This window comes from Zingiber officinale, chromosome 1B (assembly GCF_018446385.1).
Source record: "Zingiber officinale cultivar Zhangliang chromosome 1B, Zo_v1.1, whole genome shotgun sequence".
NCBI lineage: Eukaryota > Viridiplantae > Streptophyta > Magnoliopsida > Zingiberales > Zingiberaceae > Zingiber > Zingiber officinale.
The window spans coordinates 123789030-123857800 of NC_055986.1; the positions used below are offsets into that span (position 1 = coordinate 123789030).

Consider the following 68771-nt stretch of genomic DNA (forward strand, 5'->3'; position numbering starts at 1 on the left):
GAAAACCCTAGTGAGTGAAGCTAGGTGCAAGTCCTGGTGAGTGAAGCCAGGCAAGGGAAAATCCAGATGGATCAAGGGTGATCGGACATCTGGTGTTGAAAAGTCCAAGAAGGAAACTTGGCATGCGAAGTCAGAGAGGGCTCGGTAGCTCGTTCTCTGGACCTGATGGACTCGGAGAGGGCACGGTAGCTCGTTCTCCGGATTAGGTCAGAGAGGGTCCTAAGTGGACATTCCATGGCACATTGGATCGGTCGGTAGACCGATCCAGTGACACATGAATCAGTGGATCGGTCGGTAGACCGATCCGGTGAAACTCAGTTCCATGGATCGGTCTGATGACCGATCAGATGACACTCAGTAGCACACTGAGTGAAATCTGATCGGTCTGCAGACCGATCAGAAAACACTCAGTAGCACACTGAGTGCAATCTGATCGGTCAGGGAGACCGATCAGGAGAAGAGCCTGCAGAAGAGAGAAAGGGGTGGATCGGTCTGTGGACCGATCCACACTCAATCTGATCGGTCCCTGCGACCGATCAGAATGGCCTCAGACCGATCGGTCCAAGCACTGTGATCGGTCTGGTGACCGATCCACACACTCTGATTTGTTCGCTGTATCAGCGATTCCTTCACTGCTTTTGATATACCTCATTCATTTATGTGATATAATCCTCTATGCTGTTAGCTTTTGAGTTTGCAGGTTAACAGGTATCATTCCAAGCCTAATTTCAAATGAAGTTCATAAGAGGAATGCGACAAATGGTCTTTCTGCTGGTTTCAGCGGCGCATGGTGCATTTCAGGCATCAACGGATACTGCTGTGATCTGGCTGCGATCTGCTTGGTTCGAGCTCAGAAGACGCCAGTGATGACTGTGATATCATTGGTGTGAGTTCAGAGAACCAGGTAAGGAGGAAGAGGGATTGGCTGCAGCGCTGATTTGCGCAGTTTTGGACCAGATCGGTGATAGCAGAGATCAGGTTTGAGAAGCAATAAAAACAGCGAGAGGAGAGAACAGGACAACAACAAGAAAGCTTGAAAGAAAAGTCTGTGCTGTTGTGCGAAGTTCTTGAGCTCTCGGGTGAACTGCGATCTCTGTTCTGCTACTGATCCTCGCGTGGTTGTAAGCATTTTTATTCTCCTTTGCCACCGAGTTTCTGTAAGTCTCGTGCTTTAACTTAGATATTTCTTGAGACGTTGTGGGGAGGTTACTCCACCGAGAAGGAGGATTTGTAGCCGGAAGTTATCCGGGGTGCGATCTACCGAAGATCAAGGAGTCGTCCACCTTACGGACACGCCGAGGAGTAGGGGCAAGTTATCCCCGAACCTCGTAAATCCTAGTGTTAGTGTGCTTGTGTTTTTCTTTCCTTTAGTTGTCTAATTCCGCTGTGCTAACAATTATCTGTGTAGAAGTTTTGTTTAAGTTTTTAAAGGGCTATTCACCCCCCCTCTAGCCATCTAAGATCCCAACAGACTTCGCAAGTGCTGACAGAATGACGCGCGCTTGGCAGAGTGGCGAGAAAAATGTGTCGACCGAGCGGCAAAAAATAGTGCCAAGCGGATGACATGCAAGCTATCGGGCGAACGCCAAGTGAGCGCCCCGGCGAATACCGAACGAGCGATGATGCAATGCCGAGCGGAAGTGGAGCTCGAAAACGGAGCGGAAGCATAGCCTGCAAAATCACATTCGCACGGGAACGGAAGTTGTGGGCCGAGCGGGTGCATCCCCTGTGAACTGAACGGGAGTATAGCACATGAATCGAAAGCGCACGCAAGCAAAAGTCGTTAGCCGAGCGGACGCATTGCCTGTGAGCTCAACGGAGGTGTAGCCCAGGAATCGAAGACGCATGGAAGCAAAAGTCGTGAGCTGAGCAGGCGCAGAGCCTATTAGATATTCTGGCCCGAAACCAGTGAAGATACTCTTATTCACGACCATTGGAGATAGCTCGACCCCGAACGGGGGAGATAAGCTGTTTTGATATGCTCCGTGACCAATGAAGACCTCTCGACCCCGAACGGGGGAGATATGAGATCCGATGAGCTGGTCCGAGACCAGTGAAGATCACTCGACTCCGAACGGGAGAGATAAGGAAATATTATATACTAGTCCGAGACCAGTGAAGACCTCTCGACCCCGAATGGGGGAGATATGAGATCCGATGAACTGGCCCATGACCAGTGAAGACCGCTCGACCCTGAATGTGGGAGATATGAAATCCGATGAGTTGGTCCGTGACCAGTGAAGGTGAAGACCACTCAATCCCAAACGGGAGAGATATGAGATCCGATGAGCTAGTCCGAGACCAGTGAAGATGAAGACCGCTCGACCCCGAACGGGGGAGATATGAGATCCGATGAGCTGGTTCGAGACCAGTAAAGATCACTCGACCCCGAATGGGGGAGATAAGGAAATATGATATGCTGGTCCGAGACTAGTGAAGACCGCTCGACTTCGAACGGGGGAGATAGAATATCTGATATGCTGGTTCCCGACCAGTGAAGACCGCTCGACCCTGAACGGAGGAGATAGAATATCCAATAAGACTGGTCTGTGACCAGTGAAGATCGCTCGACCCCAAACGGGAGAGATAGAATATCCAATAAGACTAGTCTGTGACCAGTGAAGACCGCTCGATCCCGAATGGGGAAATAGGAGATCCGATGGTAGAGACCTAGGTTTAAGGTCATCGCTCGACCGTTGATGGAGACCTGGGTTTAACGTCGTCGCTCGACGATTTGATGAAGACTTAGGTTTAAGGTCGTCACTCGACCGTTTATGGAGACATGGGTTTAACGTTGTCGCTCGACGATTTGTTGCAGACTCGGGTTTAAGGTCACCGCTCGACCGTTGGTAGAGACCTGGGTTTAACATCGCCGCTCGACGATTTGATGCAGACTCGGATTTAAGTTCGTCGCTCGACCGTTGGTGGAGACTTGGGTTTAACGTCGCCGCTCGACAGTTGGTGAAGACCTGGGTTTAACATAGTCGCTCGACGATTTGATGAAGACTTGGGTTTAAGGTCGCCGCTCGACCGTTGGTGGAGACTTGAGTTTAACGTCACCACTCGACGGTTGGTGGAGACCTGGGTTTAACGTCGTCGCTCGATGATTTGATGAAGACTCAGGTTTAAGGTCGCTGCTTGACCGTTGGTGGAGACCTAGGTTTAACGTCACCACTTGACGATTTGATGCAAACTCGGGTTTAAGGTCGCTGCTCGACCGTTGGTGGGGACCTGGGTTAACGTCGCCGCTCGACGATTTGATGTAGACTCGGATTTAAGGTCGTCATTCGATCGTTGGTGGAGACTTGGGTTTAACGTTACCGCTCGACGGTTGGTGGAGACTTGAGTTTAACGTCGTCGTTCAATGATTTGATGAAGACTCGGGTTTAAGGTCACCACTCGACCGTTGGTGGAGACCTGGGTTCAACGCCGTCGCTCGACGATTTGATGAAGACTCGAGTTTAAGGTCGTCGCTTGACCGTTAGTGGAGACCTGGGTTTAACGTCGCCGCTCGACGGTTGGTGGAGGTCTGGGTTTAACGTCGCCGCTCGATGATTTTCACATGGGTTTATAGTCGCTGCTCGACTTCTAATGCCTATGGCTCTAATATAACTCAAACCCGGTCGATCGGCGCAGAAGTCTCTGACTTTGAGCTCGTGGCTCTAATATAATATAATCCCGGCTGATCGGCACGAGAGTTTTCGACATTGAGCCCGCGTCTCTAACATAATATAATCTCGGCCGATCGGCACGGGAGTCTTCGACATTGAGCCCGCGACTCTAACATAATATAATTCCGGCCGACCGGCACGGGAGTCTTCCACATTGAGCCCGTGACTCTAACATAATATAATCCCGGCCGATCGGCACGGGAGTCTTCGACATCGAGCCTGTGACTCTAATATAATGTATACCCGGCCGATTGGCACGGGAGTTTTCGACATTGAGCCCGCGGCACTAACATAATATAATCCCGACTGATCGGCACGGGAGTCTTCGACATCAAGCCTGTGGCTCTAATATAATGTAAACCCGGCCGATCGACACGGGAGTCTTTGACATTGAGCTCATGGCTCTAATATAAGATAAGCTCGGCTGATCGACACGGGAGTGTTCGACCAAAGAACTATGGCAGATCCTATGATCGGAAGAGAAAATACAATGGAAAAACTAACCTGCCGTCCAACAGAGGATCTGACTCAATTCCTCAACTCCCAAATACTTGTGGAGTGAGGAGAATATGATACGCTCGTCGAAACCCACCAAAGTCATGAGTATGGCAAAATTTTCCGGCGTCGTCCATCTTTACGTTCCAGATTAGGCGAAGTTCCCACTGACGGCCCCAATTATGTTACTGTACAAGAATCTGAGAAGACAGAACTGCCGGTGTGACGTGTCTGAAATGTGGACCGCATCTCCATGACTCGGATGATGAACTGTCTTCTGTGTTGACCAAGTCGTCAGGAGTCCTCTGGTCAACAGTACCTATATTTAACGACTGGGTTGGCCCGATCTCTGGTACCCCCAATGCTCGAGGCAAGTCCCAATAATATATAAGAAACATGCCAAATAAATAGTGGATTAATAAAGAAAAATAAAGGATGAATACAGTGATGTACCCTGGCCCCGAGGGGGCGCCCTCGGATGGGTCGGTGAGCTGGTCGCGATGCTGATCGAGTCGTCGCAGCCCTGAAGAGTGGACGAAAGTGAGGCAACCGAGGAGCCGGATCTGGGGGCGACGACATGGAATCCGATGCAGCATGGATCCAAGAGGCGACATGTCTGCCGAAATATGACGACAACTCCTGACCCGGAAAACTACAACGGCACGCAGGTTGGGACACGACACACAGGCCGGATAATACCAGTAACTTACAATCATAATAGAGATACGAAACACAGCGGCTCAGTGGCCGGAACACAGCACATAGAGCAGAACACATATCACAACAGTAGTGTAATAACAGTAGCCCAAAGGCCGGATTAGCAGTGGCTCGAGAGCCGACTCATTACCGAAACCGTACGCCAACATAGATCGAATATCGAATCGGTGTCTGAAGTGTATGAAAGCGTGGATCGAGGGCTAAACAAGCGTCGTGAACATAGCAGCGGCGCTAGATGTTCGGATTTAGCGATGGGAGGGCCGACAGCGACGATGGCGCTGTGCCACCAACGATGACGCTATTCTACCGACAAAGGCCGTGGATCTACCGGTGGCTATCGCTGGAGGTGGTGTCGGAGGGCGGCAGCGGCTACTAGAAGTGGTCGCGATGACTGCTGGACTCGGCGACAGCTGCTAGAGACGGCGGCGAGGGTCGCGAGAGGAGGCGACAGCGGTGGCGCCCGCTGGAGGCAGCGGCGATCCACCTCAGTGATGTCAGCGTCGGCGAGGGGAGGAGCGGCGACGACTGTGCCGTGAAGAGGTCGAAGGAAAGGAGGTAGAGGAGAGGGAAGCAGCTGTCAGCATCGATGGCTTCCAGCAGCTACGACAACCGTGAACCGAAGCGAAGGGGCGACGGCCCACCGGAGAAGGAGCGACGATTGTGTTGGAGGTGGGAGGTGACGTTGGCTGTGTTGATGGCATCTCCGACGGAGGAGGCTGCGGGGAGAGAAGGAGACTGAAGGTGGGAGAGGAAAGCGACAGCTTTGTCCCCCTAACGGTGGCGTGGTCGTCGACGGCGAGGAGCTTGCTTGAAGGCGTGCTCTCTTTAGCGGCGGCCCCATCCCACGAACGCCCCCTCTCTTTTCTTGGCGTGATGAGCAGTGCCTTCTTAAAGCAAAATCCTACTCCTGTTAAATGATCCAAATACCCCTCTCGTTTCTCCTATTTCCTATTAAGTCAAGAGATATATCACATCAAAAAAAAAAAAATATATATATATATATATATATATATATATATATATATATATATATATATATATATATATATATATATATATATATATATATATAGGTGGAAAAAAAAATCAAAGTTTCTAAAGTGACATTATGAGTAAAGATGCGTATCCACGCACACTTGATAAAGCATGGATCATGTTATAAAGAACCACATTTTGCACTATAACAAACAAGTTGTCAGAAGTTTTGTTTGATCAAGTAGAATTTTTGGCACACGAGATCATTGCATGGTGACTTAGGATATCATCTCTGGGGGGAAAAAATCATTACAAATTAGCAGAAAAATTATCAGGAAAACCATCTAGAAATCAATTCAATAATGCATTTTTCATTTGGGTTTACCAAAGTTATGGGCCCTTCTTCTCATGGACAGTTCGAGCTATGGCATCATTCTTGAAGCCATCCCTCGGCCTACAAAAAGTCAAAAACCACTCCAATCCATCAGTTGAATCCCAAACGAATACTTCTAAAAATTGGAAATTTGTGTTATTATTGTAGAAAATATATTATTCTGTTAATATACTATAATATTATAATAATTTAGAAGCTAATTAGTTAGGAAAATGATGTATGATGCATACTCCTACTACATGCATGCCGGATGGATTGGATTTTCAGTAAATATATAAAATAAAATAAAATTCTCAAATGATGAGAATACTTTTTTTTTTAAATTATTATTAAAAAGGATATAAAGGACAAGATTGCGCTGGGCCCACTCCTCATGATTTATTTCGTGGATTTGTAGTTGCATAATTCCTCATCCGTCCACGTCAACTCCACCTGTCATGCACAATAATGGTACGTGGACCCTCCACTGTGTCGGCATGGAGGAAGCAATTATTTATTTATTTACATTTTTTTTCCCTAAATAAACATCGCTTATTTCGAACATATTTTATTTTATTTTTAAAAAGAAAAATCATGAACCTAACTATTTAGTTTGAAAAATCGTAAGACTATTTAGCCTAAAATCCTAAAGTAAGTTTCTATTAAAAATACCTATTTAGAATACCTAAAAAATCAAAATAATCTAGAAAATTATTAATATTTATATTATAGAAACGTTATTCTAATATATATATTTTTAAAAATTCATACTCTGAACTGATTGGGATAGGAATTTTCTGATCCAGGATCTTTGGATCATCCTTAGTCCTCTGTTCATTCATTAATTGAATGAATTGGACCCCACCTACTGGATCTCACTTATTAAACAGGTGGAATCCAGTTTATCTAATCAATGAATGAATAAGATTTTTTTTGATCCAGAATTTTCTGACCCTAAAGATCTGACCTCAGCTGACTGGGGGAGGTTTCATATAAAATTGAGAAGAGATGAACTTGTTTCAAAACATCAAACTGAATTTATTTTATTTTATTTTAAGTTAAAAGACTGGAGCTAGTATACTTGTTTGTTGGTACAATTAATAAGTGTGTAGAGGTCCCCCGTCGACTTGTCGACAAGTCGTTATCACGCCCCCTAATGTTGGATTCTGTGAAAGCAAGATATCATCATCATCTCCACCACACACACACAAACTCTCTTTCTCTATTGTATTTATTTCCATACCTTTGTGGTGTCGTACTGTGGTTCATCCACACCGGACATGAACTAGGATGGCCTCATCATTTGATGGAACACTGAGTTTTTGATATACTTGAAGGGCAGTTTTTCTTCTTCTTAGACTTCTTTCTACCCTACACACAAAGTGAAACGCATAAAAGAAGCAATGCACACACAGGGGAGAACCAGCTAGTGAAGAAGAAAGATGAATAGAGTCAGCCATTAGTTTGGTCTATTTAGTTTAATTTAGTCTGCAATATCTTTTAGTCGAGACAAATTTGTGAAGAAAAAAATTGTCTGTGAGAGAGAGAGAGAGAGAGACAAAAGCTGGAATGTTGGACTGTTTATTAATCGTGATGGACTGTGAAGTGTACAGCAACAGTGGCTGCCATTGCACATGACAACTAACCAATTCATTATGAACGTTGGGACCAGTGCCTGAGTTTTGTATATCGTTTCTAAATCCTATCTTCCAATCTTCTATCGGCAGTGAGAGACACTTGCATTACTTGTTTTTTTTTTGGAGAATAGAACACTCGCAGTGAATTCCCGAGAATTCGAAGATAAAAGTAAAAAATTAATTGGACCAAAGAAAGAGAGTCTGAGTTTATTAGGTCCCATGGTTTGTCATGTGATATCACATGGCAATGCATCCTTCTCTTCTCTGTCGCTCCTTCAATTAATAGAACAAAAAACCAAACAAAATAGTAGTCTTGGGAGAGGGAGAGGAAGATCTTGAAGTAAACCTCACTTAACTAAACAAAATAGCTAAAAATGAGGAGCAACTCAATCAGAGTTGTTCTTCGACCTGAATTTGAAGTTGCCAGCTAAATATGTCTTCATCAAAATAATGAAAAAAAGGCATTATTTCTAAACTTTATACTGTCTCTTGTCCTCTCAGTCATTCCTTCTGTAGAAAAGGAAACCAGCGTCGCCTCTTGTGCAGAACCTTCAAGCCAAAAAAAGGTTACTGTCCACCTTAAAATGCTTCCTTGGCCTCTGCCATTTCCCTCCTTCGGTTCCGTCTCAGTTCCTGTTCATGTTCGTCTGCGATTGCTGGGTCTGTAGCCTTATAGTGAAGTAGTGCAGTGCTAGCTACTACTCCAGCGGTTGAGGGATGGAGTTTGGCGGAAAGGTGGGTTTGTTGGCCGGTGCGTCCTCGGAATCTGGCGCTGTCTTCTCGTCTTCCATGGAGTCCTCCGACGCTGAGCTCAGCAGCCAGAGGGCGACTGAAGCTGAGGAGCATGGCATGCGATGTCTCAAGCTGGCTAGAACTGAGCTAAGGATGCCAGCGCCTGTAAAAATGTCGCCTTTCTTTACTCCCAACTGTCTCTTCCCTGAAGGAGGAGGAGGAGAGCAAATGCTGAGTTTCTCTTCACCGTCAAAGCAGGGAGCATTGATGCTCACCCTGGATGGGACATTGCCATGCTACCATCACCTATCAGCATCTACACCAGCTCCCTCTCATATGAGGAATGCAGGTGACTAGCATTAAATATGTGGCTGGCTATAGATAGATTGTTTCAGGCTTGTGTAAGGGAGCTACGGTTTTTGGTTGTCTGATAGAGTCCGGCGTAGGTTTCCTTCCAAGCACAAGACAACAGTTGTCTTGTAGGTTGGCTCTTTAATCCCAATACTGAATCTTCGAGTAGTCTTTTCATCGCACTTTGGTTCTTTTACCGTGATTTCTGTCTCGCAAGGGGAAAAAAAAAAGAGTTTTTGTCCTCTCCTTTTGCCGTTCTGGTTGAGTCTGCTATTCAAAGTTCTGGATTTTGGCAGGTAGATTCTCTGTTTCTTATAGTGAAATAAAGAGCAAGAAAGGGGGGAACAAATTTATACTAGCGCCCCTGCTAGTTTCTTTAGTGTATCTCTCGCTGTTTATCTGAGGAAGAATGGTCGAGGAGAGGGTAAGGTGTAAAAAAGGATCCATTTTGATGGGTAAGCTTCAAGCAATCCACGTCGCGCGTTTTGGCCGTCAAGAAGGATGTTCTGGTTCCTGTTTGTTTTGTGATTCTTGTTTCCTCAACTTATCTTTCTTCTCCTCTCTCAGGCATGCACACAGGGGGGTCTCGTGAACACAAGCATCGAGTCTTGGCCAGGGTGAATGGACTTTTCACTCCTCCTCAGTGGCTGGAGTTTGAACGCCAGGCCTTGATCTACAAACACATCGTTGCAAATATATCCATTCCACCAAATCTGCTGGTGTCCGTTAGGAGCGGTTTTGGGTTCCCTCCCTTCTCAGCTGGATATTTTGGCTCGAGTACGTGTAAGACTTCTTTCTTTACCTCGTTGCTTGAAAGAAGCTGCTTTTACTTTTGTAATCTGCTACTTAATTAGCAACAAGCGCAGTCATATCTGGTTTCTGAAAGCTCTCCTTCCACAGTATGATGAGCTCCCATGGTGAATTTGGCTATTTTGTTTAGCATAGTTTCATGATGTCTGCAGTGGGATGGCGGCAAGTAGGAAAGGAGGATCCGGAGCCGGGTAGATGTCGCCGAACTGACGGGAAAAAATGGCGATGCGCAAGGGACGTCGTAGCCGACCAGAAGTACTGTGAGAGGCACATGAATCGGGGCCGCCATCGTTCAAGAAAGCATGTGGAAGGCCACATCGACCATGCCGCGAATGTGATACCTACAAAGTCTGCCTCTGCTGCGCCTAGAGAAGGTGGAACTTCTGGTTGCCTCACCAATTCACTGCATCAGACTGAATGTTTGCAGACAAATGGTTGTTACCCTTCACAATTGGACAGGTAACTAATATTTTTGTTCTAATTTTCATGGTTTTGCTCCACTATGATCAAGCTGGAAGATGTCATCTGAATTGCTTAGTTAAAGGAAATTAATATCCTTAGATCGTTTCCTGTCAACTCAGTTATCAACTGTGTATTGTTCATGGTCCAATGTAACGAACTTCTTGGCCCTCCTCTAGTTCTGAAGATCGGAATTAACCAATTAGTTCAACTGCTCAAGTAGGAAACAACTTGATTCAAGCACAACATCAGATCTCAAATTGTTCTCTGTTTTTTCTTCTTCCCAAATTTCTAGTTTTTGCTTATGCATCCTAGATTTCTAACTACTATTTTGAGATCTTTCATGTCCATTTCCTCGTTTGTCCTTGTTGATTATTCTGTAGGATGGAGATGAGCACTGAGAAAGTTAATGAATGCACACAAGATTTTGGATCTCTCTCCTCGCCTTACTCTTTGAACTCAAGGAATAGCAGCAAATTATTTCCATTATCACAAGAACAGAATCCCTTTGAAGAGGAGTCATGTGGATTCCAACATAGGTTCATTTTGATGGATTCTCCTTTCAAACCTCCCAGCAGTTCCTCAGATAGCATTCAATGCTCCGACGATGAATTGTCCAGAAACCAGTTTGTATCCTGGTCGGCAGAAGAAATGCAATATGACAGAACCCAACTCTCTATTTCAATGCCCAAGTCTTCTTCGAATTTGGTACCTGCCTCTCCAATCAGCAAGGAGCAAATGAGTTTTTCATCACAGGAAAGTAATGCTATCAATGTGGTTCGAGAAGGTGTGCCAAAGGAAGCTAGCCAATATCAGAAAGGTCAGGTACTGATCTCGTCGTGGGAGTGTTCCATGGCCGGTCCACTTGGAGAGGTTCTAAACAATTCTAGGCACACCACCGACGAACAATGCAAAAACCTTTTCTCCTCATCTATAAACTTCTTGGCTGATGGATGTGATTTGAACAATTGGCTGGAGTCATCCCCAACTCATGTCCTGCAGAAGACTAACTTCCGGTCGGTGTCTAGCAGCGCTTGGAGCAGTCCAAGGGAAGATAACCGCAATTCACCTGAAAATAAAGGCAGCTTGTGTGATGATATTCTTGGTTCAGCTCTGTTGCGCGTCCCAACAATTCCCTCATAGTGTGCCTTCTTCCGCAAACTGCAACGGCAAACATCAGCATAGAGAAACAAAATGAGTGAAAATGAACAACTGAATTGTTTCAAAGGAATGCAGAAAGGTTCGATGTGCTTACTTTTCTACCGGCATGTTTTTGTTTTCCTTCAGTGCTTGTGTACTTGGTATTCACTCTATCCAAAACCATGTTTATTCAAAACCATTTCGCTAAGTATTGTATGGTATGAATGGTAAGAACTGAAGCTACACAACAAATTATACTCTGTTCAACAAACTCTTCAGAATCATTTGGCCTCTGATTTGATATTCCACAAAGCGAACTTGTTTCAGAATTCACAATCAATTGAAATGCATGCTTTTATCATTTGATAAAATAATATCTCATGTAGTCAATGCTGCACATGGTTTTGAAGGACAAATAGTATAAATCTACACTGAAGAAAAATTAGCCAACCATTAGGGAAAAAAATTGATGTATTGATTTACTGCTGCCTTTTCTGATTTCTGAATTCAATTCTGTGAGAAGTGCCATGTTCAACAGCAGCATCCTCTTCTGCTCCAAAATGCTCAACAGCAGCCAATCATTAGGAAAAAACAAACAAACTGATATATTTGCTGCTGTTTTCTGTGATTCCTGAATTCTAAAAGGTCAAAGCAAATGCAGCATCGACAATTCTGCAAAAGTGCCATGCTCATAGCAGCCTCTTCTACTCCCAAATTCTAGAGCAGTAATTAGTGTATCCATGATGACTCTGTCACAACTCAATGAGGAAGAGTATGAAAAGATTAAGTGCAGTCATTGATCTTTAATCACAAGTTACTTTATTTGCTCATCAACATAATCTGGCTGTTAACATGAGATGAGACATGATCTAATACTATAGGATCCAATTAACTTTAAAATGGCATTGTGCAATTTGACAGATTAAATCAATTATAAAAATATATGGTAATGTTTTATATTATCTTATTAATTGAATGATAGAATTCATTTATGATACAATCACAAGTTTCCTACAAAGCTACTCCAAAAAGTCTAGCATCTCTAGGATTACATCTTCTCTGATATCTTGGAAAATGACTTCTGTGAATAGACTCCAATCTCTCACACGAGGTTGGAGCTCATACCATTCCCTCCTGGTGTTGGATATCTCTGAAGAGGTCAAATGGAGAGTCTCATTGGCTAGCTCATGGGCTAAACTTCCATGACAAACTGTGATGCTTTTGTGATCCTTCTCAATGGCCAAGGCAGGTTTGTCTGCCTCATCGAATTGTTTCCCTGAGATAGCAAACTGGTTGGTGAAGGCTGGAGGGCAAACAAGCTTAGGCAAATGAACATGTTGAGTTAACATCGCAACTCATCCCTAAGCTACAAAAATAACTTAACGGGCAAGCAAAACCCAATCGCATTCTAATGACTGAGTGATGCATTAATCCCACAACTTTTGTCTCCATGCTCATCATCACATGAGAGAGGTCTCAATCGATGCGGGAACTAATGGAGGTCTCAGAATGTGTTGATGTGCATGAAGTGCGCAAAATTCTATCACTGCAAGAAACGATGTTGATGATCTTGTGTAAAACGGACTAGAAACAAATCAGGACAGATCAAACACATTTGTATAAATTACAGTTATGAAGGTTCACAGGAGAAACCAGCTAGATTTGAGAAGCAACTGTTCGTAACAAATTGTTTTTCCTGCATCGACCATACAACTGCTAGTATTATAGACTTTTCTATTTAGTTGACAACATCAAATCTGGTCGAACAGTTTAGAAGGTAAAACTTGTTGGTGGTTGCTGACGCTACCGTGCCATTGAAAAATTTCATGGAAACTCTAGCACCCTGCTAAATCTCTCCACTCCAAGTAAATTAATCCTGCCCGGTAATGAGTATAAGCTCCAGCAACGACCAACACATGGAAAAGCTGGTGACTATGCCCTGCGATATCAAATTTTCCGGGCATCCAACGTTCAGGAACTCGTGTAGCATATACCAATGCACCGAGGCCGTAAAGAAGCCCCATCAATAGCTCGTAGCCTGTTGTCTGTAGTGCCTCTGGCCGATGGCTGAAAATAACCAGCTTGTGCAACACTGGAACCACTCCAGATACTCCCATCCCAAAGAAAAGACCTGCCCTCATGGCTCGATATTCAGGGTTTTGAAAAACTGGTAAGAGTGAGACAGTGATTGTGGCGATTCCGATAATAGTGATGCACCCGAGGTAGAGATTGCAGAAGAATGGATTGCACATGAATGAGTAATATACTGGGGGGTAGAATGATGTTGCAATGAGGGCAGCGATACCAGCATAGTCCAGGCGAAGCATAATGTATGCAAGACGTCGAGAGTGGCATGCTAGAAGATGGCAAGTGCTGCTAGCAAGGAGGCAGAACATTGCCCCGCCTAAGAAGGCAAAAAATGGCCACCGTGGAATCGTAGGTGCTAGTAATGGAGCTATCATATTAACCACATCGTCCTTCATAGCTGACTGCATATTCATCATATCATTGCATTTAGTATTTAAATATATATAAACGTCTACATAAACATGAACTTCCACATCTAAACATACTTGGAAAAGCCAATGATATCCTCCAAGAGAACGTTTCATTCATTTAGTGTATATAGTGCCTTTGTAGTATTTTGCAAAACAAAGCTAATGGTTCTATGAGTAGAAGATAGTATATAGGGTTGTGGTACGGGGAGTAAATCTAGAACATGTTGTACCCTTAGGCTTGTAAGGGCAATCAAGATAGGTCTAGTATATAATTGAGGCAGAATTCGAGTTAATAAATAGAGAATTTACCAGAAGAGATAAATTAGTAGCATTAGCATGTGCAAATCTGTGGGGTAGGCAATATGAAAGAAGCTGCAAGAGGTGCTTGTGAGATAGAGATGTAAACATGTCCAGAGAAGCCAAGGACGTCTTCAATTCATCCTTTATTCTCTGCAGATCAGATAGGTGAGGCATTGAAGGTAGGCAAGCCACGAGTTCTGAGTGAATCTTATGCAGATCAGCCTTCTTCAGAACATCTGGTAAATGTTGAAGTGAGTGGAGATCTACAACTGATGGAACCTTCGTTGCAGTGTATATAGTCAGAGTGAGAAAAAGAAAGAAGCCAATCAAGTGCCTGGAACACAAATACACCTTGTGTCAAAAATTGGAAGAAAGCATACATTATGGAATGCACTAGATTGAGAATATAATGTAGAGAAACTCACCAATTGGGTAAATAACTGACTAATCGGGTAATTGACACAACTAAGATCCAAACTAATTAAGAATGATATCGGTGACATGCTCAACAATATGATGATACTTAACAAAGTACACAATGAGGCTATGATGTAGGTAGGAATTTTAGCCGAATCAAAATATCTTTTCCTAGGAGAACAAATTCAAGAAAAAGTGATCCAGACAAAAAATATGTTTGAAATATCTTTCCGAAAGATAATGGCATCTTGACCAAATACTATAGCACATGAGTAAAATTATGTTAATAAAATTGACAAATTTAATGTAGCCATATGAATATGAAAAATTGTTGCCTGCATGTGCATTATGCTTCTGAAAATAAACACTCAAATAACTAGTGCCTATGTTCAAATACAAGATTCACCTATACACAGAAAGGGTTGGAGTTCTGAATCTAAAAAATTTCAACTAGTTGAGGAAACCTTCCTTCTAAAATCAATATGCTACCCAAAAAAAAAAAAAAATTGAAAAGAAAAGAAAAATTTACTCCTGCTGCAAGGAAAAACTAGGCAAACGCAGTCTAATGTCATTTAGCAAGAAAAGTGAGACAATATTCACCAATGAGAGCTGTTGGAATTTCTGATTGTAGATATTTTAGACAGGATGGTCTGTAAGGAGGTAAAAATTGGAAAAGTAAGACACTAAGACAAGGCCACAGATCATAGATGCAGAAGACTACAGCACAAAGAACAAAAGAGAAATAACAATAGGAAACTGAAAAATAAAGAATCATAGCTGAAGAATTAAGAAAGAGGGAAGCAAAGTGTCTAAAACATATCAGCCAACACAAAAATGAAGGCAAAAGGCAAATCATTTCGTTGGCACGCCATCTTCTCCTTATGGACTCATCTTTTATAAGCTCATCTCTTGATTCATATATTATGAAAAAAAATTCAGTGTATAATTATCAAACTGTAACCCTTCCTTTAAGATAATTGCAGATTTATCGGTGCATTTAATGAATGAAAGGTTCAGGTTGCTTTACATTCTTAAAGAACTGTTGCATCAAACAAGCACTTCAATCAAAACCATGGTTCTTCTAGGACCATATCATGGAGATGTTGTTCGGGAAGATCTTATCATAGTGGATAGTTATCGATCTCCTTCAAGTAATTAGCATCCACTGTGAAAACGTGATGATTTGGCTAAAACGAACCACAATATTAGCATAAACATCACATAAATTTTACAATATGTCTTGTCTCAAATCAATGGCATCACATAGATATCATCGATGAAAAGAAAACTTTACCAGCCAGAAAGAGCAAAACAGATAGGGCTAATAGAAGTAAAGAACAGAGAGACGATGATTTTCCTTTTCGGTGACCAAACTTATGCCAAGACCAAATCTTTATTGAAATTCGAAAATAAAACAGCAGGATTCTTACGTCCAAACATTGAGGGTCTCGTTGTGAATGGTAAAAATGCTGAAGAGGGTCTGCTTGAGCGGCCATTCGGAGCGATAATAGCCCAAGATGTACTCGTTGTCCTTGAGATAGCTAGGGAGGGAATGATACTCCACCAACTGGTACTTCACCTTCTTCCACAGCCGCCGGCGCGTCCCCTGCTTCCCGGCCCCGATCGGGGGTGACTCCAAGCCCTCCGTCGCCGCCATTGCGGAAGCCCAGGCACAGAGGGGGGAAACCGAAGGCCCTCGCTTTTGAAGCCCCGCCACCGAGACGAAGGCGGAGATGCTCCAAAAGCGGAGCCTTGAGGCCCGTGATCGATCTAATTATAGGAACAAGGGATTCCCCTAGGTTTGATCGAGCAGATTGGTTTGGAAGAAATAGGGAGAGAAAAATTTGAGATCGAATTGGAAAGCTTCTATTTCTTTTATTTATTCGATCGCGATCGACGGGACAGCATCGGATTCACGTGCAATTTTAAAAATACAGGTTTGGTACTTTTTCTTCGCTCATTATTAATTTGAGATATCAAGTTGGGCAAGACACGCAAAATTGGATTGCCCTTAGTTGACAAAGTATATCGTCACCCACACGTTTATCCACTCACATGGTGCTGATAAAGTTTACTGGCACACGTTAAAATGAAAGTTTTTTATTATTAAATAAAAGCGTTCTTTTACATACTTATAAAAAAAAATCTATTAAACCGAATAAATCGAATCCACTGATTTTCAAAAAAAAAAAAAACCAGTTAAAAAATTCGGGTTGTACTGGCACACGTTAAAATAAAAGTTTTTTTTATTAAATAAAGGTGTTCTTTTACATACTTATAAAAAAAAAAATATTAAACCCAATAAATCTAGCAAATCCACTGATTTTTTTTTAAAAAAAACAATTAATTCAGTTAAGATTCAATTTAAAATTTTCTTATTTGATTAAATTAATAAATCAAATAAATTAATTTTTTTAAGCCAAATTAAATTTTTAGATATTATTATGTACAGAAGTACAAATACGTGGCTATTTCACTTATTTGGTAATTCTAGACAGAATTTGCAACCACATTAACTGAAAGGTGGCAAAGTGGAACATCTTTATGCAGGTATCAATGATAGTGCGATAACTGATAAAGAGTATTTGAGCAATCCTGACTACACATACCCAAGAACAATTAAAACTAAAAATATGTACAGAAGTACAAATAAAGCACAGAAAAAGGAAAGTGATGATGATTCCATGTGAACAGATCAAATAACAAATGCTAGTTTAGTTAATCAAAATGCTAGTGAATTCAGGCAGTTGAATTAACTGCCCCGTGGCTGCTGGCAGATGATTTCATCAAGATAGATCTGGACATCTCTTAGCTTCTGTTCCATCTCTGAAACATTTAATGAGTAATCTCTTATGCCAGAGAGTGTTGTTACATGTCGATCGGCATTCAACAACTGATTCAACCTCTCTGTGGCCAATTCTTGCTTAACCCTTATCTGCTCTAAATTTCTCAAATCATGTTCCATCGTTTCCTTGTGTAAAATGATCTCACCTTCTTTCAGATCCAAATTAAAGATGCAATTCTGGAACTCAAGTAAAAGATTGTCAATCTCAGATCTCCCATCCTCTTGCATATCATCGAGCATTTTCTTATCTTCCATCATTTGCTGTAATGCAGCTTCTGCTTGTTGCAAGGATAGCAGCCCATTTTTCACCGATGTTTCAGCATTCTTGATGTCAGCATCAGTTGCTTCAGTTTTCTTCACCAAGCTTCCAATTTCCTTCTTTAGAATAACTAGTTGTTCCTGTTGCTTTTTCAGCTCAGCAGATAGCTTGCTTTTCTCCTCTTCAGACTTCAATAGTTCGAATGCTTTCCCAAAATTCATAGGCTTTGGCACTGGCATGTCAGCATTTTCCACATTATCAATTGCAAAGAGCACTCTTTCAGTCTTCTGTCTTTGAGTTTCTATTTCATGGAGCTTAGACTTGAGATTATCGATGTTGCATCTCAACAGAGATTCAGACTGCTGGGCTTTCGCCAAAGCAGCGTTGATTTCACCCTTGCCAGCTAGAAGACATGCTAGTTCTTCTTTCTTTTGTTGTACATGTTCAGAACACACATTAAACCTGGTTCTTGTCCGACCTTCTCTTTGTTCCCAGTAGTTAGCTTTGGATGAAAAACTCTGAAGTGCTAATTTCAGAGCCACAAACTTATTCTCCAATACTGTCTTTCTTTCCTGCAGCTGGGACAGGCCAACCTCGAGTTCCATTTGCTCCTGTTGCTTAAACTTAACGGCATGGTCCAATTGTATAGCGTTTTCAGATAGTTCATTGACCTCAGTAATATTTTGCTCAAGTACCCCAAAGTATTTAACAACATCATTTCCTACTGCAGCAAACTTATCTCTTACCAACTCCAAGTTTTCTCTAACCAGCTGTGGCATTTTCTCTGACATTTGTGCCAGATCTTCCTTTGGATTTGCTGGTTCCTGCTTCTGACGACCCATTTCTTCATCCATTTCGACAAGCTTTTCTGGACAAGAAATCTCTTCTTTGGTTGACGATACTTTTGTTTCCATAGAAGCAAGAATTCTTTTGAACTCATCCCTCTCCTTCATGGCTTCCTCATATAAGCCCATCAGTTTCTCATTTTCTTCATGCAAATCGTGAAGCTGGTGCTGAAGACTTTCAATATCCTTAATCTCTGAGTCATGGAATTCATAGTTGGACTCTTCAAGCCTATTGTCATTGTGTTCAGAAGAAATTTCATCTTGTCCTTCTGTTTGCACAAATTTACAACCGCAGACAGCAACATTGTTAGCTCCTTCTGCAATTGCACTCTCATAGAGTTCAATCAACTTGTTGTTGTCATCGATAAGGACGTTAAGCTTCAACCTTAACTCTTCATTCTCCCTGGCTAATGCAATAGCTGATTCATGAGCTTTGACTTCTCTCTGACTAGCAACTGCAATTGCATCAACCATTGTTTTAAGTTCTATCTGTTCATCAGAAGACTTCTCCGTTTCCGGAATAATGCATTCAGATTGGGGAAGTTGGGATCCTTCAGAAAGAGCTAGAGTTGACTTTCTCTGTTCTTCTAGTTGGAAAACTAACTCATCAACACGCCTGCAGATTTAAAATGTTAGCAATGGTCATTTGATTGATGTTATCTATAGAAGGTGTGTCCTCTCCTACATGTCACCAGTGTACAATCGATAATAACAATTTTAGGACTCACTGAAATGTCCAATTAGAACATCAGCTTAAACGATCATTCATATATAATCATCCAGACTCCAGATAAATGACAGGACACACCTACATGTTTTGGGTTGACAAATTGAAATAGTACCTTTCGAGTTTTTCTTTGGTTTCAAGGGAAATTGAAAGATTTCTTCGGAGTGCTTCTATTTCTCTCTGATTTTGAATAGCCTGCAATATGAAGATATATTTATAGTAAAAAGTATAAATCTAAAAGTCAGAAAAAAAAAGTTGAAAAGAAACTGATAGCACACCTGCAGATGGAGAAACTCGTTTTCTTCACTTCCAAAAGCATCCCAAGATGATGAGAGGTTCCGCTGTGCTCAAAGAATTCAAGTATTAATCAGAAGCGTGTTTTCAAATTGCACCAAAGCGAAAAGTAGTATTAACTAGCAGCCAACTTAAGTATTGCTATGAGGTTGCTAACAATTAATTAGATGAGAAATATGAAGTTAGAAAGTAGAACTTGAGACCAAGCTGTTCGACACTAAATCCTGACTCATTTTACAATAGAAGTCACATTTGATAATTATTATTTTTTAAAAGTAATTTTTGTACCTGAAAAACACCAGAATCTTTTTCATGCATAAGTCTCCAATCCAGGGCCTCCAGTAACTAAGAAGAACCCACGTTTAATAGGCATCAAGAAAGGAATAATGTGACTTCATATTTCTTAAGAAAAACGCCTGTACCTTATCCTGTAAAACTGTCAGCTGTTCATTCATCATTTCTCTTTCACCTTCTTCAACAAATGACTGCAATCTGGTTGTCATAGATAAAAAAGAAAAAAGAAAGGAAGAAAAAAAATGGTTAACTAACGGATTTGGTAATACATTAAAAGAGTTGAGGAAAGTAACAACAAAGGTGAATATGGTTAAGTTAGGAATATGCAATTTCATGACAGGGACAAGTTGTGGTGACAAGGAAGAAAACAAGGAAAACCTTCTTAGTTCTTCTTTCAGTTGCAGGTTTTCCATCGCAAATCTGGTAACTTCTGGATTACGGTCGACTTGGTTTCGAAGAACATCTATTTCTTTCAGAAGTTCTCCCTTCTCCTGCAACAGATGTGTTTCTGCTGATAGCTTTCCAGCAGCAGTTGCTTCTAACCGCTTTATTTGCTCCTCGCGAAAACGAAGTCTCATCTTTAAACCTCTTACTTCCTCCGTTCGTTGAGTGATCTAGTGTTTTATAGAAAAAGATAGATGCCTTTAAATAGACTAGTTTCTTAACCTTGGAAATATCAAAGCACATAAGGTAAAGTTATTGCCACATATATATAGAATGTTCATGTTAATAAAATCAATCAAAATCATTGTGCTTATCCTTTTAAAACAAATTTCGTGGGCATTTCAATAAATCATACAGATCTAGCAAGCAGATTTACACTGACAATCACTTACCAGCTGTTCTGCAGCCTGCTTTTCAGCAGTCATTGCTTTTAATTCTGTTTCCTTGTCCTTCTCTCTTCTAAAAGCTGCAACTAGAGCAGCTTCACTATCCTTCCTCTAGAGATTAAACATATAGAGATATCAATTCAAGATTACACAAGGAAGAAAATAAATATCTGTTATCATTTGTTTATCAACGAGTGTGTAGCGAGTACTCAACAAACTGTAATGGTTTATTGTTGCCAAGTAGCCAGCAAGTACAGAAAAAATGTTGACTAGATACAATGTTCAAATTAGGACTATGACACAAACCTGAGATAACCGTTTATCAAATGTCAGTGGACTGAATGATCCCTGCTCTCCATCCCACTTGAAAGAACATGGAGATCCATTAAGACAAGAACTCAAAGTATCATTTCCAGCTCCAATGTTAACTAATCCTCTTAAGTGATTTACTTCTTTCTGCATGGGTTTAAGCAATCTCAATGAAGAGTAGGGAAAACTAAAAAGGCCATAAACATAATAAGAAATTCTTCTTAAATGTACTATTGGTGTATTAGAACCCACATCAAAAAAAGATAAAAAGAGGTGTCAATAAAAGCCAGCATCAATATATTCAGCACAGATTGAAGTGTGTAAAAGAAAAAAAAATGAATAATTTCAGGAAAATCTATAGGGAAATTCATATGGAAAAAATGTAGATAGGTCAAATGATTTCCGTTAGTGACAATGTAAACAATATCACATGAACCTTCAATTGTTGAATTTGTAGACGCATGCTGATGACATCGCCAGAAGCATCCTCATTTACAATTGCCTGGAGAAGAAATAACAATGTGCATATTATGCCTTTGCAAACTAATGAAGCATAATGAGAAAAGTATAGTGCAATACTTACATTGTTCCTTATGAACTTGGCACGTTGTGCAAACTTAAGTGTACTTAATGTCTCTAAAGCACAGCTAGAAACAGCCAAAAATACCAAGGATAAATGCTAAATATGTCAAAGGAAGAGATACAGAGCAAGAACATAAATCAAAGAAAATAACGCACCAATTGGATGGGCTTATGTTTGCAATTATGATTGTCTTAGAGTTACCTCCAAGTGAATCCTGAAAGAAACAAAGAAATAAGAATCTAACCATAGAGGCTTACACAAAGACAAACATATAGTAATCTAAATACTAGATACCAAGATTTTATATGGTAAAATCGAAAAAAAAAAATGACACTTTCCTTGCACTAGAATACCAATAGTCAAGTCATAATTGGGATTTTGAAGTTAGATGGCAAACACATTCATGCTCAATTTTATGGGTATAGTTAATGTTACAGTTAGTCAAAAGAATATGATCCTTTGCAGAACAACCTCCTTCCATCATGCAGACAATTTTGCATCAAAGAAACTTATACAAGTTATTTACTGAAATAATCTGATGCCTATACAAAGCTATTCTGGTTTTGTTTGATATTTTAATAATAAGCTGCACTGAACCCATTTTCCAGGAAAGATGTAATAGGGAAGATCAGGACAAAGTTGTGAAACAACTTAAGAGATATTGGTGTTTTAGATACGACAACACAAATAATTGTTTTTAGATTTAGAATGAACTTTCATTGATTAAATAAAACTTTCATACTGTTGTACTCCAAGGAAAGAAAATTATATTTAATAAATATTTACTCCATCAAACTTCCTTAAATTTTCTACATGCATAGTTGCATGCCACAACCTTCGATTAGACAACCAACACAATTTACCTGAAGAAGGAAAGTCAACTTTGAATCTCTATAGGGTACATGCAGTGATTTCTTGTTTGACATACTGACAAGGTTCATGATAACAAGTCTGCATGACAGAAAGCACCACCTTAGGTAAACAAACATATGCACGGTGATTACATTTGACAAATAATTAAATAATCTAGAAACCAAAGTATCTTATAAAACTGGATTAGATTAAGTAAGTTTACATACCCTAAAGTTGAAAGTGATTTATTTATGTTGGTTGCTTCTTTCAGTCTATCACCTTCAGCACCTGAGCTCTTCTGTCTGTATTAATATGTTTGTTCAGAAGTGTCCAAGTACAGATCAGGAGAAATAACATGTAACTTGTGCTTAAGAAATTCACAAACTAATTGAAAAAATTTACCTCTCAGACCCTGCTAAATCTACAAGGTTAAGCCGAGCGAACCTATGATGAGTAACACCCTGGGATTCCCACTGCAAAATTGAGAAAACTCTCTTAAATTGAGATAAATCCAAGATTACACTTCACACTATTCAATGAAGACTGCTACAGATTCTATAAGTCTTACCCACCTTACTTTCTATGACACAAGTAAAAACACTATGAGAACGGCTGCTAGCTCTGTTCATGTTTGTAGCAGCCACCTTTCTGTTTGATGACCCCTACAAGGAAATTGAAGCAAATCATTATGCATTGAAAATCAAAGAAATCAATAGAGTATAAGTTTCAAAGAAGTTGTACATAGCCAACATTTCTACATATTTAATTTGTCTACCAAGCTATAAAAAGCTTCTAATGGAAAGTAACAAGATATCAATTTCAGTTAAAATTCTAAACAAGTAGCAAGCATGATAGGATGATCATTTTTTTTTTGACAGACCTGAATAAGTTGTTGCATAACATCACGAGCACATGAAACCTCAAATTCTGAAAGATTCTCTACATAAACACCTTTCTTTGAATCTTCTCTTATCTGTCATAAAGCAACAAGGCCCTAACTCCTTTCAGATGCCAACAGACAAATATTGGCATTTTATGCATGTAAGTGAGAAAATTAGAGATAGTTTAACATAATCAAGAAAAAAAATTCCCCACGATATAAATCCTTTTAAAACAAAAACAATTTATATGGATAGTGAAGATCATTAGTGAAATGCAATACAAAATAATTCAAAAACAATAGTTGTGTCCTCTCTTACCTGCAAATTTACACAGGATGGATTCAAAAGATCAAGTATATGCTCATTATAGATTTCTAGAAATGAGCATCTACATGTAAATTGCAGCTTTTCATCTCGTCGATCTTCTTTTTCCTATCACAGAACAATTGGCATGTCAAACTCTAGCAAGAACATTATTCATTTGAATAAGGAATTTTAACCAGTGGGCAGAGACAAAGAATACCTTCTGTATCCTTGAGAAGAGATGCTCAAAAACTCTAGGTGTCATCCCACAGTTAACGCTATGTCTACGTGTTCCACCTTCAATGTCTCCTATCATTGTGTGTGTTTTTCCACTGCCAGTCTAAAATAAAATCATATGTCACAGGCGTTTTAGGCACAATCAAATATTGAACATATTTCCCATCTTCACTAATGTTACTCTCATAATCTAAATGATAAGACATTGAAACATAGCTCAGACATTTCATAAGAATCACTTTTATTAGTTTGATGTATTTTAATATAGGTAACTTATGACAAAGAAAGATATATAATATTGCATTGGATAACTATCATAGGCAATTAAAGTGTTTTGAAAAAGAGTACTAGTAGAACTCACTTGGCCATAGGCAAACATACAGCTGTTATAGCCAGCCACACAATTCTCAACCATCGGAACTCCAGAAACTTTGAATAGTTTCTCCTGTTAAGCACAATAATCCAGATTCATCAATTGCAAAAGGAAAATTTTCACAAATTTAAGGAAGATCTGAAACATGACAAGTACTATTACCTGACTAACATGCTCATCAGCAATGAGATCAAAGGTGAAACGAGATTCAGGGTGTCCAGTCCATGCAATGGTTTGACAATTGTCCTGTCGGACACATCGACTGTGTCCTTGCAGGGATATCTCTGAACTGCTGAGAGGTCGGATTCGGATCGCAACCTACTTAAACCAAGGAAACAAGTAAGCCCCCTTGGAAATTCGAAGGTTGCACAGCATACAACAGGAGGTTAAGCACAATCTCAAAGAAAAGCTAGACAACTATAATAAAGTTCGCATATTGTAAATCAGCTAAAAATCCTGAAAAAAAAGTAAGAGAGATGAAAAAACATGAAATTTGCGAAGAACTTTCCCCCAAATCACCTTGGTCAATCAGGCACTCAGCTTTCAACTCAAAAAACCTTCATGTACCTGAACGTTATGGTCCTTCCAGAAGGAAGGATCCTCTTGCAGCTCGAATCCCTGAGCCGGCAGGCCGCAAGGGACGGCCTCCAGATCGATTTCCCCACCCACATCGGCTGCCTCTACATTCGTCACGGCCTCGTGAAACCTAACCCTCCCGGCAGCGCTCCCTGGTTCGACGACGGCAGGCATTTCCGACTACCGGAATCGAAAAGGGGGGACACTCGAGAAGAAGCGGGATTCGCGAGCGATTAGGGTTCGGATCTGGAGACAGAGAGCGTCAACGGAAATTCAGAGAAAATTTGAACACAGCATTGAGGAATCCTCGATTTTGTACCGAATTGACGATCGAGATGAGGTGAAATGGACGGTGGATACAACACGCATTCAAATTTCGCGACCGTTTGGGCTCGAAAGGTATCCGCAGCTGTTCTTTTCGCGTAACTCAAGGGAGCAGGGATCCTCTACCGGAACCAGTGATCGTCTTAATTTACAATTCCTATCCAAAGAGGCGATGTTTGTGTGTACCATACAGTTTGCTTCCAAGTCTCCATCTCTTACATCCGATTAATCTTAGACGTGCACTCACCAGTCAAATCCGGCTCATATTTTTCATCTCACTGTAAAAAAAATAATTACAGTGCACCTTTAACAGAAATTTAAACGGTAAATTAATTCGCAATTACAAACATAGATCCGTTGAGGAGCAGTACAAATTTTATGAATCCAATCTGATCTAAGCCGTGGCCGGAGGGGCGTAAGGCTAACACGGGTCGTGTAAATGGGCCTCGCTTCCTAATCAGCTGGATTTGCTCGTAGAAGCATCCCTGCATAAAAGCTGCGTTTGCTGGCCCAATTCGGATTCTCTATCTTTAAATATCTCTGTCCTCTGTTCCTTTATCAATCGGACGGATTAAATTATATCTCAAAATATTATGACATCTTTAGAATGTGTATAGTATTCTAGTGATATATAAAACATCCTTGAGATATAATCTGATCCATCTAATGATCGGGATAAAAAATTTAGGGACAGTATAAGAGTATCCATATTAATTTTCGATAAGAACATCCATAACAATTTTGGATAGATTAATTAAAATCAGTTATTTAAAGTAATTTCTTAAATTTAGATTTGAATAGTGATAAATACTTTTTAATCCTCAAATTTGGATTTTAATTAAGTCTTTTGAACAGAACTGCCCTGTGGCACTGCTGTTGAACTCCACGTAGTCAGTGGATTTAGCCGAGTGCACGAAGAGTGAGGTTCTCTCCAGACGCTTCCAGTGAAGAAAGGCTGATAAATTTTAATTAAAAAACCTAAAATCCGCGCCAGGTAGGGGTCGAACCTACGACTTTCTGCTTAGGAAACAGACGCTCTATCCACTGAGCTACAGGCGCTTTGTGTAATCAAGTGACGATACTTTAATAATATTTTAAAACTAAGATAGAGTTTTTACGATGAATTATATTTATGTGCTAACAAATTTAAAAGAAGAAACAGATCTCTTTATTAAAAATACACAATTCATTGACACCTATTGTTAAAATTATTCAGTGCCTGGCATTCTTAGTAGAGCAACACTTTGGCGGTTTTTTATCCAATTTGATCATCTTGGGAATTGATTAAACAAGTTATACCTGGCTTAGGAAAATAGTAGAGTAACTTCTTACTTTTTCAAATATATAAAGATTGAGTTTCAAATTCGACGAATTAACGGATGAATTTTTTTAATGGACGGTTGACCTAAAAACGTTAAACTGATGACCTCCCACTACGAGTGATTTCTAATTTATTCTACTGATCGATGAAAACTTTTAAAAAATAAGTTGTACTGCATCTAAGGTTTGAATCTCAACTGACGCATTTCATAGATTTCTCTCAAGTGGAACGACAAAGCTAACAACGCTGTACGATTTCATGGACACTTACCAATTTACCTTTATGGTCAATGAAAAAATTTTCATTAGACTAAGTTAGTATGACAAACTTTAGAACGCTGAGGGTTTCGATGGACCTCCACGAATATTTTTTCGATTGATTTATCTAGTGTCTAATGAAAATTTATATAATGTCCGATGGGAAATTTTTTGGGATGGACTAATCTTCGAAAAAGTTGTACGGAGAATTATTAGATTTTACATTTCCACTCCCTTTCAAATGTTATAATCATTTGATCCCGTCCGGAATATGAGTCAGATGGAGATCGGCTATGCTATCGCTAGCGTTGACGAAAGGCGATGGAGGCTTTCCACGAGTACAATGTTGCACGGGCAAGTGCCACAGGCTGCTGACGAGGGATGATGACGAGGATGACGAAACGGGAGTTCCTTGTGCACACTCAGACGAGCACCCTCCACGTTAGGGACCAAGAACCAGGGAAAAAGTCCCCGGAGCAGGTCCTCCGACGCTTAAGTCAGGTACTTTTTTTCTCATAAGAACAATAAAAATTACAGAAAGTAAAAGACAGATGCGAAAAGACGAGTGAGCATACCTGCGTAAGGGAAAGGGTACCCCTTTTTATATGACAATGTGTACTTCTGGTCTCTGGCAAATGTCAGGAAATATCGGGTGTCAGACCTTGTCTGGGGATAAGTGACGTGTGACATCCTATCATAGGTTATAGGAAGATTCCTTTAGCAGCGAGTCACAGATCATTGGAATATACCCTGACACACAGCAGTTATTCTCTGACAGACAATTACGATTTTCTGGCTTAATTGTCGTGTAGTGCCCTACCGACCTGAAGGGAGAAGCTCTTGATGACTAGCCGTCTGAGGGCTCAGCTTGGGTATAACCGAGTAACATGCGAGGAGATCTGTCCAGGAAATCCCGACCGATCTATCCGGACTAGCATATCCCGACCTGTAAGTCCTGGTTTGTAAATTATCTGGGGGCTCAACTGGGTATAATTGAGTAACATGCGAGGAGATCTGTCTAGGAAATCCCGGCCGGTCTATCCAGACCAGCATATCCTGACCTGTAAGTCCTGGTCTGTAAATCCGAACCGACATATCTTGACCTGTAAGTCCTGTTCTGTAAATCCTGACCTGCATAGCCTGACCGGTAAGTCCTGATCTGTAAATCCTGACCTGCATAGCCTGACCGTAGGTCCTAATATGTAAATCCTTACCCGCATAGTCTAACCAGTAAGTCCTGATCTGTAAATCCTGACATGACTAATCAAGTTCTCATATATATACGTCTACTATGCGAAAAATCGCCCGATAGAGATGGTCCCTTCTCCTCCTTCCCTGTTCCTTGTGTTACCAGTCCGATTTCCCGACCCGGATATATCGACCTAGCAATCATTCTGCATTCCCTACTTGGGTAGCTTGTCCTATCATCTATGTTGAACTCTCGACCTGGGTATCCCGACCGATCATCTTGTCTGAATTTCCAACCTTATCTTCTGACTGCCATGTCCTCTTGATTTTTTGACTGTCACGTCCCCTTGACTTTTGACTACCACGTGTCATGTCCCCTTGACCGGACCCTACCCTTATGCGTCGTATCATCATCTATATTTCATTAATCGACTACTAATCGGCATGCTTAACAACTACTAAACTATAGCATATTGTTCTAAATCTCTAAAGCCATTTAGTATTTTTTTTTTTTTTTTTTGTTGTTGAAATTGATTGAGCTGGAACACACATCTCGTCGATCTAAATCACGCGAAAGAACAAAATTGGGTTAGCAACTGAATGATTCTTCCCCTTTTTTTTTTCGTATATTTATTTTTTTTTTTAAAAGAAATGAAATATGTTAGTAAAAGACACCAATAAATCAGAAAAAAAAACCGTTCCCTTCGATCCATCGTATGTGGCTCGTATAGTCTGACACAAATCTCCTCCGATTACACCGCCAGCGCCACCACCCCGGCCAACTCGCTCGGCGGCGTGACTCGGAATGTTCTCCCTCCTCTTCTCTCCTCCGAGGCCGCTGCCGTCGCCGGGCGCGGTCACGTGCTGCCTCCGGCCCGGCGGAGCTCGCTTTCTCGGTCACTCTCCGCTCGGCACGGTGAATCCCCCTCTCTACGAATTGATTTAGGGCGGGTCTTTCTGGAGTCAAGGAATGGGTACCCCGCTCGTAGAAACGGTGTAAACTAGATTTTATTTTTATTTTTATTTGGTCAAAGAGTAAACTAGAACATTTTGATTTCTACAGAATTTTGTTTTTCGAGGTTTGTTTCTAAAAAGGGATGTTCAATTATAGGAGTTTCCCTTCAGTAAATGTAAAGTTCGCAATTAGTGAAGGCTACGTGCAAGTACAGTGCCGGTTCCTCCGCCGGCGAGATCTCCTTCCCCAGCATGGATGCGATCAAGAGCGAGGGCACGGCCACCGTGCCCACGGCCAAGTCGCGGGAGCTCCCCATCATAGCGTACACCAGAGGCGGTACGAAGCTCGAATCTTTGGCATGTTCACGGGTGCCAAATCTAATAATTAATAGATCGATCGACTAAAAACGGAGTTTGATGGATGGACGATGAGTGGATTACATAGACCGAGGATGGGAGGCAGGTTGGCGAGCTTGGCGTAGCTGATGCCCTGGGGGATGGCGAGGCTGGCAATGGTGATCCCGGCGATGAGGTCGGACTTGAAGATGGAGGCGGAGTAGGTGGGGGCCCAGTCGATGATGGGGAGGAAGTACTTCAGACCCAGAAGGAGCTTGCGGGGCCCCGTCTGGTGGCGGAACTGGCGGAGCGGGTCGTCCGGAAAGAAGGTCTCTTTCAGGTTGGCCCTGAAGGTGTCGAGGAAAGGCCGCGCCGGAGGCACCGGCACCCGTCTCGTGAACTCCGTCGTCTCCGCCGGCACCGCCGCGTCCACATTCCCCATGCGATTGAACGATCAGGGAATGGGAGTGAGTGATCGAGTGGAGGAGGAGGAAGAGTCGGCAACAGAGCAGAGTCTGGCACTGGTAGAGACAGAGGCTGGAGGTTTGTTAAGTAGAGAGATGAGCTCTCAGGCTCGCCATTGGAGGCCTTGAATGGGTCCGCAGAGCTTACGTGGCAAGATGTGGTTGGATCAGGAAGGCGAGCGTGTTGCAGTAACGCGCTACGGAGAACACGCAGAATGAGATCGGTCTATTTGGTAGGTTCGGCCGGGTCCGGTCTAAATTAAATCTTTTGTTTTTGAGATTTAATATATTGTCTTATAATTAATTGATCTCCTTTTCAAGTTTGGTCTCGTCGTATCCACCGTTCCAGTCCATCAATATTTCCAAAGGGCTTAATTAGTCGAGACCAAGGTCGTCATAATTGACCCTTGTTTTCTTTCACTTTATAGCAATGCCTTGTCTTATCCATCGAACTCATCTCTTTATCATAACTAAAAGCGAGTCAATCATCCTATCGATCGGTCTAATTGGCTTAGACCGAACCGGACCCGACTTATAAAATTGAGATCGCCGGCCGGCAAAGAAAACGAATCGCAGTGGGACCCACCCTCCGGCTGATCTTCTTCTCGAGGCTGCGTGTCTCCAGAAGCTTCCGCCACGGGGGTCCACGCCGCCACTCTAGAAACTTCTGCGCTTCTCCTATTTAATCGACCTTTCTATTCGACTCTCCCACGAGAAGATTCCGCGCGCTCTCGATTTCTGCTTGCTCCCAATTCCCAAACCCACCACTGAAATTGATCGAGCTCGGCACGCTCTTCCGACGCCGATCGCATCGTCGACGCTTCCTCATCGGCTTCGTCTCGCTTCCGCATTGTCGTCTTGTTTTCCAACCTCCAAAGGACAGCGTACTTGAAGAACTTCAGTCTCCGAGTGAGTCCGCTACTAATCTTAGATCTGATTGTTTGGGGTTACTTTTTTTTTTGTTATTTAGTTAATTGATTCGTTTTGTTTCTCGCATCCGATCATGCTCTGTTTTCACTCTGACATTCTTGGTTCTCACTTTCTCAAGTTTTCGATGCAGCCATGGATTCGATTCCGGTTGCAGTGAAAGAGGAGTATCCAGAATCGGTTTCGATTTGTGTAGAAGAAGACCCTTGCGCTGAGGCTCCTCGTCCAATGAACGGACTGCACGAAATTGGACCGCCCCCTTTCCTCACCAAGACCTTCGACATTGTTGAAGACCCGGCGACGGATCATGTGATCTCTTGGAGCTCCTCCAATAATAGCTTCGTGGTTCGGGATCCCGACGAATTTGCTATGACTTTGCTGCCGAGGCACTTCAAGCACAGCAATTTCTCTAGCTTCGTGAGGCAGCTCAACACATACGTAAGTGTTTCGTTAGAACGCTGCAATTCGATTCTTTGTTTGACGCTTCCGAAAACAGAACGAAGTTGTTTGTTCACTTTTCTCTAAGCTAAATAGGCGCCGTTAGATCTCTGGTTTCGAATCTCGAAGATAGAGATGGAAAGTTTTCAATAATTTTATAATCAGTCTCCGGAAAGTAAAGAAAGTTCTAGAAACTTCAACTTGCTTTGATGACGACGACTATAGTTAAGTAAAGGGAGATCTTTGTGAATTGGATATCTGTAGTAATTTAATTCTTGTTATGTGAAGTACGTGAGTAATTTAATTCTTTCTTAAGCTAATATTCTTTTTCTTTCTTTCTTTTTCAGGGATTTAGGAAGGTGGATCCAGATAGATGGGAATTTGCAAATGAAGGATTTCTAAGAAGGCAGAGGCATCTCCTCAAGACCATCAAAAGAAGAAAACCAGCTAGTAATCCTCCTCCAATCCAGCAATTCGCAGAATCAGTCCTCGAGGTTGGGCAGTTCGGGCTAGATGGAGAGATTGACAGGCTAAAACGCGACAAGAACAATCTGATAGCACAAGTGTTAAAGCTACGGCAGCAACAGCAGAGCACAAGAGCTCAGCTTCAAGAGATGGAAAAACGACTGCAAATCACAGAACAAAAGCAACAACATATGATGGCCTTCTTAGCGCGCGCTTTGCAAAACCCTGAATTCTTTCAGCAACTGGTCGAGCAGCAAGCGAAAAGGAAAGAGCTTGAGGAAGACATTTCCAAAAAGAGGAGACGATCCATCGAAGCCAGCCACAGCCATGCGTTTGAGCCATCATTCCAAGTCGAGACAGAAAAACTTTTAGTGGATTTCGACCCTCAACTCTGGGACTTGGAAAATTTGGAGCTCGAGTTGCAGGGGATTGGAAACGATGAGAATGACGAGGAGGAGCAAGGTGGAGACCTGGGCCTGAACGTCGAGTTATGGGAGGAGCTTTTGAAAGAACAGAGCGAAGGTAATGAAACATCAGAAGGGGTATTGGAGTTCTTGCCGAGAAACTAGGTTATCTGAGTTCCAGTAGTCCTAAATAGATCGGCCATCTATGCATCACGCACTTTACTATCTCATTTCTATTGAATCGAGTTTGCATTGAGAATCTTTATTTGGCTTTGATGCTCTCGCGGCTGAAGGTTCTGTCTTTTATAATAAACTGTTTTACTTGCTGATTTAGCTCATTTCAAGTAGCTAAGTAGCTTGATCTGGAGTTCCAAGTACAAGAAATTGGAGCCATAGTTGCAGTAAAACAGTTACAATAGTTTTTTTTTTATCTTTCTATTTTTTAAATGTATAGTATTTTTTCTTCCTTTTGTTTAGAGTTGACAATGATTTATTCATTTTTGGTCTACTGGTGAAATTAGAACAAAATTCAACTAAGGTTGTATGGAACCTAGCGTCGACTGTAAAATTTGTTTGTTTGTAGAATTTTTACAGTAAAAAAGATGGCAATTCAATGAATATAGGGCCTCCGAAAAGATTTTGTATGAGAATCTTTCTGAGTTTCTGCCCATAACATTTAGTGGGGAGTTTGATGGTGCCTGTTTATTGTTGTTAATTATTTATTAATTAACAAGCCTGACGGGAGCAAATCCGGATCCGACTGACAGCTCCAGAAGATATCAGAATTTTCAGATAATAAGTAGCAGTCGCATCATAATTCACTAATTCCTTTTCATTTCTGTAATTGTTATCCTTTAAAAAGGTTATTGATTCAAAACTAATTAGACAAAATAGTTAGGGCAGTAAATGAATAATTAAGTTTTATATTTAATTTGGTAAGATTTCATTTATGTTTATTAACACTTGTAAAGTTAATCAAATGAAACAATTTTAAATAACACAAAAAAAAACAGAGGCCTTTCTATTGTCTGGGCCACCCATAATTATTTCCCCTCTGATATTTCTTTGACAACAAACTTTTATAAATCACATGGCAAACAATATGTTAATGACAAACAAAGATGTTAGATCAGCTTTAAACAATTAGTCATCTATAATCATTGCTCGAAACATTTAAATCGCAATCATAAGTAAATGCTATTAGCATGAACTATTTATTATTAAAACACTCCAAGTGGTCGACCCCACGGCTAAATAAAAATAGATAAAATATAATGAAAAAAATGAACATTTTATCCCAATACAATAACCTTCTCATATGTATTTAAACCATCGTTTAAAAATATTCTTTTTAAAAAAACAAATTTGACCTCAATCAAACGCCAGTCTGAAATTGGAGCAACAACAACCTTTACACTTGCAACTATCAACACTTTTGCAAAACTACTACACTCACCGAGTCGGAAATAGCTGAACGGTCGCTGTCTTCTTCCTAAGTGAGAACAAAAAGAGATAATTTATTAGAAAACCTGCAATTTCCACTTGGTGGAACCAGTGGGTTAACCTCTTCGAGTCATGGATTTTCAGATTGGATTGGATTGAATCGATCTAAAATCTTATTCAACCGAATCAGATTTACCTCCAATTCTCATGCGACCGTTCGGATAAGACATCTTCTAGTAGGATTTGAACGACACTGCCCACACCCCAACCCAAGCCTCCTCTCCTGCTATCTGCCAAAGCCTCACTACTCACCATGTGCCTTGTCCCCCCGTCCTTATCATTCAGATGACACTCCGCTGGCTTTTGACTTCCACAGGCTCTAATTGGGCTTAGACTGGGCCAACTACCAGACCCATCACTGCCGTTTATTGATCGGGATTGGACCACGTCGACCGTTGGATTTGCTGGGTTTGGCATCGTTCGGCGGACACGTGTCGGTGAAGTGGCGTATGGCACCGTCGAGGAGGTCCTTGAATATCAGCCGCTCGATTTGTATGGCGGCCTCGGCCACCTCGGCGGCCGGCCGGGCCCAGGTGTCGCGGTCGTCCTGCTCGAGGTCCCTGCGGGCAGCTAAGCACGGGACGACGTTGACGTCATCCGCGGAGACTGGCTCACGCGCCCGCCGCAGCTCCGACCACACCTCCGGAAGCATCCATCCGGCCGCATTCCGGCTGGCGGCGGAGAGGGAGCCTGGGCGCACGAAGGACTCCCAGGGCGGATGCGACGAGCAGCTTTTCTTGTCTAGGATCTCGGCCACGGCGTCAAAGAGGAGGCGGCGGTGGAAGGGTACAGACTTGACGGCGCTGCGACGCTTCTCCAATAGAGCATACACGTCGGTGCCGCCGTCGCCGTGGTTGTCCGAGGCGCGCAGGACCTGCGCAACGTACACGTAGTCGTCGTCGTCTTCGTCTCCCTGTCCTCCCTCTTCCTGCTCCTCTTGCTTCGCCGGGCGGTCGTCTCCGTCGTTCGACGCGACCACTTCCTCTTCGCGATCAGGTAATTGCTCCCCTTCGAAATTGATGGACCGCTTCATTAACGGAGAGCGCGGTGGCGAGGTTACCTCGAGGACCGAGACGGGACTTGGTTGGAGCTCCGTTGCTGCATTGGCAACCGGATCCACCGCGACGGCGACCTGCTCCGCCGCAGTGAACGCCGCGATGCTGTTAAGCAATTGGTCGCACCGCTCCAACAGTTGCCTCCCGGCCCGGTAATCCTCCGCCCAAGACTTCTGCATCATCGCCCATCGCCAATTCACGTAAGAATCATAAAGATTGATAGCCAAGAAAGGTCGGTGAGGAAAGCCAAGTTCCTAATTAAGTTTACCTCGACGTCCAGTGTTGTAGTGGCTGCGGCGGCGTTCGCATTTTCCTCCGGGGAATTTATTATCGGCTTTGATGTAGCTTCTTGCTTTTGCCGGCGATTCGAGTGTGGTCGACCAGAAGTTGGAATAGTTCCAACTCGGTGAGGAGGTTTTTTAGGTGGAATCGAAGTGGAGGTTCGCGGCCGCGGTGGCAGACTCTTCGCAGAATCAACCACATTTGAGACCCTCCGCTTGGCAGAAGAGCTCGGCGCGCGGTCCTTCGTCCCATTGCAGGACGAAGGATTCTGATTCACTCTTCGATTTTGCCGGAGTGAAGGAATGACTGCTTCTTCTACGTGGTTCCTCCGACCAGGGATGGATTTGAAAGTCACCTGCTGCCGGGGTTCGGTTGATGGTGGCATGTGCGGTGAGGGAACAGGTTCAATGACGACGATCGGTGAGTAATCGGAGAATCTAGCGTAGCGATCGCGGCGGCCATTGATTTGGTGACCGGATGGCTTCGAGTGGAGGAGTCCCTTGAGCTGAAGTGCCTCCAGTATTTGCTTCAGCTTCTCCAAATTCGATGCCTCATCCATTCCACGAATCAAATGTCGTTTCTCGAGTTGAATTGGGAGAAATCCGCGCTTCTTCGGCTCGGGGAAGAATTCGTCCGCGTCAAAGAAACTCTTCGTCTGTAGAGGTGGAAGGCGAGATGTCTTGGCCTGAAATTTAGGTTTCCTAGCCTCAGGAAATCTAATGTCACCGAGATTTGCCATTCTAATCCACTCATCGACGGAGACACGGTCCATCTCCAACGGCGAGCGTTTAGGTAACATTTCTCCGTCGAGGAACCGGTAGGACGATGCTTCTCTGGAAACGCGACACTCTGAGCCGGATCGACGGAGCTCCGTCCAGCCCGACTCACCGCCACCCTCTTCGACCGGAGAGACAGGTAGTGCGTCCAGCCCCATTAACCGCGCCACGACACTAGGAGAACGGCGTTTCCGATCGATCTCCTCCGCCGCCTCGGAGGCTTCATATTGTTCACCGACACTAGCTGCCGACAAGGCCTCGCGCCCGCGGATCTTGCTCTCGCCGTCGTGTGAGAGGTGCCGAGCATCGCGGGGCTTCAGAGGAGCCCTCGAACTATCATCCTTGACCTCGTGGTGCGGGAGATGGTGCGACCACGGCGGAGAGTGAAAATCCGGCGACGCGGATCGAAGGCTGTCCTTCATCGAGGCCGAGGAAGCATCCGATCTCTCCGACGGAGAGGCGAACGAACCCATGACCTGAGATCAAAATCCACCATCACAAAAAGGCACGGACTGGAGACAAAAAAGAAAAATGGCAGCCAAAATTTGCATCTCAAGGGCAGCAGCATACTCACCATTGGAGGTGGAGGGAGGCGCTTCCGGGCAAGGATCTGGTGCCGGTCGAAGAGGTTGAGGAAACCGCCCGTGCAACCCATCTGCCTCTCGAAGTGCTTGTGCTCAAGGAGGCCTCGGCCAGCGGTCGGCGCCATCCACCGCCGTCCTCTTCCTCTCGCCCTCTGCAACTACGGCGCCCTAAGGTGTGTGTGACTCGGTGACGTATCTCGAATCCCTCTCCCACCGCGTCTACGCACAGGACCTCGCTATTCGTCGACTCCATTTGAAGCTTTGTTGGTCGTCAAATGACGATATTGCCCTCAACCGATCTTGCGATATACCTGCACATCATTCGAGACAGGGACCACAACTGGTTATCCAATCAATCCTACGCCACTGTCATTTTCCATTCTCTTACAGAATCGTGTTTCCTGTACCGTAAACTATACGGGAAAACTACGGCCTCCACTCGTCGGTGGCTTCGGGTCTTCGTCCGTTGGAAAGCCGCGTGCATTAATGGGTTCACTTGTGGGCCCCGTGTTATTCTAACCAAATTACAAGGCCCTTTTTAACTTCTTTTGTCAAATAAAAAGTAATGAGCAAATAAAAACATCCTTTATTTATATATAGCGAATAAAATGCTCTTTTAATATTTTTAAAAGATATATATTGTTTGATTCACAAGATAAGCAAGGTGATTCGGCACAGGCTTTGGAGCTGGTTTGTTGGTGCAGAGCGGGTGGAGAACATCATGTGACTCTGTTGTTGACTGAGTAAGCAAGCTGCAAAGCAAACCGACGTTTCCCTTCCCTTTCCTTCCCTTGTTGTACCAAGATTCTCCATACATTGCTAGCTCATAATTCCACATCAACAAAATCTTCACGCTCAAAATGCCCCTAATTAATTGCTTAACTTCATAGTAATCCTAAAAAACTAAGAAGAATCCTTTACTTTTCTCCTCTCCTCCCTCATATTACTTGTCGTTTGAACTCTTGCTTCCTACTGTGCTGTTCCTCTCTGCCATCTCTGTCGTTAGGTTGGTGCCAAACAATCAGAAAACGGAAGTCGCAGCTACAGTTGCTCAGTGTTCATGTCCATCAAAAAAATAGATAAATTAGGGATTAAAATAATGTGAATTATATATCATGTGTTTGCTCATAACATTAATTATATCGTGTGTTTGACTAGTCGTTGCTGGAGTGGAGTCCTTAAACCCAGGCTTTTGTCTCGTATCTACTAGTTTAGTCTGCTAATTGGGTTGATTAGTTATGGACACTAAAATTGCTCATCTCATTGTCATACCTAGTGCCCGAGAGTGAGATGGTGTCGCACCATGTGAGTTGAGGCCGCCTTCAGTCATGATTTTCAATCAAGCTTCACCGCTATGTGATTGATCTATCTTATTCTCTTGATTCAACTGAGCTTACCAACTAGTTGATTCACTTTTACAAACAAAGTAGATCATCAGGCTCAAGATATGAGAAACGAGTTGATTCAACCCATCTAAGTTGCCCAAATCTTGATTTCATTCATACAGTTTCATCTCAGTGGTTTTGAATTTCAGACATGGAGCAAACTAAATCTATGAGACCCCAAATTTGTCCATGTTTAAAAACACTGCAAATTCTAATCAAATCTTATTTATGGATAGGTACTATTCGATTAGAAAAATCAAAATCAGATTATATTTGCCCAGATCTGATGAAGAGCAGATGAGACATTTCAACTCAGCTCATAACCTTTTCTTTCATTCAGTGAATATGAAAAAGTTCACAAACAATGAAAACATGAAACATCATGCAAGAGCGTGAAAGGAGAATTACCAAATACCTATTTTTCTCTAGCAAAATAATATTTAGCAAAAGAATTCAGATAGCACTGTTAAATCCCAGGAACCCACAATGCACGTTAGTTTAAAATCTATCAAGTCGACAAAAGACCAAACACCTTGCAAAATTCTTTCTATTCTGGAATTAGCCGATCGTTGTCTGCGTCTCCTTCCTCGTCTATCTTAGGTTTTGATGGGGTTGGACCGGACCCAGGAGCCTGCTTCTTCTTTATTCCACTCACAATGTCGTCAATCCTCAGAAGCATGCAAGCTGCCTCAATTGCCGTCTTAAAGGTTTGGGCCTTGACGTTGTATGAGTCCCAAATCTGAAGGACAAGGACATCAAAAACAATTAAATGAGAAAAACAGAATTGTGGATGGAAAGAGAAGGCATAAACGAGACCTTCCGTTCCTTCATATCAACAATTTCACCAGTGTTTCCATCAATGCCAACCCATTCATTTCCAACATTAGCATGCTGCAGCAAGAAAGGTAAATGAGTGAAACTTCCTGGTTCAGTTAAGGATTATGGTGGGCGATCTATGTATCTATAGGTATATCCATTAAACCCTACTAAGAGATAAGTTGTACATGAAATGTCTTCAATGTACATTGGAGATTCAAATGTCAAAAATAACCAACATGATCACAGTAGACTCATTTTACCTTTCCTTGGAGCGCAGTCATTGTCCTAATGACATTTACCCCACAATTCTGAGCTAAAGTTCGTGGAATTGCTTCAAAAGCTATGGCAGCAGCTTCATAGGGCCACTAATGAAAAGCAAATAGAAATCAATTAGCTGTTATGAGGTGCAAAATAAACTGGACCTTGGCATCAAATGCCAATACTGGTACACTTAAGAACAATGCTGAATAATGGTCACCACCTTTTCTATTCCTTCAATTGAAGAACTCTTCTGTTTTAGAGCAGAAGATACCGTTAACTCGGTCGCACCACCGCCAGGAAGAAGTTTGGGATTTTTCAAGATGTTTCGTGCTACTGACATTGCATCCTGTTTACAAATACAATTGTTAATGGGCATAAATGAGTTAGGATTACATGAATGTCAATCATACCTGCAAATTCCTCTCAACTTCATTCAAAAGATCCTTACTAGCGCCTCTCAGAAGCACAGTGCAAGCTTTAGGATCTTTGCAATCGACAATAAATGCAAAAAACTCATCGCCAATTTTTTTTACTTCAAACAGCCCTGCTCCAGTTCCAACATCAGACTCTTGCAACTCCTCTGGTCTATTGACAACAACCGCCCCACAAGCCTTTGCAATTCTGTTGTTGTCTGTCTTCCTCAATCTCCGGATAGCACTGACTCCAGCCTTGCTTAGGTAATGACATGCGAGATCACTGAGCCCCTTTTCAGTAATCACCAAATCAGGTTTGAACGTCAGCAATTGCATGCACATATTTTGTATATATTCCTCTTCCATTTTCAGTAGTACTTCCCTGACAAATGAAGACATACATATTAGCTCATCTTTAATAAGCATATATTAAAAAAGAAGGGTGCAATGTTCACAAAAACTGGATTTCTGAAGGACTGCTCGCTTTCAACAATAAACAGTCTAATTTCTAGATTGCAGTCGGAACATGGCAAGTTAAGACAATTCGAAAGGTGCTGTCTGTTTATCAACAAATTAACTCCATTATCAGCCTCAAAGTAAAACCAAACTAGCTTTAGGCAAGTTGAATGAGGACACAGCCTTTTCCTATTGACTAGCTACTTGCATTTTATGTACAATGAGAAAGAAAATCTTCATGCTAGAGCCATCTCACCTCAATAGGAATTGTTGGTTATCCACATAATAGTCATCTTGACAAATTGAAAAGAAAAAAAAAAGGCCACTTATGATGGCTAATCATGTGGCCAAAGGTTGCTTGCTCACCCCAAGAGCCCCTCACTACCAGCCCCATAGCAAGATGGAGTAAATCATGGTGACCAAGGGATTATTCCCCCCGGAGATTCAAATCTCTGCTCTTATGTAGCAATCTACCACCCAAGTACCAACTCGGCTATGCCCGTGCAGACCTTATGATGGCTAATCATGTATTACTAATAGGTGTGCACTTAAGGCTACAGAAGATTAAAGAAAAACCAACTGTGTGAACCCTTTTAAGGCAAAAAGAGAGAAAAGAACTGAGAAAAAAAGCTACAGAGATAGAGTACACTGCAAGTCCAGTACCAGTGAAAAAAAAAACTACCTGCAGGAGGTACAGATACAGTGACGTTGTGGAGCAATACAGCTTGCACTTGCAGTTGCAAAAGGTAACATATATTCTCCCTTAATTTAGTATATCTTATACTATTGTATATATGGTCGATTCTTTTTCTTGGATTCATATCTAATTCCTTCTACAAGTTTAACCATCATTATTATATCAATAATTTATTTACTTTAAATCAGTTATACTTGATCCCATACGGTAAGCCTTACTTTTCCTCGCCTAGCCCTATGACCTGCTAGCGCTGGTGCTTTTAAAACACTCAGCTAGAGTTGAACTGACAAAATGAGATATTATCTTACCCTCTCTCTTTCCCACAGATGGACATTTCTAAGTAGCGAAAATCAGACATTTAGTTCATCAAAACATGCAAGGTAAAAGTAATTTCCTACCAGTCCTCTTCCTTTAGTAATTCAGCATTTGTTTGATTTTCTCCTTTTTTATACTCAAGGGGGCAATCAAGGAGGATAATGCGAGGGTTCAATATCTTTCTCCTCATTTTCCCAGGAGCAACTACATCTTTATTGATCATAACTCCCTTGAGAACCTTTGAATCCTCCAGCTGACCACCAGGAACTTTCTCAACTTTTATATACTTCTTAATATCAACTTCACGTACACCTTGACCAAGGTCCACGCCAGCAGTTGTTGTAGCATCAATGGCAAGATCCTACAAACAAAAGCATAGAAGGTTAGAATTCTTATGAGGTGTAGAATAAAGCGCACAAAGAATTCTGATCTACAATCTCATGCTACAGTTAACAGACTGAGTTTGAACTGGTACTAACTAATAGTTGATCACAGACATCATCAACATAAGTTTTTTTGCTCATCTGGCATGAGCAAACTTCTTTACCAGATAGTACCAAGTGAGGTTTGAATCCATCACAAGCATCTTAGTCAACTTACAAAGTTAAAACAAGAGACTGTGACCCCTTTAAAAAGTACTTACAGCGATTAAGTCCCCAAACTGTCCAGTAAATTTTGTTCCAATACAACTCTTGACGAGGCCCAGCATCGCAGCACCTGTGAAAAGCATCGAAAGAAAAAAACTCCATTCAGATTTAATGCCAGCAAATATATTACACAAAGAAAATGTTAACCAATTGTCATCTAAGAGATTTAGATAGCTTGGATCTTCAATGAAGAGGCGATGAAGATATTAACAAATAGATAAAAAATGAGTGGTTAAAATGAAGAGAACCTAAAGTCTTGTGTGATTGTTGTGTGTTATTTAAGCTACAAGGATATTCTATAAGATGGTGCTTTACAGACTTGAGTATGAGTAGTTAGAAAATAATATGCACAAAAAATAGTGCAGTAAAACTGAGTATGCTACCATGGATTTGTGTAACTACTAGAATAGATTAAATAAAAGAATGCTACTATTCAAGAGCAATTTGTGTAGCTCTGATAATTGATGAAATAAGATGAAGTTAATATAGTGTGAAGTGGAAACCAATAGATTCTATAGTTGCACGAGTTGAATCAATTAGATTTAAAAGCATGAGGTAAGTAAACTCTTTGCTAACATAATTAAAAGTGATTTAAAAGATATAAATAGTATAATGAATATCACAAAATTGTCTCCCATACAATTCAACAAAAAAATAAGACATAATCAACCTGATCAAGACCCTAAATAGTTGGAAGTAACATACAACCAATTGTCACGAACATCAATTTCTTATGCATCACAAAGATATCAGATGCAGTGTAGTACTTACGATCAGTCACATCAATAGGCATTGCAATCTTGTCTAGCACAGCAATAGAATCTTCTAGAGCTTTATTATATGCTGAATAGAGAGACAAGACACTATTAGAGAGAACTAGATAATCAAAAATCTTTTTTATTGCTGTAAATTTTATCAAAAATTACCTCGACATATAACAGTGGGATGATAGTTTTTGTCAATGAAAGCTGCAGCAACATGGAGCATCTCCCCAGCTTAAAGAAATTGATGTGAAAAGTTAGTATTACACTCAAAGATGTCTATATTTCATCTCATAAGGGAAACACAGCATGCAAAGTTCTGTTGACAAAAAAATGCATGAAATGCAGATGTATGCTTAGAAGGAAGAATCCAAATTATACTTTCTCAGAATAATTTTGACTACCCATAGCAAGCTATATATTGACAATTAACACGAATTCTTACAAAGATAAGAAAGATCACAGGGCATACCTAGTACAATTACAGAGGTTGTTCCATCTCCAACTTCTTCATCCTGTGTGCGGCTCAGTTCAATCATAGACTGTCAATTGTCGAAAACCATCGTTAATAGAATTCTGCTGGTCTCAAAAGATCTAACAGAAGTTTTACTGTGATACTAGAGGCCATAACATTGGAGATGTAAAACAAAATGTCAGTGACAACTACAACAAATACCTTAGCAGCTGGGTGAGCAAGATCAAGTTCTCGTAGAATAGCATTTCCATCATTGGTGACTACAATACCTGGAAAAACCATTTCAACAGGTAAAAATTGAGAGCCAAATAGCTGAGTGAGCCAATGACATTATATTGTTTCCAACCGTGTCTTTCAAGATAAGTCAAAACATATTAAGATTGAATTTTGCTTTGTCTAACAAAAGGTATAGTTCAAGGAGATCCTCTTCTCTTTCATTAGTTCAAAGGATTATTTAAACCTAATATGTATCAACCTAATATGCATTAACAAATTAAACTTAACAGTTCTGCAACCAGATACATATAAAAAAATGTGAATTGAGTTTGTCTAAACAATTAAACAATCAAGTAAAAGAAAATTTCTAAAGCATTGTAAATTGAGTTCCATTGATCTGATAAGAGAAGCACAGTTAACAGTAAAGCATGATTATGCACTATAACTTGCATTAGAATCATGTATCTACTTTATCTAGAATTTTAATATGTAAAACGCCAAAACAATGTCATGTTACTTTTAGCATTTCAAAGTATACTGCAAATAGAGTCAAATAAGTTGTTTTAACCTTCAGCATCTGGGGTTCTCCTTAACTGTATTAACACTAATTATAGGAAATCTAAACTAATCTATTACGTAATCTCTTAACATTTGCATGGATAGTGACAGGGTGTATCTCACTGGCAATTTTTAGATCCTTACAATTCAATTTTGTCTTAAACAGTGTATAATATATGAAGTGGCTCCAAATTGCCCTCCTTATCTAGTTGACTTATGCAAACAAAATGTCACTTTGGAGCTATATGCATACAGCCAAACACAAGGGAGAAATGATGTCAGTAATTCATAGGTGAGAACAAAATATAACTTCCATAGATTAGAACAAGGTTTTTATTCCATGATGTCAGTAATCATGTCTTAAAACAGACCTCCTGCAGCATCAAGAAGCATCTTAAGCATAGATCGAGGACCCAAAGTAGTTCGGATTATGTCAGCCACAGCCTGTGCATAAAATGTAAATTATAATGATTAACAGCTAACATCCAGTATGAACAATGATGAGATAAAAAAACTTAATCCAACTATTCAAAAACTACTGAACTACACATGAAATTTCAATGCAAGAAACAATTCGACTGATCAACAATGGGCGAACACAACAGAGCCTCCATCTATCTTTAGTTTATTATGTTAACTGAACAACTACAGATATCACTTTACAGGCACAAATATGCAGTCCACCTAAGCTAACAAAAAAATTCCAAGGAAATTTACTTATTTCGGAACAGAAAGAAACATTGGAGAGACTTTTAAACTCAGCATTAGCAAAGCAAGTTTCAGTCTCCAAATAACTTATCATAACAGATTGTCATGTGAAATCACTTAAAGACTATACATATCTTTACCTTGGATGCTTGGATATTGGCATGACGAACCTTACTGCCAGATTCCCGTTTTAAGGAATCCTCTGCTCACAACGAAGGAAAAAATGTCAGATGAAATGAATAGAAAATGCACAGAAAGTACTCAATCTAGCATCATTAAAAGAAAAAGAAAATTTTCACTATTACAAATGAATAGCTAAATGGATTCAAGCTTTTTACTAATCAGGTGAAATTCCTACATTCAACAAGCGCAAACAGAACATAACAAAGGGAACAATGTCTGCCGACCAATCGAATATCGATTCGCAAACATTCTTGTCCCACAGAAAATAACGAAATCACATCCAAAAAAAAAAAATCGCTACGAAAGCAGGCATAGGTCTAAAAAGAAATGGTCGCCCTTCTGGCGTTGAGATCAATAGGTTTCAAAAGGGAAGGAGAGAGAGTTACTGAGGACAAGGACAGGGGCGTGCATGGCTTCGAAATGCACCGAGATGTAAACGAGCCTTCCTCTTGTCTGAACGTAGTACGAACGGCGGCGACGGCGAGTGGAGGCTCGTGCGATGAGCGAGTTCTATAGAGTAGCTTTAAAACCCTCGTCTTCTTGTACAATAACAAGCCCACGTCTTCTTTTGGTCTTTTATTCATTTCGATTCAGACAACATCTTTATTTACATATCAACCCTCCCTCTAGCCACCACAAAAGTTTTTGTTTTTCATCGTCTAAATCCGAAAAGCAGCCAACGGAATAAATCGGGACGAACATCACGAGTATCGGTACAAATCAGGCGAATTTCAAAGCACAGCTAATCTGACAGACAAACACCATTTAACCAAGGTTCAACTTGTGTTTGGTGCAGGAATATAATTAGGATAAAATTAAAAACGGAATGAAACGAAAAGGTGAACGATCAATTTCGTTGCCTATATCACTTTTATTTGTCTGATTTTTCTAACCAAAAAGACTAGTGATTTATTTGACTTATTAACAGATGTCGAATCCTGTTCACCCTTTTGACCTATGCAATTTGGTCATCAATACACAAAACATGCTCACGGAACACAAGTTTACTCCTCCCAAAACATGAAATACATTGAGATGAAAAACTAACAGAATTACCGGTGTGCAACCAGATCTGTTGTAATGGGCCATCATTAGCCTGATAAATCTTTGTGAATGGCAATAAACAGTATAAATAAGTTGAGCATTATGTTTGTATTCCCTTACAAGTACATTTACACGACGAAATGAAAATAACTAAATACAGATCTTGCAACTGATTTATGTTTTTTTTCCCCTCCAAAAGAGCTAACACTAAATCAATCGATTCTTGTGCGGCTTTCAGGTCAATATGCTTTAATTTAGGTCAAAGCGAGATTTACTTGCTTCCAGACTTGGAATATGAATCCCTGAGGGTGATGGTTCTGTTGAACACCAGCTTATCTGGTGAAGAGTCCGTATCAACAGCAAAGTAGCCTGAGAAAGAAAAAAAAGGATATAATTCCAAACAAAACTAAAATGAGATGGCGATTGTTTGTATCTGACTACTAGTTAAAGCATCTGTTTTTGCCAGGGACATCAAGCCTTTTTTTCGTTCAAATCCATGAAAACTTGTAAAATGCAAAGATGAAAGAAATGAAAAGAATAAGATGCAACCTATAGGCAGCAGAGCAGTGGGGGTTTCATATGTGGCTATCATGTCGAATGGTATGTGGAATGCAAACATAAGATGAGTAGAGTAGCATATGGAGATGATCATACCAAGTCTCTCAAACTGGAACTTGTCGCCCAACACAGCACTGGCAAGAGAGGGGACGGCATATGCTTCAGGAATTAACTCCTTGGAACATGGATTTAGATCTGCTAACCAATCCTCCAACTCAGCAGGATTCTAAAAGTTCACGAGTAATAGAGTGATGAGCTAATCTATTGCAAAAAAAAAAGTCAAGAAAGCAAGCTCAATTAAATAAGAAAGACTAACCTCTGATAGGAATAATTTCTCAAACATCCTGACCTCCACCTTGATGGGTTCAACGCCAGGGGAAGGTTGAGCAACCCAATGAAGAACACCCTACATTCAGTGTAAAGAAACTCAGTCAATTTAAACATCATAATTCAAGTTAAAGATCTCATAAGCTAGTTTAACAACAGTCAGAGAACGTTAGTAAACCTTTGGCTTTGTTTTTTTTGAAGGATCATACTCAGCGTGAATCTCAAGGATAGTGTCGTTATCCCCATATATTACTTCTGTGCACTTTATAGGGAATGCATATCTGCAATTTAAAATTCATATACATTTAGCAAGAGTGCACAGTTTAAAATTTTATTTTCCTACAATATAACTTGCCTGAGGAGGACAGATTTGCCAGGTGCAAGCCCATAGTAATCTTTCGAATCCTTGAGACGAAAATCTGATTGCTCTATATAAATGATGTTTGTAAAGGGAACCTGTTATGAGAGCATCCACTTTAAATGGGTTCTTGAAGAATGACAAATATGAAGGGGAAGCATAATAATGCAACGTCAAACTGGAACAAATATGAATTTCAAAGCAAATTAATTAATGTGTGATGCTGACTGTCTTCAGAAACACACCCAAGATAAATAATGATATACCTTGTAGTATGAAGAAGAATCGTCTGATGGAGCTTCAGGCCACATCTTTGCATCAAGATCTATAACTGAACCAGCATCAAGATTTGTGATAACCACCTGCAGTAAAGATTCCAACCTAAGAACTAACAATATAGCATACAAAAAAAAAAATCTGGTGATAGAACTGACATACCTTTAGAGGATGTAAAATCACCATGGTCCTTGGTGCAGTTTTGTTGAGTTCTTCTCTAATGTCGTGTTCAAGGCGATCAACACGTATCATACTATTATCACTGTATAGTAAGGTTTAGAGAGTAACTACATGTCAGAAAACAAATAGTTTGTGAACCACAATTTTCCTAGAATTTGCTAGGCCATCAAAAACTTAACTTTTAGTTGATTATCATGGAAATATAGGCTAAACTTGCAACATTATTAGTAAAAAATTGCATCTGACAACTGTCTCAGCAGACATCCACTTATGGTTGCTTTGTTAGAAGGTCAGATACCAGTTGCCACATTTGTTAGAAGGTCAGATGCAAAAATACAAGAGCAACAACATAAAGCTTCAAATAATGGAATGGTCAGTTGATGAAACTTGAAATGCAGTTTAACACCCATCAAAGGGAATCAGTAAGTTTTCAATCTGACAACCTATGCTCAAAGGGAAAAACAAAACTATCACAAAAGGTAGAATAGCAACGCATAAATAACTATGAATGGAATTTAATTTGTCTCAAATGAATCAGAATAGACAAGTAAATGGATAGACTTAACAGGATAAACTATTTATTAGTATGTACTATCAGCTATACAGATGCATGGTGCATGATAGCATGCAAACATTAAAATGCAAAATGCAGGGGGGATTTCAGGATCAGTCCAACCTAAGAAATGATTCCAACAACTGTGCATCAAGTTTGAAGTTAGAAATCACTATAATATACAAAGATTAAAGAAATTACAGGACAGTTGCATCCTTTTATAACATACCAAATTCATATATACTTCGCTATACATTATCTAACATGTAGAAAAAACAAAAAAAAATCAAGGAAAAGATTTGTCTATTTAAAAGTTGTGTCAGATTTAAAAATGGAGACAAACAGCAAAAACAGCCAAACTAATATAGTAAAGAATCAAATATTCAAACCTTCTAGTAATTCCAATTCCTCTGATAAAAGAATTAATTGCTGTTGAAGAAACTCCTCGACGTCGCAACCCAGCTAATGTCATTAGACGAGGATCATCCCATCCATCCACCCACTTTTCTGTTACCAGTCGGTTTAACTGCAATAGGATGATCCATAGATGGGGAAATTAAAATCGATCATAAAATAGATCACATGTGCAAATCATCAAGGACAGTAAAACAACATACCTTCCGTTTGGACATGACAGTATTTGAAATATTTAAACGTGAGTACTCCCATACGTATGGTTGGTAAAGGTCTAAAGCAAGCAGTAACCAGTAGTATGAAGGTCGGCGGATCTCAAACTCAAGTGTACAAAGCTACAGAAGAAGAGGAAAATTTCAACATCAAAAGTCGTAAGATATCAAAGGATTTACGACTGTAGGACATAAAATAAAGCTAGCCTAAAGAATACAACTTCACTACTTAGACCAGATGTCAATGGTTACTCTTTTAATTTTTTTTACATAATTTACTAATATTCCCAACCTAGTGAGAGATTTGGAACACAATAATAGAAAGAAACAGTGAAAAATCCACATGGAATAAACTGGCGCAATAGAGTACAAATTCCATAGACAAATGAATTTACCAGAAATAGAGCCAATGAGGAAGGCTACTTACTTTGAACTTAAAATGTAATTTAACAGAAAAATGTTTAATACAAACACATAAGCTACGACAAGTTGAATATCCAGTATTTTAGATTAAAAAAGTATTTTAGATTAAAAAGGACCTCTGTACATATTTATTCACATAATCTGTAAAAACAGGAAAGAACCGGAAAAACCAATGAATGGCAATGCATTTATGATCTACTAATTACAGATACAGTAAACCTTGTTGCAGTAAGTCTGAACAGATTGTAGGACCACTTACTGAATGTGTAACATTTTCCAGTGAATCCACTATGCAATGAGAATAATCGTAACTAGGATATATACACCACTTGTCACCTGCTTGAGGATGGTGAGCAAACTGTACAGAATTTGCAGAATACAAATCAGGTATTAAAAGTCTCAATATATCAGTGTTTAAGAGAAAACATCCTACCTTAATGCGGTATGCTATCAAATCATACATATTCTTGTTATCACTCTGCATATCTTGCTTCAGTCTGAGTGTAGCCTTGCCCTCTTCAATCAAACCTCTTCTCATGTCTTCAAACAACTTCAATGATTCTGCAATAGGTCTATCCCTCCATGGGCTGTTCATTTTTTTCTCTCTATACTCCTTTACTTCTTCAGGGGTCTGGAGAGAAAGATAGCAAAATTAGCAATCTTTTGTACATATTTATCTACTCCCTCCATGACCGATTTAACAAGAAATATTACACACCTTCAGTAACAATATTATACTTCTTCACTAACAAAATTAGGGTGCGTTTGGTTTGCACCGTTTTCATTTTCATTTTCTGGAAAATGCGCGTTTTCTAGAAAACAGAAAACGACTTTTTGTCATTCTCTGTTTTTCTAGAAAACGATAGCCAATTTTTTAGAAAACGCACGCGGAAAACGCAAACCAAACACCATTTTTCAGAAAACGTGCGTTTTCCAGAAAATGAAAATGGATAACGCGCGTACCAAACGCCCCCTTAGCAATCTGCAGACATATTGATGACTCCTAAAAACAGAATTGCGACAAATATACAAGATACCTGATGATCAACATATGCTAGGCCTCTGCGTATCAATTCCACTGCTAGATCATACAACTCTTGAAAGTAATCACTGGTGTGGGTAACCTAAAACAAATACTATTAAGTTGATATTGAGAAGCATAAGAACAGAAACTAAATACCAACTTTGAAAGGCTGCCAACCCATCCATTGTACTATTTCTTGGATATGATCTATGTATTCTTTCTTTTCAGCTTCAGGATTTGTATCATCAAACCTGGAAGGCACAGCCGCAAGCAAAACTACCATGGTGAGTTAAGGATCCATGCACATAAGATCTACATTTAATAGTAGAATAAACAATTCTGGATACTATTCCAGTGCAGACCTCAATTTGTTAAATTACCACATACAAATAATTAGTGTTTTATTTACAAACTGATCAAATTTTAACCTGCAGAGAAAATAAACAACCCCCATACAAAATTGACACAATTTATACCTAGAAATTGATCAGAACAATAATCGTTACTTTAACTGCAGAAGCAGCAAAGCAAGGTCATATTTAACAATAAGTAAAAATGGAGAATAGAAATACTCTTCTCACCTCAAGTAACATGATCCTCCTCTTTCTTTTGCTAAACCAAAATCAATAAACATTGCCTGAAGATGTAATACATAGATGAAAAGTTAACTACAAAAGGACACCAAAAATACCCTAGTAAGCAAAATTGTTCTACCTTAGCATGACCGATATGTAGGTAACCATTAGGCTCAGGAGGGAAGCGGGTGAAAACTTTCCCACCAGTAAACTTAAGATGTTTTTCCAGGATCTCCCTCGGATTATGAGCTCTCCAGATATCTCCATTACTGAAAAATATCTCTGTGTGAACCTGAGATATTCCAAAACAAAATTAGTCATAGAGACCTTATCATGCTTCCAAAGCAAAATGTAAAATAAAGAAGTTAAGCTTTTGGGCAGCTCTTTCAACTTCCACCTAAAGTACTGTTGATTCTTGAGTTTGTTTACTATGATAAAATAGGATGATCTGAAAGAAGCATAGACCATAAATTCTAGCCAAAATGCACAAGTCATAATGCAAAACTTGAAAAGGGACATAGTCATTTCAAATCAAGTCCACTTCTAACTAGTACTATTCAAATCAGGTAAAAAAGGGGCATAGTCATCGCCTTTCAAGTAGGAATAAATTAAAAGGAAAAATATATATTAATGCAGTGTGTGATAAAGCAAAACTTAAACAATCATGTGTAGATAACAAATTGATCCAGATAAACAGCTAAGCTGAGAAAATAGAACTAGATATTGATTCAAGATATTAGATCAGAAGTAATAGATATAATGCTGACAGGTAATCAAATAAATTAAGGAAATTACCTTAAAGTTTTCTGCAGGTTCTGGAAATATCGAGTATGGATTCACTTCTTCCTCCACACTTGGAATACATGCAATTGCATCATTTGCTTTTTCCTAAAAATGCATGCACATAGCTATGAAAATCCATGAGGGACCACAAATGCAGTTTTTAAGAAGCTATTAACCGTCTTACCACAACTTTAACAGGCTTTTCCTTCTTCTTTTTCAGAGGTTTTTTATCATCATCGGCTGTCCTCTCACCAAGAATCACACAAAGCTTCGCATCAATCAACTCCTATTAATTTATCAAGTTGGAAGTAAGAAAAGTTACAATGGTAAATGGTAAATGGTAAATGGTAAAAAAAAAAATGTTTGCTAGTTACTTGTGCACTATTGATTACAATACCTTCACGATTTTAGCATCAGCCCATGGGTGACATTTTCTGACTTGCCCACATAGATTGCCAACTGGTTTAAAACAAGAAGCAAACAAACATGAAAAATTATAATGAACACAGGAACAATTTGAGAAGATAACTTTCAAAATGAAACTGCATGAAATGGTAGTGCAAAAAAGTATATATGAACAATGGTTTATTTGAAGTGTTAAAATCTAATTGTGCTTCATGCTTAAAGTAGCCTAGTACCACGACCAGACAAATGAAATAAGCATATATTGCCACAGACTGTTTGCATTTCAATTTATAATGCGCCTAAATCCTTCTGCAGCAAATGCCACAAATTATCCATCTCTCTCAAGACCCTTTGTACACCTAAAAAGGCTATAATCCCATGATTCCATATGCCTATACTTCAACTGCAGAGGGTGTTCAATGATCCCAAACCTTCCACCTTTTAACTAGGTTTAAATGTCTTACCCAGAAATTTTAACTAATTATAAAGCTGAAACAATTCAAGTTGACGGTGGAAGGTTAAAGGAAGATCAAAACTACAAAATCCAATTAAAGGGATTAAAATAATGGGTATTACAAAAATTATACCCTTCCATATAGATTAATGGTGATAAAAATATAGGTTTAGCTAATCCAATGGAAATCAAAATAACATTGCGAGAGATGCATAAAGTAAAAATCAGCACTTCATAACAAAGGATTTTATGACAATCATGCATTGATCTGATTTGATCAGTTTGTATACCTTTCTAAATCATTAAAAAAACAATTGTAGGAGGTTACCACTAGAAGGAAAAAAGGGCTAAGATGGAAAAAGAACAAACCATTAAAATGGTAACGCTGTTCTAATATGGCATTCATATTTTCTTCAAGAACAGTATTAACAGATGACTCAATCTCTTCAATTGAAACATCTACTCCTGCAATAATCATACAGCAATTTTAGAAACTGAATTTTTTACTCCCACCAGAAGTTATAACACGGACTAAACCAAGCTAGGTATTCATAAAGAAACAGTAGCAAAAACATACAGTATGAGAAAAGATATTCTTAAAGTTTTAAGTAATGGAAATACTGATTAAAAAAAGACAACCAAAAAATATATATTGAATGCGTGGAGTTGTGGATATGTCGTTTGTGGCATTGTGCCAACGGGAACTATAAAAGATGAAAGAACTACTTTATCAACTTTTTAACCTGTCAGTTGGTATGCATATTTTGATAGTTTTGAAAAGAACTAAAGCATCTTAAAATTACCTATGTTTCTAACCCTCGATTTTCAGTTAGTATAAGAATGCTTATTTGGCAAAAAAAAGAACAAATATATCTTAAAAGAATAACTACTCTTTCAACACTTTAACTTTAAGTCAAACAAACAACTGAATATCAGTTTAACTCAATCCAAGTGTTTACTTAATAAACTTATCCATAAGAAAGAGAGTGTTATCAAGCATGTAAAATTGTAAATCGTGATAAGAAAAATATACAGTGATTTCATCTCTCAGATCATAATTTGCATCATAACAAAATAATTTCAAGAATGTAAGAACTGAGACTATCATTATTAGTCAGGTCGCAATGCAATATCATTTCAGTTGAGAAATTAGGAGGAAATGGGGTCAAGAAATCTGGAGAGTGAGGCATTTAAACCTTCGAAAAAAAACTAGGAGGTGACGACAGTTAAAATTAAGTTTGTAGGCATAGAATACTAGGAACGGCCAAGTGGAAATAAGCACCGGAAAGGAATCTTTACAACACTAACCAACAGAACCTCATTGATCCATATTATATTTAGCAAAACAGCACATCATTGATGGCCATCTGAGCAAGATATTAGGAATCTCTTTCTAGAAATATATTAGTAAGACATCGCTAACAAAAATGTTCATTTTATAATATTAAGGTTGACATAGATTTCAGTTTACTATACCTTCTAGAAATTTGATAGTAGGAATCCCTTTCTAAACCAATAAAAAGAAAAATAAGAAATAAGAAAAATATGTGATAAAGATGTGGAAACTATTAGTTAGATATTCACATTTAGTAGGCGAGATTAGTTTTTGTATAATGCTAAATTCAAAGTGGAGAGGGGTTGAAACATAAAACCATTTGATTAGATGACCTGAGTTAGGTATTGAAACAGAAAGAGGATGAAGCATACAACAAAAATAACTTTTTCCATTTTCAGTTGCAGATAGCCAGATATTATCAAACAAGGCAGCTTTATGTTGAACTCTTTTAAGATTGTCTAAATGTAGAATAACAACCTACCTTTGGCAGCTTCTCAAGCCTTTAGACAACACCACAATAGACATCATTAGAGGTAATAGCAATAATAACAATCTTACCTACACCACAAACTTCTTCAAATTCATTCAAATTGAAGGGTTCAGGTCCGACGGTACTTAAAAATGCTAAAGCTGCATCTAGCTGAGCTTGGTTCTTAATCTGGGGAAAAAAAAAGTAGAAATGATCTTTCTCTCATATGAGTGAGATGTTTGCTCAAATAATTACAATGAATCAAGTCATCAACTAAAGTTATCAAAATTTGCCTTCCAAGATCATCGATATATCAAGTATATCCGGCCTTTCAATCCATAATTCACACTAGAGAATGAACTGCCAAGCGATAAAGCTAAAGAGCATTACCTTTGACGAAACTATATACTGGATAAGGCTGGGCCGATGAATTAGTGCGTTAGCTGGGTACTTCGTCGCAACCTATCTCGTGCACCAACACAGTCCAAAATTCAGTCAACAGGTGCTCTACATCTGCAGAATCACTCCCCAGAATTAACAAGAGAAGAAATACCATGTAAAGAAGGTTTCCGATTGTCTTGCTGCATCCATCAACACCAGCCTGCAATGAAGGGCACAAAATTAGTAACTTACTCGATTACAAATTTCTCAACAAACAAAATACGGAATAAATCCGAACAATCATGATTAAACAACTGCATGCAGCAGAACGCGAGTGTGTAAATCGAGAATAAATCACCTCCTTGATCACGGCGGTAAGATTCGCGGTGACCTTTTGGTTGACGAGAACATTCTCCGCCGTCCGTTTATCCAATCCGATAGATAGGAACAGGTTGAGGGTATTTGCCTCACCGTCCGCTGTACCCATCTTTGCGACGAGTGAAAGAGAGGGGGGAGACGACGACGGTCGACGGCGAAGAGGACTGCGAGTGCGGCGGCGACGAGAGGAAGATGCAGATGGAGATTAAAAGGTCAGGGGCTTAGGGCAACTATTAATACTTTTAACCGAAAATTTCATTCCGTCAGAAGACTCTCCAAAGATTCCAAATTTAGTAAATGACCCATTTGAAAATAGTCAATTTAATTCCTTCCCACGTTGAGTTAGCTAGTGCGGAATAGAATTTTTATTATAGATAAGGATTTGAATCTTAGTAAAATTGAAGAAAAAAAAAGTTCTTCTTTGTATTAGTCAATTATAATTTTTCGATTTATCTCCTAATAGATAGTCATGGGGTCGATCGTGTGGATCCGCTGGGATGACGGGTTTCACCTTTTACTACCGTATTTTGTATTAAAGTTGAACTAAATTTCTTTAGACTGAAGGTGTCCTTCAAAATGTTGGGACTCATACATTGGGTCGCTTGCGATTCAAAGCACATATGTGGGTATTAGTCAGGCTGATGAGATCCCCTGACGTATGAAAGTAAGAGTGTCAAAAAATGAATCTCATCTGACGATTCAATCAAAATCGATCTAAAAAGAATTAGATTTGGATTGAAAATTTTTGTATTTAGACCAGATTCGGGTTGAAGGGTTTCAAGTTAAAAAATTTCGGATTGGGTTCAGGTTTGATTCAGGTCAGGTTCAGATTGATCCGAATTTAAGATTTAGTAGGATTTTTTTAGAATTAAATCAAATTTTATTTTAAAAATTAAGATATTTTTATTTATATTAATATCAATATTAGTATGATAATGATGGAATATTAAGATAAAAGTAAAGAATGGTAGAAAAATAGTAAAAAGAAAGACATTTTGAATCAGGCTTTTCGGGTTATTCAGGTCGGGTTGGGGTTGGTCCGATTTGGGTTCAGGTTTAGAGTTTTCGGATTGAATTCAAGTTTGGAACGAATTCGGATTTAGATTAAAACAAAAATTGGTTTGATCTGTCCAAATTGACACCCTTATATGGAAGCATTAGACTAAAAAACAACCTCACTAGTTGCGACATTGCCCCGCCCGTTGGCCTAGGGACAGGTTGGCGGGTGCTGGGGGTGAACGATGTTGGGCGTTACACTTGGCAGACGAAAGGGTTCGTCCCTTTCGCTGCTGCAAACGCCAGGGAGACGAAGGGGCATCCTTTCCCCTTCGTCTTCCTCAGCCTTCTTATAAGAGGCGTCCAAGGCATTCAGAGGTAAATGACAGCTTCTGGCGATCAGAGGTGCGTAGAAGAGCAGTGGAGGTGATCGTGTGAGCAAAGAGAGAACATCCGTAGGGACGGGATTTGGTTTGTGGAATAGTCCGAGAAGGTTCCGTGTGGTGATCTTCTCGGCGACAGCAGCAGCGACGTCTCCAGCGGTTCATCGGCGACTTCATCGACCGGCGTCTTCGGTTGCGGTTCTTCGGGAGATCAATGTGAGTGTTTATGGTTTCCGCATTATTATGTTAATTACTTCGTTTAAGTTTTCATGCTCTCAAAACTACCAACAATGGTATCAGAGCGTGCTTAGATTTGAAAGCATGAAAATCGACGCGGAAAAAACTCGCGTTTTTCTTCTTCTGTCGCGAAGAAGATAATGAACAGTGTGTATTTTGTTTGTTTTAATCAATTGTTCAATCGATTCAAATATTTGAATCAATTGATAAAGAATTGAATCGATTCAATTGATGGCACAGTGCCTTGCTGAATCGATTCATGAATCGATTGAGAAAAAAAATTACTCATAGAATCGATTATGCAATCGATTGAAGAGAAATTAAAATCGCGAACAGTGTTTTTTTGACGAAGAGAAAAAAAATATGTACTGAATCGATTCATGAATCGATTAAAGGTATGAACAGTTTGTTTTTCTCTCGAAGCACAGTAAAACAGGCAGAAAACCGGATTTGAGTAATCTGAGACCTTGGGGGTCAGCTGCCTACGTTCATGATAAGACTCACGAATATGGAAAACTAGGACCCAGAGGTAAGAAGTGTATCTTTATAAGGTACTCTGAGACCTCTAAGAGTTATGTTTTTATTGATGAGCGACAAGATGAAACCATCTCTGAGATAGAGTCAAGAGATGCTACTTTTCTAGAAATTGAGTTCCCAACACGAGGTGAAGTTGATAAGACAATTCCTCTATATGAGATAGAGGAGGAGGATAATGTTCCTTTATCAACAAATCAGGAGATGTCTGAATCTAGTCAACCGAGTGGGAGTAATTTGCCACTGAATGAGTCAGTTTCTCAATAGTCTAACCTTCGAAGAAGTAGTCGTCAGATTATTCCTCGGAGAAGGTATGATATTGAGAATGAGGCATTAATGGTTCTCCCAGTTGACGATGAGGAACCTCGAACAGTTGAGGAAGCTTTGAGCAGCTCAGTTATAAAAGAATGGAAAGTTGCAATGGATGAAGAAATGGAGTCAATGAGAAAGAATCAAGTTTGGGATTTAGTCGATCTTCCTCCGGGCCGAAGGGCTATTGGGAATAAGTGGATTCTCAAAGTAAAGAGGAAAGCAGATGGATCGATTAATCGATACAAAGCTCGATTAGTTGCAAAAGGATATACCCAAATGGAGGGTATTGATTTTGAAGAGACATTCTCCCCAGTTGTAAAGTTTGTGTCAATACGTGTCATCCTAGCTATAGTAGCACACTATGACATGGAATTACATCAGATGGATGTAAAAACGGCTTTCCTTAATGGTAATCTTGACGAAGAAATCTATATGGTACAACCAGAAGGTTATGTTGCTGAAGGCCAAGAGAAAAGAGTATGTAGATTTCGGAAGTCTATATATGGACTAAAGCAAGCGTTAAGATAATGGAACATAAGATTTAATGAAGTAATATTATCTTATGGTTTTAAAATGATCAATGAGGATCATTGTGTTTACCTAAGAAAGGAAAAAAGGAAAGCTTGTCATTTTATCATTATATGTTGATGATATGCTAATAGCTGGAAGTGACATAAAGAGTGTGATAGAAGTCAAAAGTTGGCTTTCATCACAATTTGACATAATAGATATGGGAGAAGCAGAGTACATCTTAGGAGTGAAGATCGTTAGAGACCGATCAAAGAGGCTTTTGGGTTTGTCTCAAGAAACTTATATCACTAAGATGCTACAACACTTCAATATGTCATATTGCAACATTGAATAGATGTCTATTGCGGAAGGTACTATCTTGAGCAAAAGTATGTATCTCAAGACTCCTGAGGAAATAGCCGAAATGAAGAAGAAACCATATGCCAGTGCTATTGGTAGTTTGATGTACACTATGTTGTGTACTCGTCCCGATATAAGCTATGCTGTTGGCTTAGTTAGTCGTTTCCAGTCAAGCCTAGGATCGAGACACTGGAAAGCGGTGAAGAGAATATTCAGTTATCTTAAAGGAACAACTGATTATTGCCTCTGTTTCCAAGGATCAGATATGAGCCTAAGTGGCTACTCAGATGCAGATTGGGCAGGGGACCTTGATGATAGAAAATCCACATCTGGCTATGTCTTCTTGCTGAATGATGGCGTCATCTCATGGAACAGCAAGAAGCAGGCTTGTGTAGCCTTGTCGACAATGGAAGCTGAATATGTGGCTTGTGCAGCAATTGTCAAGAGGTCATCTAGCTAAGAAGGTTCTAAGCATCGAGGATTGCTGAGGATAGTGGGAGTCCTGTTACGATTTTCTTGTCAATCAAGCTGCGATAGCTTTTTCCAAGGATCCCAAATATCACAGCAAAGGCAAGCATATAGAAATTAAGTATAATTTTGTAAGGGATATTGTTGACAAGAAAAAGATTATTCTTGAGTACATCCCTACACGAAATATGCTTGCTGATCCTTTTACTAAGCCATTGACTAAAGAGTCATTTCATGGGCATATGAAGTCTTTGGGACTTCGGAGAATGTAACAATTGTAAAGACATTTTGATAAATGAAAATTTTCATGATCTATTCAGTGTATATGTCTTGGTTACATTCGAATAAAAGTCTCGATAAGCATGTTGGCAGATTGGGATTGGTCCACTCACATGGACAATCATATCTATTTGTTAAGTACGAATAGAGGTAAGACCGTTGCTTATGGGACAGCTTTTATAGCTGTGAATAGAGACATACCCATAAGTTAAGGTCGTCTTGATATTTGTGTCAAGATGAGATCATTTGTGTAATGATTGGAGTAAATGCACCCACCATTTACTGAATCTGCTTGAAGCCAGATTAGAATTCATATGTTGAATTCAGGATTAGACATTGGGAATGTCTAGATCGAAATTTGTACGATGTTAAAATTGGGAAAAACATGCGCTCTTTTTGGTAAAGAGAATAACATCGTAGCATGTGATTCATACCACATGTGCTATGGCGACAAGAAGGGTTGTAGGATAATGGATCCCTACTTCTCTACTATGTGAGACCCTTGAGATTATAAGTTAATCTCGATTTTACCCTAAGTGACTATTTAGCTGTCTACTTGAAGTTCTGATCAGTGTCTGCTACTTTAACATGTTTCCTATTGGCTATGGATGATTCGGTCTATGGAGCATAACTAGGAAAGCAACTGATTAGAGTGAATGGATTCTAGCTAAAAAGGAAGATTAAGATTGATTTACATCTGCGACATTTATTCACTGGTACCGGTTACATTTTTAGTTCAGCACATAAAATGTAATTGTGAATAATTTGTTTGATTGGAGGTGTTGAACATGCTCTTGACATATGGTCAATATGAGGGATTAGAGATGTTCATGATGATGTAAATAATTTAATCTGGGGTAAAGGCAAGCCATTTATGTCTATGATTTATTCTATGGACATTTATGTCTCTGATTTGTTCTATGGAGCAGCTAAGTAAGGTGTGACAATCTTCTTAGCAATTGAATGCTCACTGTGCTTGCTGTCGCACGAACCATTTTCCCTAATGTATGGAATGGATGTTCTGATATGGTCTTTGTGACTTGATTCTCATAAAGTCTGTGTGACATATTTGGTCTTTGTGACTAAATTTTGCTCTGGTCTTCGTGACTTGATCCTCATAAAGTCTTCGTGACTTATTTGGTCTTTGTGACTAAATTTTGCTCTGGTCCTCGTGACTTAATCCTCATAAAGTCTTTGTGACTTATTTGGTCTTTGTGACTAATTTCGCTCCGGTCTTCGTGACTTGATCACCTTGTAGTCTATGTGACTAACTTGGTCTATGTGACCATATGGATTGACTTGGACGAGTGGGAGATGTTGGGCGTTACAGTTGGCAGACGAAAGGGTTCGTCCCTTTCGCTGCTGCAAACGCCAGGGAGACGAAGGGGCATCCTTTCCCCTTCGTCTTCCTCAGCCTTCTTATAAGAGGCGTCCAAGGCAATCAGAGGTAAATGATAGCTTCTGGCGATCAGAGGTGCGTAGAAGAGCAGTGGAGGTGATCGTGTGAGCAAAGGGAGAACATCCGTAGGGACGGAATTTGGTTTGTGGAAGAGTCCGAGAAGGTTCCGCGTGGTGATCTTCTCGGCGACAGCAGCAGCGACGTCTCCGGCGGTTCATCGGCGACTTCATCGACCGGCGTCTTCGGTTGCGATTCTTCGGGAGATCAATGTGAGTGTTTATGGTTTCCGCATTATTATGTTAATTACTTCGTTTAAGTTTTCATGCTCTCAAAACTACCAACAAACGAATCGTCTTTTGGCACATAAGACGAAAAAAACAAAAACAAAAAAAAATTATCACAAGGGTAATTTCTGTCTTAGAAATTTCCTATGTAATGACCAAACACCACACTTGATTCAGCTTACAAATGCACCACTGAAGTATAAGAAAATGCACAAGACAAAGGCACATGACTAGCACCAACAAGAACACGTCCAACGTATAAGAAAAAGCTCACAACCTTTTGTATTAACACTAAAGGATTACAAGTGGACTCTCTTGACAAATTGCTTATATATTCCTCTCTGCTTAGCCATTGCCTAAGAGCATCCACATCAGATATCCTATTCAAAGTTTTTACCCTAAATTTTGGATAGAGTAGTTAAAAAACCTTTACATTAGTTACCTTATTCATTTCCTAAATTATACATTTATAAACAGTATTTATCTAAATTTAGGGAATGGATTTCATTCCCTAAATATTATAAAGGAGAGAGAAGAAATAAGGAAGCTGATATATAGTGTATTGAAAAGTGAATATCTAAATTTAATAAAGTAACTTTTTATCCTAAATTATGCATTTTGGATAGGGAAGCTAATATGGATGCTCTAATATTATCTATTTATAATTCATAGGTAGAAGTTGGCTTGGCGGTTATAAGCAATTGCATTGTAGTTTCATCAACTATCATACCACATGTCCCAAACTGTCATCCACATCACTTGCTCTTTTGGCACCATGCTAAAGGCCAACTTGCACCCTTGTGCTTGACCCATGGTTCTATTTCATGGGCTTGGGCCCAAACAACCCCTTGTTGCACCATTTTCATGTTGCATCATATGCACTCGCTGCATGCCATGGTTCGCCTTCCCTACAAGTTGTGCTTAGCCAAATGCTCAGATTCAGCATGTCCAACCTTTGCATCTGTTCGCCATAGTCAAGTAGACCTCCCGTTCGACTTGTGCTTGGACAACCCCCGTGCGCTGCCACAAATCCACCCACTGCTTGGCATGCCTTGCGCATATGCCCAATATGTTGGATCCAAGGAACAGTGAGTCAATCCTTGCGCCCAACCTTGTCGTTAAGTTAAGGGGTTAACAATCCACCCCCATCAGAAGAACTTGATGTCCTCGTCGAATGCTTCTATAAGTATATCTGAATTTGCTTTTCAAATTGCTAGAGTGTAACATCCCTTTCCCATGTAGCCTCTGATTTGGGTCTTCCCTTCCAAAGTACCAAGAATTGTGTCCATCTATTTTTCTTGCTCATTCCGAATGTTCTATGGTCCATGATTTCCTCAACATCATCGTTGAATTGCTTCCTTACAATTGGTAGAGCTCTCTTGGCACTGCTTCTTGATGAATCTATTTCATCAGCATGAAGCTTCTTCAAGAAACTTATATGAAATGTAGGATGTACCTTTAGCCTTTTAGGTAAATTCAACTTGTAAGTCACATTACCAGCTTTCTTCACAATTTTAAAGGATTCGCTATACTTGACAATTAGCCCTCGATGAACATTCTTGTTACTAATTCTCTTCCAGATTTGAGGAGTGAGTTTCAACAACACTTTATCCCCAACAGAGAATTCTAAAGGTCTTCACTTCTTATCAGCATACTTTTTCATTCTTTTGGTTGCTTTCCTCAGACTCTCTTGGGCTTTCTCGAGCAATTCCTATTTTTCCCTTGCATATCTATAGGCTACAAGCATTTCCCTCCACCTCCAGATTTTTGCTTAGCTATCTCTGCTGGAGTTGTTGGCAGCTCACCCAACACTATTTCAAATGAGCTCCTTTTCATGGCTGAGGACTTGTGCAAATTGTAACAAAATTATGTATTGTCTAGCAACCCCAACCAATTCTCCTGACTTGCTGTAGCATAATGTTGCAAGTATTCTTCAAGTACATGGTCGATCCTTTCGGTATGTCCATTGGTTTGAGAATGATTAGCAATAGAGAATTTGAGATCAATCTCCATCATATTGAACAAGGAAGTCCAAAATCTCCCCACAAACCAAGTATCTTCGTCACTCATTAGGCAAACCAAAAAGCTTTACCACGTTGCGGTAAAATAATTCCACAACAACATCAAAAGGGCAAACTAAAAGGAGTCATAATAAAGAGTACATATTTTGATAATCTGTTTACCACTACCATAATGGAAGACATGTCATTAACCTTTGGGAAGCTACTAATTGTTGGTGCAGCGGGGCCGACAAGAGGAGAGGCGTGAATTGCCTGCAAAATAAGAACTACCCTCCTCATACTTTCAACTCTAAAATAGCAACAATTAAATAAAAGCAAATAACTGAAAATAAAGGAAAGAGACTCAGCAAGTTGATTCGGTTACAACCTAGATGGTTGTTAATCTAAGGTGGTTAAACAACGCATTAAGAAACTCCTTCTCTGAAGGCGGAGATTCCTTTTACACATTTAGAGAGCTCAAGAGTTGCTAGGAATTGATTACGGAGTTGAATGAATACTTTTTTAACTTCAGGGGTCTTTATATAGCTCCTATAAATCCTATCTCGAGTCTTGAGGGTGCCTCCAAAGGGGTTGAGGGCCCCTCCAAGTGGATAAGCAGATAAAACTTTATCCGGGCTCAAACGGTCAGATTGACCCAGTTGAAGGCGCCCTCAAAGGCATTGAAGGCGCCCTCAATGCAGTTGAGGGGCGCCCTCACTCTAGTGAGGGCGGAGGCACCTCAACAGTTGTTGAGGGCGCCTCTAGCTACTTTTCCAGCACTTCTTTGTCTTCACTTTAGCTTCCGAAATCTCGATAGCTTGGGTGATTGCGGCCAATCAAAATAGGGCTCACGCAAACCCAATTTTCGGCCTTCTCCTCAAACAGGCTTCCGTCCGGCTTCTCGTCCCTTGAACGTCTCGCACGTTCTTCTCGCCCACCGGAGTACTCTTTCGCATCTCTTTCATCCTTCGGACGCACCGAGCCCGTCGACTCCCTTTCCGTGCCTTCCTTCTCGCTAGCTGCGTCTTCCGCTCGACTTCCTGCGCTCCTCAGCTCCTGCACACTTAGACACATAGATCAAAATCAAACAGGACCTAACCTAACTTAGTTGATTATATTAAAACAACCACAAGGTCCAACACTAATGAAGTCCAGAAAAACTGAAACCCAAGATTTTTCTGGAATAGGCAGCGGCTAACGTAATCCCGCTTCCTTCTTTCGTTCTATCTTGTTTTATTGGCACACAAGACAAGTTTTAACATAAGCTTCCACATCGTTTTCCATCTTCGGCCAAATATAAGAACGAGCTAAAAGAATAAGCATACGTTCAACACCCAGATGCCCAGCCCATTGTGGGTCATAAGTTTCCTTCAACAACTCTCTTTTTGATGTTACTCAACATGGTTAATCATTCGAAGCCCCAACGGGCTTAGCTGAGTTGGTAAGTGGTTGTTGGTTTGCCACATGAGGTCCATGGGTCGAATCTCAGGGTTGGTAGGGTGTAAATCCCTGCAACTCATATTTCACCCCTTTCACTTGTTGCTCAGTTATCGTAATTTACCTTCTTCGTGTTGATCCTAGGGCTGACTAGTGGGGGCGCTGGGCCGGGGTGAGCATAGTTACCTTTTTGTCACATGACACAAAAAAGAGAGAAGAAGCCGTTGGTAAAGAAGAAGGGTAGTTTCCGTGCACATAAAGAAAAATTATACTTTATTTATCTTTCACCTAATTTTATAGCCAATGTGAGGAAATATCCATGTAAACTGTCATGTGAGCCCTAAGTGAACCATGTAAGTGACCATGAGCGACACATTTGATCGACTGGTTGCATGTACTAAGGGTGATAGTCGTTGAGTTATACCTCTGACACTTTTAGGTATAGTTTTCAGCGTCGACTGCATTGTTAGGATCGGTATCGCATAAGGAAATGTCGGAGGTTGAGGTCATTCCATTCAAAAATAGATTTATCCTTCTCTAGAGATAGCTATAATCATTAATTATGAGAGAGTGGTAACGAGGGAGACATCAGATATACTCAGGTAACATTATAGATAATAATACTACATGAGAATAAATTATTGAAAATATTTTTAAAACTCCACAATGTTACTATTATTGTTTAGTCCTAAATATCACAATCTTATCGACCCATTAAAACTTGGATGAAAGGTTTTTAAGGGATTCAGAGTAGATGAGTGCGGTATGGTTAATTTTTAAGCACTTTATTGATTTTTTTATATATAAAAAATTATGTTTTTGTTTGTTTGTTTGTTGTAGGGTCCTATTTTGTTTACTTTGACGTGTTCCGAGAAAAAATGATTAAATATTTGAATTGATATTTTTAGTTGCAATTTGTGATGGAAGTAGCCTTGAGAAGTGATGTGAGCAACTTGGCCCCCACGCCAAGGATGGGAAAGTTGACTATTACATGGGTTTCCGTGCACGAGTGTCGGACACCGAGCAAGCTTGGGATTTCCAAGCAAGTCCAGGGGGACGTCAGAATTTTTAAAATAAAATACACTTTTTATTAAGTTATAGAGGGAAGATAAATCCATAATTTATTAAATAGTGAATTTAAAGTTTTAAATTGATCAAACGACATATACTATTTTAATATTTATCAAAAAAATAAAATATAAAGTATTTTCTATTTATCTTCCTAATAATTTTAACTTTTTTCTATCTTTTATTTTTCTGTCCTTTTTTTCCACTTTTTCCTATTTCATCTCTTATATCTGTAACTTTTCATTTATTTTTTCCCTCTCTTCTCTTTCCTTCTTTACATGTATACATAACATATAAATAACATTTTATAAAATTTAATTATTATTTTTATAATATTTTAATATATTTAGATAAGTCAAAATAAATAATGGATAATATATTTAAATTCCTTGTAACCCTAGAAATTCACATGAACTGAAATGGACGTAATCAGATATCTTTAGGTCTATTAGTAGATTTTGACCGAAATTCACTAATGGATCTAGAAAGTTCTGATTGCATCCATTTCAGTTTCGATGAATTTCTAAAGTTGCAAGAAGTTCAAATATGTTATACATTGTTTATTTTTTACTTCTCGGAGGTGTTAAAATGTAATAAAAAAGAATCACAAAAATTTTCTACGTTGAGCCTGATATATATCATGGAGGCTCAATGTGGAGAATTTTTAATATTATTCCTTATTACATTTTAACATATTCAAGAAGTTGAAATAAATAATGGATAACAAACTCCTTGCAACCTCAAAAATTCACATGAATTGAAATAAGTATAATCAGAGAGCGGTCCATCAGTAGATTTCGATTAAAAATCATTGATGGACGTAGAGATCTCAGATTGCATCCATTTTAGTTACTGTGAATTTCTGAGATTGCAAGGAGTTCAAATATACTATCAATTGTTTATTTAGCCTCTTGGTGGTGTTAAAATATAATAAGAAATAATCGTCTAAAATCTTCATCATGTTGAGCCTGATATGTATCATATCAAAACCAACATGTACCTAATATCATTTCATATTAGATCCATTTTAGGTCTGATATAATTCTATATTAGAGCCATGTTGAATTTGATATGATAATTTAACGTAAAAATTTTAGCTGACTATGAAAACTGTGCTCTAACATTGAACATGAATTGATCGCTCTATGGCTATGCCTACTGCACTCTATTCCTAATAACAGGGATGTTTATCACTATGTGGTCTGTGACCTTTGCTAACTGCTGACCTGGAGAAACAAATACTTGCTATAAACTCTGCATGGTAAGCTTAGCCACGTAATATGTGCTCTGTTGTAAACTATTCCATCAAAGGGAATGCAATCTTTTGATCCTTCAGCTGCATTGACAATGTGGTAAAATTAGCTTCATCTATGCATGATGCACTAATTTTATGTAATCTGGTCATTCAGACAATTGATGATAAATGCAAACTTGGGACTTTATTGAATTCATTAATGTGTATAATCAATTATCTAGTTACCTTTGTAAGAGACGGTTTTGCTGAATTGATCTTCCTCTCCTTTCATCTAAAACATGAAAGAAATATGAAGGTCAGTGTATACATGCAGGCCATTGCAAATTGATTAAGCCATAATTCATATACCATGAAACCTAAATCTAATGAATAAAAAGGGGGAAATACATAAACCAAAAACACAAGGAAAATTGTCACGCCTCATTCCGTCCCCTTTGTAGATGGTGTTGGGGCGCCTCTACTGAGATAGGGCTCGAAGGGAGGGCGTCTGCCGTTGATGGGAACCTTTGCTGATGGGCCTCGAAGAAGGGCTGCTGATAGGGCTCGAAGAGGGTGGAGGTACCTCTAATGCTGATGGTGCTCGAAGGGGGAGGGGATGACACCTCTGCCGTTGATGGTGCTCGAAGAGAGGGAGGGAGGGAGATGGTGCTCGGAGAGGGGGGCACCTCTACTGATAGGGCTCGAAGAGAGGGAGGGGACGGAGCCTCTACCGCTGATGGTGCTCGAAGGGGGAGGGGTAGTGCCTTTATCGCTTATGGTGCTCAAAGAGGGGGCACCTCTGCTGATAGGGCTCGAAGAGGGGGGGGGGGGGGGGGGGGGGGACAGTAACGACGACGTTCCACGAAAATAGAGGGCCAAAGGGGCGGGGAATTTTTTGGCAAAGGCGAAGAGAGGAAAGGCGGTAGGGATTTTTTTGACGAAGGTGAAGAGACTCACATGTGGCTACTTAAAAAAACAGGATGTTACAATAGTGTATCCGCAGCGAGCTGTCAATAATGCGTCGTTAAAAGTAATTTTAACCAGGTATAATAATTATTAACAGCGCACTCCGCTCGCTGTTAACATTAAATTTTAACAGTGTACTTTACACATCGTAGAAAAGTTTATTAACAACATACTTTTCTGTACGTCATCATTTGTATAAATATGATACTATCCGCAGCGCACATAATTAGATGCGTCGTAAAAACTATTATTAACGGCGCGCTTTAACTGCACGTCGTTGATGATGTGTTGCGGAAAGTTACTTTTGTTGTAGTAACTGTTTCTCATTCTTTATTTTGGGAAACGAAACTAGGTATCAAAATGCACACCAAAATATTTTTATTAAAAATATATATACATTATCTTGAATATTCCTCTAATGTTTGATATATATCTAGGTCCATTAGTGAGTTTTGATCAAAATCCACTAATCGACCTAGAGAGATCCTATTATACTCATTTCAGTTCTAATGTATTTATGGGGTTACAAGGAGTTCAAATATGCTGTCCATTGTTTATTTCAGCTTGTCAAAGATATTAAAATATAATAAAAAAGAATCATCAAAATTCTTCACGTTGGGCCTAATATGATTCCATATCATGCTCACATTGGGCATGATATGATTACATATTATACCTATGTTGGGCCTAATATGATACATATCATGCCCAACGTGGATAATTTTGATGATTCTTCTTTATTGCATTTTAACACTTTCGAGAAGTCAAAATAAATAATAGATAACATATTTGAACTCCTTACAATCTTAAAAATCTACAAAAGCTGAAGTGAGTGCAATCGGATTTCTCTAAGTCAATCAATAGGTTTTGGTCAAAATTTACCAAAAAACCTATAGATTTTAGATTATATCTATTTCAGTTCTTATGAATTTATAGGATTGCAAAGAGTTCAAATATGCTATCCGTAGTTTATTTTGACTTCTTCAAATATATTAAAATATTATAAAACAATTAATTAACTCTTATAAAATGTTATCCATGCGTTATGCATGGATATAACGCACGAAGAAATAGAAGAGAGGAGAAGAAAAATAAATAAGACATTACATGCATATAAAAGAGGAAAGAGAAGAGAGAGACAACTAATAGAGAAAAAAAATGTTTAAATTTATCAGGAGGATAGAACGGAAAGTCTAAAAAAGATGCATCATTTAATAAATATCAAAGTAATATGCGCTGATGGGTTAATTTAGATTACAAAAACCATTTGGTAAATTACAAAAGATAAATAGATAATTCCAAGGGTATCCACATTAGGGTGTTAAATGGACATTATAATGCTCACTCACAGGAGAGAGAAGGAGACATTCAAAGGTATTAACACCTTTGAATGCCCCTCTCTCATTTTTTTTAATTTTTTTAAATTGTAATTTTTTATATTATTTTGTAAAAATAATATTTTTTTAAAAGTACTATTATTATTAAAAAATAATAATAATAATTTAAATATTTTAAAATATATTTATTTAATATTATATAATTTTAAGATAATTGAGTAGATGGTAGGATTCATAAATAATGAGTGTTAATGTTAAAATGAATATGAGTGAAAAAGATATATATTATTATAATGAATTCATACTTTTGATAAAGTAATATGTATTATAATGATGATATATTATGGATGTTCTAATAAAATCAGCCAATTCTCACGGAAAAAGTCAATTTCAGTCTTCAAAATCCTGTTATTTTCGAAATACCCATCATTTTATAAACAAAGGCTTGACGTTTGAATTTTCAGAGATAATTAAAACGCTACACTGCATTTGAAAATTGTTTATTTAGTTCTATTTCCGTCCAAAAACTAGAGTTGCTCAAAATAGAAACTTTCCTGTTTAAGGTGTGAATGAGTTGAACTCGAGTTGAGAGCCGAGCCTTTTCTAGAGTTGCTCAAAATAGAAACTTTCCTGTTTAAGGTGTGAATGAGTTGAACTCGAGTTGAGAGCCGAGCCTTTTAATGGGGCCAAAGACGTCCATCCTACTATTTAGTTGTATATAATTAGTCAATTACCCTTGGGTATTGTACCATTTATCCGGTCTATATCTCTTATTAATTTATAAACTCATCATATTATAGTAATTATAATTTTATTATTGTTACAATATAAATATTAAGTAAGGTAAATCCATGTTATAACT

At 39.6% G+C, this 68771-nt stretch overlaps 8 protein-coding genes and 1 non-coding gene across 12 annotated transcripts; 2 read left to right on the plus strand and 7 right to left on the minus strand.

The window, feature by feature from the left end:
- The first annotated feature begins 8386 nt into the window (after positions 1-8386).
- On the plus strand, positions 8387-11556 carry LOC121976796 (growth-regulating factor 6-like). Of its 3 annotated transcripts, none has more exons than XM_042529149.1 (4): positions 8387-8949; positions 9519-9734; positions 9914-10220; positions 10604-11556. In XM_042529149.1, exons 1-4 carry the CDS (start codon positions 8586-8588, stop codon positions 11361-11363), a joined length of 1647 nt encoding a protein of 548 aa, XP_042385083.1. In that variant the 5' UTR covers positions 8387-8585; the 3' UTR covers positions 11364-11556. The 3 variants fall into 3 exon arrangements, with proteins under 3 accessions (XP_042385083.1, XP_042385091.1, XP_042385100.1); XM_042529157.1 differs by having other exon boundaries at positions 9519-9728; XM_042529166.1 differs by lacking the exon at positions 8387-8949 and adding an exon at positions 8984-9406.
- A 1402-nt stretch (positions 11557-12958) lies between these two features.
- Positions 12959-16446, minus strand: LOC121976814 (heptahelical transmembrane protein ADIPOR3-like). The gene is made up of 3 exons (XM_042529177.1): positions 16006-16446; positions 14168-14492; positions 12959-13849 (listed from the first exon to the last, which is right to left on the minus strand). The coding sequence occupies exons 1-3, from the start codon at positions 16230-16232 to the stop codon at positions 13196-13198; spliced, it is 1206 nt and encodes a 401-aa protein (XP_042385111.1). The 5' UTR covers positions 16233-16446; the 3' UTR covers positions 12959-13195.
- Positions 16447-17052: 606 nt separating this feature from the next.
- Positions 17053-25048, minus strand: LOC121976822 (kinesin-like protein KIN-12G). Its single transcript, XM_042529189.1, has 21 exons — positions 24775-25048; positions 24370-24525; positions 24196-24279; positions 23818-23937; positions 23613-23726; positions 23294-23386; positions 22986-23075; positions 22816-22886; positions 22641-22715; positions 22425-22512; positions 21717-21775; positions 21562-21625; positions 21415-21480; positions 20976-21125; positions 20676-20780; positions 20218-20453; positions 19968-20037; positions 19834-19890; positions 19530-19592; positions 19367-19446; positions 17053-19140 (listed from the first exon to the last, which is right to left on the minus strand). The coding sequence occupies exons 1-21, from the start codon at positions 24955-24957 to the stop codon at positions 17328-17330; spliced, it is 3837 nt and encodes a 1278-aa protein (XP_042385123.1). The 5' UTR covers positions 24958-25048; the 3' UTR covers positions 17053-17327.
- A 1045-nt stretch (positions 25049-26093) lies between these two features.
- On the minus strand, positions 26094-26166 carry TRNAR-CCU. Its single transcript has one exon. It is a non-coding gene; the product is annotated as a tRNA-Arg (tRNA).
- Positions 26167-28994: 2828 nt separating this feature from the next.
- Positions 28995-29714, minus strand: LOC122041741 (sulfate transporter 3.1-like). Its single transcript, XM_042601529.1, has 2 exons — positions 29269-29714; positions 28995-29179 (listed from the first exon to the last, which is right to left on the minus strand). Exons 1-2 carry the CDS (start codon positions 29603-29605, stop codon positions 28995-28997), a joined length of 522 nt encoding a protein of 173 aa, XP_042457463.1. The 5' UTR covers positions 29606-29714.
- A 628-nt stretch (positions 29715-30342) lies between these two features.
- Positions 30343-32199, plus strand: LOC121976830 (heat stress transcription factor A-2c-like). Of its 2 annotated transcripts, none has more exons than XM_042529209.1 (3): positions 30343-30536; positions 30676-30992; positions 31340-32199. In XM_042529209.1, the coding sequence occupies exons 2-3, from the start codon at positions 30690-30692 to the stop codon at positions 32024-32026; spliced, it is 990 nt and encodes a 329-aa protein (XP_042385143.1). In that variant the 5' UTR covers positions 30343-30536; positions 30676-30689; the 3' UTR covers positions 32027-32199. The 2 variants fall into 2 exon arrangements, with proteins under 2 accessions (XP_042385143.1, XP_042385135.1); XM_042529201.1 differs by having other exon boundaries at positions 30688-30992.
- A 963-nt stretch (positions 32200-33162) lies between these two features.
- On the minus strand, positions 33163-36308 carry LOC121976842. Its single transcript, XM_042529223.1, has 3 exons — positions 36052-36308; positions 34688-35953; positions 33163-34592 (listed from the first exon to the last, which is right to left on the minus strand). The coding sequence occupies exons 1-3, from the start codon at positions 36184-36186 to the stop codon at positions 33720-33722; spliced, it is 2274 nt and encodes a 757-aa protein (XP_042385157.1). The 5' UTR covers positions 36187-36308; the 3' UTR covers positions 33163-33719.
- A 1439-nt stretch (positions 36309-37747) lies between these two features.
- Positions 37748-44501, minus strand: LOC121976846 (T-complex protein 1 subunit gamma-like). The gene is made up of 14 exons (XM_042529235.1): positions 44342-44501; positions 43913-43974; positions 43436-43508; positions 42492-42559; positions 42288-42357; positions 41981-42049; positions 41826-41897; positions 41051-41124; positions 40491-40768; positions 38937-39321; positions 38747-38872; positions 38526-38630; positions 38263-38337; positions 37748-38185 (listed from the first exon to the last, which is right to left on the minus strand). The coding sequence occupies exons 1-14, from the start codon at positions 44364-44366 to the stop codon at positions 37994-37996; spliced, it is 1674 nt and encodes a 557-aa protein (XP_042385169.1). The 5' UTR covers positions 44367-44501; the 3' UTR covers positions 37748-37993.
- A 568-nt stretch (positions 44502-45069) lies between these two features.
- Positions 45070-54331, minus strand: LOC121976855 (glutamine--tRNA ligase-like). Its single transcript, XM_042529243.1, has 23 exons — positions 54086-54331; positions 53900-53947; positions 53737-53808; positions 53436-53535; positions 51911-52006; positions 51080-51141; positions 50867-50968; positions 50695-50787; positions 50039-50191; positions 49906-49961; positions 49485-49575; positions 49338-49424; positions 48734-48931; positions 48560-48658; positions 47869-48000; positions 47641-47777; positions 46681-46780; positions 46509-46604; positions 46240-46340; positions 46063-46165; positions 45874-45963; positions 45654-45783; positions 45070-45368 (listed from the first exon to the last, which is right to left on the minus strand). The coding sequence occupies exons 1-23, from the start codon at positions 54212-54214 to the stop codon at positions 45271-45273; spliced, it is 2373 nt and encodes a 790-aa protein (XP_042385177.1). The 5' UTR covers positions 54215-54331; the 3' UTR covers positions 45070-45270.
- Positions 54332-68771: the final 14440 nt, after the last annotated feature.

Bases quoted from the DNA above. Each gene is read 5' to 3' on its own strand.
- LOC121976814 (XM_042529177.1), bottom strand. From the start codon at position 16,232: ATGGCGGCGACGGAGGGCTTGGAGTCACCCCCGATCGGGGCCGGGAAG. The intron at 14,493-16,005 runs GTAAGAATCCTG...TTTGTGTTCCAG, and splicing joins GAGACCCTCAATGTTTGGAC to GCACTTGATTGGCTTCTTTC. The intron at 13,850-14,167 runs GTAAATTCTCTA...ATGAATATGCAG, and splicing joins CTACTAATTTATCTCTTCTG to TCAGCTATGAAGGACGATGT.
- LOC121976822 (XM_042529189.1), bottom strand. From the start codon at position 24,957: ATGCCTGCCGTCGTCGAACCAGGGAGCGCTGCCGGGAGGGTTAGGTTT. The intron at 23,727-23,817 runs GTATTCTTTGTC...GTTCTGTGATAG, and splicing joins TCTTCTCAAGGATACAGAAG to GAAAAAGAAGATCGACGAGA. The intron at 22,887-22,985 runs GTGGGTAAGACT...TCAATTTTGCAG, and splicing joins CTTGTGTCATAGAAAGTAAG to TGGGAATCCCAGGGTGTTAC.
- LOC121976855 (XM_042529243.1), bottom strand. From the start codon at position 54,214: ATGGGTACAGCGGACGGTGAGGCAAATACCCTCAACCTGTTCCTATCT. The intron at 52,007-53,435 runs GTAAGATTGTTA...TGATTATTGCAG, and splicing joins TGAAGAAGTTTGTGGTGTAG to GAGTAGATGTTTCAATTGAA. The intron at 49,425-49,484 runs GTTGGTATTTAG...TATTTGTTTTAG, and splicing joins TGGGTTGGCAGCCTTTCAAA to GTTACCCACACCAGTGATTA.
- LOC122041741 (XM_042601529.1), bottom strand. From the start codon at position 29,605: ATGGGGAATGTGGACGCGGCGGTGCCGGCGGAGACGACGGAGTTCACG. The intron at 29,180-29,268 runs GTAATCCACTCA...AACATGCCAAAG, and splicing joins GCCTCCCATCCTCGGTCTAT to ATTCGAGCTTCGTACCGCCT.
- LOC121976846 (XM_042529235.1), bottom strand. From the start codon at position 44,366: ATGCACGCCCCTGTCCTTGTCCTCA. The intron at 38,873-38,936 runs GTATGATTGACA...ATTTGTAAACAG, and splicing joins AAGTTGAGAGGAATTTGCAG to GATGCAATGTCAGTAGCACG. The intron at 38,186-38,262 runs GTCTCGTTTATG...CTTGTCCTTCAG, and splicing joins TTGATATGAAGGAACGGAAG to ATTTGGGACTCATACAACGT.
- LOC121976796 (XM_042529149.1), top strand. From the start codon at position 8,586: ATGGAGTTTGGCGGAAAGGTGGGTTTGTTGGCCGGTGCGTCCTCGGAA. The intron at 8,950-9,518 runs GTGACTAGCATT...CTCCTCTCTCAG, and splicing joins CTCTCATATGAGGAATGCAG to GCATGCACACAGGGGGGTCT. The intron at 9,735-9,913 runs GTAAGACTTCTT...TGATGTCTGCAG, and splicing joins ATATTTTGGCTCGAGTACGT to TGGGATGGCGGCAAGTAGGA.
- LOC121976842 (XM_042529223.1), bottom strand. From the start codon at position 36,186: ATGGCGCCGACCGCTGGCCGAGGCCTCCTTGAGCACAAGCACTTCGAG. The intron at 35,954-36,051 runs GTGAGTATGCTG...TTTTGATCTCAG, and splicing joins GCCTCCCTCCACCTCCAATG to GTCATGGGTTCGTTCGCCTC. The intron at 34,593-34,687 runs GTAAACTTAATT...GCGATGATGCAG, and splicing joins CTACAACACTGGACGTCGAG to AAGTCTTGGGCGGAGGATTA.
- LOC121976830 (XM_042529209.1), top strand. From the start codon at position 30,690: ATGGATTCGATTCCGGTTGCAGTGAAAGAGGAGTATCCAGAATCGGTT. The intron at 30,993-31,339 runs GTAAGTGTTTCG...TTTCTTTTTCAG, and splicing joins TGAGGCAGCTCAACACATAC to GGATTTAGGAAGGTGGATCC.